Source organism: Lathamus discolor, chromosome Z, assembly GCF_037157495.1.
Source record: "Lathamus discolor isolate bLatDis1 chromosome Z, bLatDis1.hap1, whole genome shotgun sequence".
NCBI lineage: Eukaryota > Metazoa > Chordata > Aves > Psittaciformes > Psittacidae > Lathamus > Lathamus discolor.
Genome location: NC_088909.1, coordinates 24,059,646 through 24,114,530, shown reverse-complemented (window position 1 = coordinate 24,114,530; position 54,885 = coordinate 24,059,646). Strand labels below are relative to the sequence as shown.

The following is a 54,885-nucleotide window of genomic DNA, read 5'->3' as shown; positions in this document are numbered from 1 at the left end:
GTGAGCTTCAGTTTCCTCCTTGATTTTCCTAAATCTTTAAGTTAAAGCAGAAGTCCAAGTAGATATGTCAAAATGCTAGTTATTGTCTTTTCTGTCAGTGTGAGACACTCAAAAGGGGAGCACAGCACTTTCTTCCTGGATTAGTCCTGCTGTTGTGGAACTAATCTGTCAGTTTATAGATAGCTGATCTTTTTCCGTCGCAGATCATGAGATGTGTGCACAGCTGTGGCATTAGAAGCCTCAAACAGAAGCGCCTGTCTTTAAAGGAATATTGTGCAGGTAAACATTGGAAGCTAAACATCTAATTAAGAGCGAAGTAATCTCATTCAGGCCTCTGACTTTTTTGTAGTTAAAATAGCAAAATGCATATGTAGTATAAGCATGCTATGTGATGGAGCTGCAGAGTTGCTGGTGTGTTCAGGAGCTCTTTTCATCATACTGGCTATGCAGGAATTCTGCTGGGAAGACTATGCTGAGCCTTGGAAGAATTCTGTGTAGAATTCATAGATTCTACAAGGCTAGAATCTGTGCTTCTCACCCTGCTTCTAAAGATAAACCCCCAAAATGTGTAATTTTGCATCAGGTCTCGCCATAATTTTTGTTATCATTGTGCAGGATGCAAGAAATAACATTGGTCTCCTAAAGACAGGCAGGTAACAGCCTTTTTTTCTTTTTGTGAAAGTGCAGCCGGAGTGCCAAGGGTAAAGGAGACATTTAGAGATTTACTGAGATTCTCTTAGCTTATAGCTTCTCTACAGGGATTTGCAAAGGCCCATCACGAATACCACCTTGCTTCAGCCTTCTTGAGATGTCTAGAGGGTCTTGCTGCATACTTACCTATCAGGCTGGCTATGCCAGCATGTTTTTAAAGCACATTAGAGGCAGCTCTAGATGAATACTCTGGATTAAAACTGAAAGGCCACCAAGGAGCTTCCGTGTTGGGGTTAAGTTATGATCTGGGTAGCCTGAGTCTCTGCCAGGAGGAAGCAGCCATCCAAATGGGACAGTGAAGTCAATGCTGCTGGTTTGTCTAGAACCAGTAGCACAGATAGCTGAGCCCTCTCCTGCAACAGAGGAGTACTATTATGGAGCTATTGCTGTCTCACATCCTTTGACCCCCATCAGGGGCCGTATCTCACATTTTATATGCATCTCAGATGTATAAAGAAATGTGTATGTGCTGCATGACACTGGGAGGGCCGGTTGTCCTTAATGCAGTGGCTCTGCGTGACTCTAGGGACCAGTCCATAAGGGCTGTTGTTCTGCTTCTGGCTTACTGTCCAAGTTAGGCAGGCTTGCCTTTCCCTTTCCTCACTGGAGGAATTGAAGCCAGTCTGTTACAGTGAAAGTGAGTTGTGAGACTTCAGTAAACAATTTCTAATGTAGGCAAATAGTACAATGATCTGCAGGTGTCTAATTGTTGCTTCTCAAAGCAAAAATCACTGAAATGGAAATGAAAAGGAAACCCTATAGACTATTCAGTACTTGACCATTATTGCACCAGAAATGGGATAATGAGGCAGTATTGATCCTATAGGAACAGCATAAATACACCATGATGGACCATGGCTACAAGTGATAGCTTGTTCACTTCCAGAAGGCAGTGCTTTCCAAAGAGGGGATCTGGGGATATGGGAACATGGTCCTGGAGACAGGTGAAAGGTCTGGCGTCAAGCTCCACTATGTGAAAGATATCTTAGAATGTCTCTGCTCTTTTCCTAATTCTGATCCAATCTCTGGGAAATAACTTCTGGTGTATAATTTGATTTTATTTACCTAATAACACTCCTGTGGCTATTAAAGATAAGTTTCCAAATTGCTGTGAAAATCCTGATGTGTCCTTAGAGTGTGTTCAGTAATTAAATCAAACCTCAAACCTGCACTTTAGGCAATCAGCAGAAAAGCAAAACCTTCCTCCAAAACAGAGGCAGAATCTTGGCTTGTCTAAGTAGGAGAGAATTCAGTGAGATGTCCCCCAGACAGAGATGGTGAGCACTGCACCCATGAGAGCATGGTGATGTCTCTAGGAGTTTGAGGGCGTGCTTTCTCCTGTACTAGGCTGAATTGAGTTGTGTAAACACCCTGTTAACCTCTCTGCAGCTGTTGCCTTTCCCAGCAGGGTGGTGTGCAGTACATGTGAAAAGACTACAAGATAATTTGATGCTGTGACAATGTGAGCACACGGGGAAGTAGAAGGCTTACCCTAAATCATTAATTGTGTTGATGAAGTGCTTGCAAAATACTTTGTAACACTTGAGACAGAAATAGCTGTAAGAATGTAAAATGTTGTCATAAAAGTCTTTTAAGTGACTGTATCTGCATCCTGTAGCAGTTGAAGTTCTGGCCGCAGAAACATGATTTGAATGACACCCAAGTCAATAAGATCAGGTTTATAGATAAGTTTGCTGCAGACATACAGACAGTAAGAGGTGACTGAGTTTGTTTCAGGATGGAAGACTGTCAGTACTGTTTCTTGAGGATTATGCGATCTATTTGGTAACTTGTTTCGCTAGATCTGCTTTGTGGAGTGCTCTCCACAGTATTATTGGGATGAATGCCCTCAGTGCTCAAATTAATCTTTCTAGTAGGAACCTTTATCTAGTACTTGTGCAACCAGTGCAGCATTGCAGGTTAAAACTCAAGTAACTTTTGTTGCTGATAAATAACAGACACTGCAGAAAGATAGATAAAATGGTCCCTTTTTCATAATCCTGTTTTCTGTGTAAATCCAAACTAGGGAGGAGATTGTCTGAGATGAGAACAAATTGGGAAGAGCTTTCAGGCTGTCTGATCTCTCCTGTCTGCTTTGCAAAAAAAAGAATCAGATTAATGAATGTAATCAGATTAAGGCTGAACAAGGGAACATATCTGGGGGGCATCAGAACTCTGCTAATACCGAAGAACTGTATGAAAGAATCAATGTTAAGGGCCTAACATTGCTCTATCATTTAATTTAATGGCTTTCAAAGAAGTCCTGAGTGCAGGCAAGGGGGGCATGCTTTTCCAGAAGGTAGAAAGCCTTGAGGGAGCTGGGAAGTGGTTCTGAGACTCTGGCTTTAAGCAGGTGTTTCTTGGGGTGACAGCAACTTTGGCACATTGGCTTATGTAGAAAGGTTAGAGGTGTGGGGCATCTTTGGACACAGCATTTGATGCAGTCAAATCTACTCTAAACATCTCTCAGCCTGCTATGTTTTGTATAGAAAAACGATGCTGAAGGAAAAGGAGAATGTTCATGTAGCAGCAGGCAGAATTGGACATGAGTAAGGTTCAGAAAGACAGGAATGAGAGAAAGATAAAAAAGGGGTATATCTGAAAAAGAAGGGGAAACATGGTAGAAACAGAATGAGAGAGAGGGCATAGAAGGGAAAATGATTCATAGAGCAGCAGGAGACCCTCTGATTTTTACTGCCCGCAGCAAACTGAAAGCAAAATGCATGGTGCCAGAGCAGCAATGTACCACTGGTTCCTGCAGTGGCAGTGCTCCTACCTGCTGATCTTTGTGGAAAAGGCATTGTAAGTTTTCCAAGAGAAAGTAAATAAGAAGTGGAAATGCAAACATGAGGGGGAAAGGAAGAAGCTCAAGAATTTGATGGGAAAGTGCACTTAAGGTTTCTATTTAAATCCGATTTCTGCTTCTTTGCTACCAGTTGTATCTTTCAGCAAATACCTGTGGTGAGCAGAATTTGATGTTTAAATCCTGCTGGTTACCACCAGTGCTGGCATTGAGGGATTCCTCAATGTGTGGATTTTTGCTTTCCAATATGAAGTATATCTTTCAAAATACCCAGGTTTTTCTTGCTGCATTTATTGCCTTGTTTATATTTTAATTTCTCTGAGAGAATTTTCTGGGGCAGCCAAGGGGATGTTTGATGTGGTTTTAAAGACTAACAAGCAAGCATGAATGAAAGTAATAAGAAATATTGAGATATGAAACTGGTGCTGCCTGATTTTGTAATTTATTCTTTTTTTTTTTTCAATGTCTGGCTGATTTGCCCTAAGAATTGTTAAGTTCTAATTGAGGCATTCTTGCTGCTTGGGATATCTATAAATTCTAGCCATGTGTGTCCCTTCTGCATCTAGTAAGCTCTGAGTGCATATTGTAGCTGTAGCCTTTTACCTGGGGCATGTAAGGTCTGTTTACTCATCACTGATTTTCTTGAAATTATTTTGGCATTGATTGTCTAGGAAACATCTGTGGCTGTGTAAAATGTGCTTCACATCAGCTGTCAGGATCAGTTGCTGTTGCACAGACAGACTCATATGACAAGGGTGTTTTAAGCTTAGTTTACATAGGAAATAATGTAAGAACTAGAGACGCAGATAGTGGGGACCCTGGTTTTTTTTTCCTGTCTTCCATAATGCAATCAGCTGAACAAAGGTTTAGCATATCTCATTACAGTATTTTGTTTTGCAATGGATGAGGCAATTAAATGTGAGGGAGGGGAAACCAAATGGGGGAAGCTAATAGGGCATTACCTCTCATTACCATGAAAGAATGGGAAGATGTGAGCTATGGAATGTCTCAGTGCTGTAGTAGCAGGTGCAGGTTATCAGGCAGAGCTCTCACCGTGCTCCCGGAGGTTTGACTTGCAAAGGAGCAGGTGACTCCTGTTGCAGGCTGGTTCCTAGTTGATGCAAGCATGTTCAAATCTATGCAGATCCACTGTCAGCTGCTCCTCTCTGGGTGGCTGCTGGAAAGTTGTGTGTGTGCACGTGTGAGCTTTCCAGTCTTAATCTGCATTATAAAGCATGTGTGTGCATATAAGCTTTCTGTAGAGCTCTGGAACATATGTGTCATGAGCAGTGAAACAAGAAAAGCAGATGTCCTGAACATGCCCCTCCTACCCGGGGATTAGAGATGCTCAGGGTAAAGCAGAGGCAAGCTGGGACACACCTCCCCGCCTCACCACCGGAGACAGCAGCAGTTCCTGCAGGTTCAATGGGCTTCTGCTCTTTGGTCAAATAAACCCCTGCAGCTCTAGTTCCAGCAACCATCCCCTTCTTTTGGTTAACCAGGGAGGAGTAGGATGGCCTATGCTGAGGAAGACAGGTAAGGTGCTGTGAAACAGGGGATGCACAGACATCCAAGCTGGAAGGGGCTGGTGAAATTGCTTTGCTTCTTCTAGCCTTGTTTTCCTCTTCTTCCTACTGGGCACTCAATAAATGTCAGACAAGGCTGCTCAGAAGTAAACATCTTATTATTGAGGAGGAGCCTGGCTGTCTCCCTGTGTCAGGTGCTGGTATTATGCAATACAGCGCAGAGCAGGTGACCTTGGGAGAGGTTATGGCCCAGAAGAGGTAAATGTGGTGGTGTAGAGAGACATGCACTGTGTGTATGCATGATGGTGTGCCCCTCTGAAACATAATGTTTGCTTTCTTTGTTTGGATATGTCTGCTTTTTACATGGATTTGCTTTCAGCCATCCTGGAAGCATAATGAGGGTGGGGTTTTATATGCCATAAAAGATCTGTCATTGGTGACAGTCCTGTGTTTTGCAGCAGATGTGTTTCTGCAGTGGATGACAGCAATCACAATAAAGGGGGTTGTGTTTTCAGCTCATCCTGTGATTTAATCCAAACTGAGCACTGTTATTAGGTGTGCATTGTTGGAGACGGAGGAGCTATAGGGGGCTTTGTGCTACATGTATTAATTCAAGCTGCGAAAAAGCTTGCATAAACCTCAGGTTCTTGCAGTTCTAGGCTAAACATTGCATTTGATGACTCACAGGTCGAACTTTCACTCTGTTCCTCTAGAGCAGCAGGTATCTCTTCACATTCAGGAATTATCTGTGCCTGCCAGTTCCTTTTGATGCTGTGCATCTGGAAGATTTCTGAAAACTAAACAGTGCAAGCAGGGCACTGCAGATGAATTTTGACATCACTGTGCTCTCAGCACTGATGTACCCAAAGTTTGTGGGATGGAGAGGGCTCTGCGAGGCCCCTGCCTGCCTACTGAAGTTCCTTTCAGGCAGGGAGAGTGACACAGAGCTGCAGTTCTGCTGCTTTGGTTACAAAATATTTTAACATCATCTGTTTGGAAGGGAAAGATATTTCCCTGAAACCTGGTACAGCTCTGTCAATCCCAATGTCTTCAGCAGGCATTGAATGGGATTCATCCCACGCTTATAAAATTTCTGGGGATACAGGAATAATATCTCTTCTTTAATGTTATTTTGCAAAGGTGTATGCACCTTAAAAATACTGATAAAGAGGAAGAGTAGATCCTGGTGACCTCGTTCAGTTCTCATGCCTGCTGCAGGTACATCAAAAGCTCAGATATTACGTTTAAATTCTCTTGGTTCCCTCTACTTTCTAAGTAAGGCTGACTGTCATTCAGCAGTGAAATTGGTGGGAACATTCATTAATGTATGTAAAGCTCTTTTAGAGCTTTTATCTGGGAGGAAGGGATAATATAGTCAGTTAAGTGCAGTCTGTATTAATGTCACTTCCGTAGCTTTTGCTTATTTCAGGAGCTGCTCATACACTTGGCAAATTCAATAGCATGTTATGCTAAATAAACTTCCTCATTTCCAGGCTTTTCTTTTGACAAGTATTTCAGCTAAGTGTGACTCTTCATTTTGTGATGCCTATGGAAGTTATTTCTTCTCACTGGATTGCAGGTTTATGACATACTCAGGTATTTTTGATATTGTAGTTTGTAACACGGAGCACAAGTTTGATGTATCAGGCATTGGAAAGGCCTTACAGCAGGAGATAGCTAGGAGATGAAAAAACACTTAGCTAGAAGATGCTTGTGCAATAACTACCTGCATTGTCAGTATAAAGAAATTAAAACAAGAGTAGAATTAAGGTCCTTTATTTGAATAGCTGATATATCAGTCAGAGGAACCAGCAATACACTGACAGTCAGATCCTCCTGGGGTGTGGAGCAGCACTGTGGGTGCTGTAGGGCTGCAGACAGCAGAATCCCACCATGACCAAGGTTTGCACCTTTGGAAATAAACTTGATTCCAAAAATAAGAAACATTCATGAAGTGACAGCTTGCCAGCATCTCCAGTCAATTTTACATTACCTTCAGCCTTGAACTATCTGATTCTCTCACCCCTTAATAAGCAGATCAGGTTTTTGTACAGAGAAAATGCTGCCCCTACCTGTATTGGTTCACTCTGACCATATAGAGTCATTAATTCTACTCATCAGTGGTAATGACTGAGTCACTAACAAGAAACGCTGTCACTGCCCTTGCCTTTGAGGAGAGTTTGCAATTAAGCTTCGTGTTGCCTTTTGGAAAGTATCTATGTTTTTTCTGTTGGAAACAGGATTATGGGATTATTCTGCTATTGACCGTGTTTCAAAACTGATTAATGCATCTGATGCATACTGGACTGACAGGCCTAAAAATTGAAGTTGTCTCCCTTGGCTGTGCAATGCCAACTTCTATCCTGCTTTCTAGCAGTGTGCCTCAGTGCTGGGGAAGACAGATTTTTTGCCAAGGTGTTTGAGCAGTCCCCCTCTTAAATCAGACAACATAAGCCCAGGAGCACAGATTCCTGGTTTTCACTTATGTTGACATAAGCTGATCTCATTGAGCCTCTTGACAAAGATCAGACTCTGGGTGTAACCCACCACCCACCCTGTGGGAGAGGACGAATAAAATCTGTTCAGCCTTCTGTACTGAAACCACATGTGTTTGAGAAGGTGAATGTTTGATATGTGGTACCAGCCTGGAAAGAAAGCACTATAGAATGAAATTAGTAAAGAGGATTTAAATGCTTGCCTGTGGCCAAGAGTAAAGTGTGAGGTTAAGTGAAACCTCTTCAGCAATAGCAATGAAGCCCCTATTATTTTAGTCTTAGTGAAACTTCTTTTTCTTTGCACCTTTCTAGGACTCTTGTCCTTTGAAGCTTGTTCTTTGGGTGGGTTGATAGACTCACTGACCTGTTCTCCTTCTGCAGAAATAGCTATGAGATGTGTAAGGAAACAGCAGATTGGTTGCGTGCCCGCACTGCCCAGTGCCCAAAGACTGCCATCATCTGTGGATCTGGACTGGGAGGCCTGGCTGATGTGTTGGATAACAAGACAGTCTTCCTGTATGAGGACATCCTTCACTTCCCACGGAGCACAGGTTAGTACATTCCAGGGCATCAGAATCCCATGCATCAGCAGCCTGCAACAGTCTTACAGAAAGATTAGTCAACGTGCACCACTTGGCATTGGTCTGCAAACCAGTCTCTGGTGAAATGTGTTCACAGTAAAATAATAAATTAAGATACATATTTCTGTGCTATGATATTTAGTTGACTTTGAGCTCTTTGCCCTGCTGTAATGCATAATCATTAACTGACAAATGCTTCTAAAGTCAAAGATCTTGAGACCTGTAACTGAAATGGCAATATTAATTTCCAGTTGCAGGGCATCTTGGCAGATTGGTGTTTGGGGAGCTGAATGGACAGCCCTGTGTGTGTATGCAGGGACGTTTCCACTGTTACGAAGGGTACTCTGTCAGCATGGTGAGTTCTTGAAATAATCCACGCAGGGGCAAGTGTGCTGTAAAAGATGCAAAAGGGACTGCTTGCTTTGATATCTAGCTACAGGAGGTTACCTCTCACAATGAACTTACATTGTTCTTGTAATTGTGCTTAGATTTGAGATTTCTCCCAAAAAAATAAAACTGGGAGCTCAAACCAAGAGGTAGGCAGCTTCTGCTAGGTGAAGCTGATGTGCAGCCATGCAGAGTGGCTAGCCCTGCTATACTTTAGGGGAAAATGATATATCAGACAAGGCAGATTAATATACACAATCTTGGTTTACTGTCTTATAGTTTTGTTTGCTGGTTTATTTTTGTAGCTTTGAGATTTTACTTGTGGTTGAGATCAGTTTGCATACATATATAAACTGTAATACTTGGCACCACTCAGCTTTTTGGCAGGGGGGAGAAACTGTTTTAAATGCACTTGACACAAAACTAGGTTTATCAAGACATGTTTGTCTATTAAAATTAACTCATTTCTTAAAGAAGGGATGTCCATAGTTAGGAATTATTTCTGCTCACAGCTCCATTAGCATTTCAGAGGTAGCAGATACCCTGCTTCCTTCTTGATTCCTTGAAATCAAACTTCTTTTTTTTTTTCCAGTTCCCAGTTATTTCTTAATTTTGGATAAGCAGGTCAGTGAAGTGAACTCATGTGAATAAAATGAAATGAATAAAAACTTTATGGTCCTGTAAAATGCCATCAGTGCTGTAAAAAGCTGGTTTATCAATTACGAAGTATTGAGCTGTAGTGTTGAGTTTAACTACTTATGCACAAGTCCATGTGCATAAGTAGTTACTTCAGTCAGCCCAGTGGATTGATTTCTGTAAGACCTTGGCAGCAAGGAAAAACTATCTGCATATTAGGGTTTTGTTTTGGTTTGGTTTTTTTGTACGATGTTTATTTGACCTTAATAAAACTGTAGGAAATATGGGCTTGAATTTTAACGGTTTTCATTTAAATATCAGGTTTTAGTATGTTTAAAAAACACTAAAATTCTTTCTATTAAAATTAGAGGAATATTTAAAATTGGAGAAAGTTTTGTCTTCTTGTAGCCTTATGTAGAGCCTTCTCTGCATTACAAATGCTATCCACAACTTGTAAGGCTGATGTAGCAGTAGCTATCTAGTAATTGTGATACTCACGGCATATATGCCTCTGGCTCTTGCAGGTTACTTTTCCCATCAGGGTCTTGTTTCTCCTCGGGGTGGAGATCTTGATTGTCACAAATGCTGCTGGGGGACTGAATCCCAACTTCCAAGTGGGAGATATCATGTTCATTAGGGATCACATCAGTATGTTTGGCTTGGGAGGGCAGAATCCACTGCGTGGGCCAAATGATGAGAGGTAAGAAGGCATCAGCTCTGCTACCAACTAATCCTTTCTTTCTCTGGCTGCAGGCTAGGACTGCCAGCTGTGCCTGCTGGCAAGTGTTTACTGAGAGGTAGAGTGTGGCTCCAGGTACACACAAGGGAAAAGTTAAAGCAAAAGCAGTAGGTTTGTGTGCTATGTCACCTCCCCTGCCTTCCCCAAGCACCCTTCTGTCCTGGGTTTAGCAGTAGCAGTTTTTCTCCTTCTTAGTACCTGGTGCAGCGCTGTGTTTTGACTTTTAGCCTGGGAACAGAGCTGATAACACCTATGTTTCTAGTTGTTGCTCAGTAATGTTTACCCTGACTTAGGACTTTGTGAGTCTCATGCTCTGCCAGGGACAAGGGGAGGCCAGGAGGAAGCAGAGACAGGACACCTGACCCAAGCTAGCCAAAGAGGTATTCCATACCACAACATGTCATGCCCAGGGAGGTAACTGGGAGGTACCTGGAAGGGCACGGGCTCTCTTCGGGGGGTTGAACTCGTTCGGCGGTGGTATTGTATTCTCTTCTCTTGTTATTTTCTCTTATCATTATTATTACTGGTGGTAGCAGTAGTGGTCTGTGTTACACCTTAGTTACTGGGCTGTTCTTCTCTCCTCCCATGGGAGTTAACAGTCTCTCGATTCTCCTCCCTATCCCTCTGGGAGTGGGGCGGGGGGTGTGGGTGGGTTTGGGGCTGGAAGGTAAGAAAGAGGGAGAAAAAAGGTGGGGGAGTGAGTGAACGAGCTGTGTGGCTCGGTTTGAACCTCAACACCTTCCTTGCTGTTGCTTACTCTTACAAGCCTCTAAGGAATTCATAAGCAAGCCTCCAGAAGGTTTTGTTTTACAAATGAAGGCTTGTGATCCCTCTCCTGACATGGCCAGCCGTACCATCTGCTGTAGAGACCTGCTTCTGTCTCTTCTTGTCAGTATCTCTCTGTGTTAATTCCTCATATTTGAGCAGTCTGAACTGCAGTCTCCAGCCTGCATGTAACAACAGCCATTTCTGGTGTGATGGAACTGATACAAGAAAGGCCAGGCAGTAAGCTGATCTCAGAACAAAGATAAAAATTCCAAACATCCTGATAACCACCTTCGTAGCCAGGTCATTAAACTGGGGTGCCTTTGTTAACATGTATTCACTGAAGGCATCAGTCTGAGAGGCGGTTGTCTTGTCAGCTTCATAAGAGACCTCTAGATCTGAGATTGACCTGCTACTTTTTCAGCTGGGAAATCAGGTTTCCTATAGTAGCTGTGTAGTAGGATCTTTACCCTACGGATGGGGCACAGAGGGTCTTGTGACACATCCTCACCTCTGGACTGCTGTTGCCACTGGACAGGTTGCTTAGAGCAGAAGGTTGGACTAGATGACCTTGAGGTCTTTGCCAGAATTAATCTATTAAGCTAAAATCTCTTTCAAAGGCACCTTTCAGACTGGTAGGGTGGAAGGCAACCAGTACCCTCAAGGTCATAGCAGTTCAGGGGGACTGATGGACCAGTGTTTACAAAAAGAAGCCCCTTGGCACTCTAGTGGGGCTAAAAAGAGTATGAGGATGCATCCACTGGAGACTCAGGCTGAGGAAAGGAGAGCACATCAAATGTCAGGGGAGTCAAAATGTAAGCAATAAAGATCCAAAGCTGTCAAGAGCCTTATAGAAGTAAGAAAGAAGCTGGACTGTGAAAAGGTGGTAAGAATAGCAAGAATTGTTTCCTAACAAGCTGGCGGGAGAGAAGCCAGATGAAAGCCAGGTGCGTGAAGTCAGAGGATGGGTGAAGGACATGGTAGTTTATGAGAAAAGAGTGAGTTTAAATAACAAGATGGTTAAATCTGTTATTGGGTTGCTGCCTTCATTTGTAAAAAGAACATATTTACAGGACAGGCATCTGGACCTTCCTGGTTTCTTTCCAAAAAGTTCTGTCCAAAAACAAGGTGGTCTGCCTAGCTTCCTTTTACAATCAGTTCCTTCTGGATGTAATGCCAGAGCTGGCTCCTACTTCTGAAGAAATAGGAAAGGTGCTAGCAACTGCCTCAGGGATAAACACTGTTCTGTGATTCAGGTGTCAACAGAACAGTACCCATCTGAAAAGAATCATCTTTACATCTTCATAGGTCAATTGTAGGATTCACTCAGTCAGGAGCAGGACTGAGCTGTCATCTAAAGACCCAAAGGAAGCAAAATACCCAGCCTTGAAGCACAGGATGGAGGCTACCTAAAATGTGGCCTTGGAGCTCCAACATGTGCTTCTCTTTCCATTTCCTTACAAGGCATGACACTCCAAATGGGATGCTGTAATCTAAACACAGACATCTAAAACCATCTGACATTCTGCTGAGTATCTCATACCCATTCTCTGGGGCTGGCAAGTGCAATGTAAGACCTACAGGATGGACGCATACTCTGGATGGGCATCTCAAATGGGCAATTGAATTGTTCTTCCATCCTAAAGAAGTTTCCAAGCTTGTGCTTGGTGTGATTTTGTTATGTCAGAAATCAAATGCAGAAGTGGATGCTCTTTCCTGGGATGTATTTTCTGACTATGAAACTTGGTTCATCTTCCAAAGAAAATCTTTCCTTGAAGTCCCTTCAAACTGGTCTAATGTAAACAGTAAAGGGGAAAGATCCGAATCTCATCTGATTTGTCCAGTGCATCCAATCTTTTGTTTCAAGCATATGGCTGTCAGTATGGGGACAGGACAGCCCTTGCTGCTGTGGTACAGGGCATCCCTGCTGTGAGTCTGGTTATATAGCTGCCTGCTGCCATGAACCCTAATTGTGATAACTGATACTCCACCAGGCCCTGCTCAAACCCTCTCACTGGCCTGTTTTTTGTGCCTTGGTGCTACTGAGACCCTGTCTGCAAGCTCTTGTGCAGGAGAAGCAAAGAGCAGCATCTGTCTGATGAACAAGGTTTGAAAGCCACCATGGTCAGTTACTGGGGAGAGAGAACTAGCCGTCAGTGCTCCCTGGAGATGGAAGTCTTTTGGAAGACCATTCCAGCAGGGTTGGTGCAGTAGGAAAGCAGTGCCAGACCTTCCAACAGTCATAACTTCCGCACACTGAGTGTTTCGAGTGATTAGATCTAGGAGGAAAGCCATGATGGCAGAATTACCTGATGCTGAGGCTGGAATGAGAGAGATTGCATCCATGGCTGGTCTGCCCTTTACATTTCCCACTTATCTAAAGGATGAGCATCCAGGAACTCTGATGGAGGGAAGGTAGCAGTAGCAATATCTCATAGCTGTGCCCTTTCCTGATTTGCAGGTTTGGAGTGAGGTTTCCCTGCATGTCAGATGCTTACGAACAAGACCTGCTTGGCCTGGCAATGGAGAGTGCTCAGGAGCTGGGCTTTGTGAGCTTCACCCGAGAAGGAGTGTACTGCCAGCTGGCTGGTCCCTCCTATGAAACCATTGCTGAGTGCCGTGTGCTGCAGGCACTGGGAGCAGATGCTGTAGGTAAGATGCCTGGGCTGGGAAGGTTGGTTGGGCACATGAATTGAACAATTCTGCTCAACACTGAGTTTCTTCAGTCTTTGACTCTCCTGGGCCAAGAGAATGAGCTCTGTGTTTCTGCTTAGTTTTGCAGTGTCTTAGTGCAGCTCCTAGGGTGGATCTGCAGAAAGCCCCTATGCGTATGGCTGCCCAGGACAGGGATCCGAGCATGATGTTGTTTTATTTCCCATGCTCAGATGGCTCAGCTTCAGCAGGACTGAGTGGGCCCAATCTGAAATAGTCATATTCTTTTTTTTTTTTTTTTTAATCCTGACACTGAAGATTTTCACTGTGTCCCTTCCCTACAAATCAACCCTCTGTAAGTCTTGGTTGTTTAGGAGTGGTAATAAGGGGTATCTTCCCAACCCCAGGTATGGACTGTAAGAAGATCATAGAGCCCTAGAATGGTTTGGGTTGGAAGGGAGCTTAAAGCTCGTCCAGTTCCAGCCCCCTGCCACAGTCAGGGACACCTTCCACTAGAGCAGCTTGCTCCAAGCCCTGTCTAACCTGGCCTTGAACACTGCCAGGGATGGGGCAGCCACAGCTCCTCTGGGCAACCTGTGCCAGGGCCTCAGCACCCTCACAGGGAAGAGCATCTCCATGGCTTCCTATGGACTTGCTCAAACAGGTCCACATCCCTCTTGTGTTGTTACCCCAGAGCTGAACACAGGACTGCAGGTGTGGTGAGGGTATTTCACAAGATCCGTATGATTCCTCCAGCTTGACCCCTGGCTCATGGAAGATTAGTCATTAATATCTGCAGATTCGTTGAGGAAGGGAGCTCAGCTTCCCACAAAGGCTTATTTGTGGTGGCTTTTTTAGCTGAGGAAGAGCCAAATGACACAGCACATCAGTATTTCTCTTAGCAAGGCTGCAGGCAGTCTCTCACATCTTTGGAGAGAGATGTAGCTCACAGAAATCAAATGTTTGAGGTTTCTTGAGCTGAGCAGGGTCTTAACTGTAGTGCTGCAGCTATTGCAGCCTTTATGTATTACATAGCTCAGAATTAGAGAGCTGGAGGTATATGAGACAAGGGTATGTGCTATAGGTAGGATTGTGGTGTGCGACCTTGGAGAGATCTTAGTTTGGTGGAAATCCTGCCTCATTCTGGTCCTTTTCTCTCCTACCATAGGCATGAGCACCATCCCAGAAGTAATTGTAGCCAGGCACTGTGGCCTCCGCGTTCTTGGCATCTCCCTCATCACAAACAAGGTGGTGATGAGCTACAACAGTCAAGAGAAAGCCAACCATGAGGAAGTGCTGCGCGTCTCAGTGGTCCGGGCTGAAGCGTTGCAGAAGCTGGTCACACACCTCCTTGGCAAACTGGGGGAAAGCACAAACCCTCTGTGACCTCCACCCTTTTATCATTTGTATCCTACTGTGTGAACACTAGCAAATGGTGTTGGTGAGGCTGTTGTCTGATATTGAATAGACCTGTTGATCTTTGTACCTGTGCTTTAGCTGTTCAGGTGCAGAGGCTTGCTTTGCATTTTACCAGACTGATCCCCTTGTTAGTAGCCAGTGACCAAAATGGCTTTCTGGGATACAGAGTTGGACCTCTGGCAGACTCCAAAGCCCACATCAGCAATGAGCCCCTTGGTGCTGTGAGCTCCAGCTCCCCCATCATTCTGCTGCAGAGCTGTTTGGTGTTTCTTGCCCATGGTACTGCCTCTCTCAGCACAGCATCCTCCTTCCCCGAGTGTTTGCTCCCGCTGTGTCATGGGCTGGATTGAGAGCTGGTCACAAGGCTTGGTGCCTGTTGGGCATGCTTTAGTAGGGCCTGATCTGAAACTAGTGGGAGACCACAAAAAGACTGAGTTTTGGGTGAGGACCTGGATACAAGCCATGCAGCAAAGCAGGTGAAGGATGCCGGAGAGGAATTCTTCTATCAGTGACAGCAGCAATAGGACAAGGGGTAATATATTTACACTTAAACAGGGGAAGTTCAAGTTAGATATAAGCAAAAAGTTATTTACTTTGAGGGTGGTGAGACCCCAGCATGGTTTGCCCAGAGAAGTGGTGAATGCTCCATCCCTGGCAGTGTTCAAGGCCAGGCTGGACAGAGCCTTAGGTGACATAGTCTAGTGTGAGGCATCCCTACACATGGCAGGGGAGTGGAACTAGGTGACCTCAAGGTCCTTTCCAGACCAAACCATTCTATGATTCTATAATTGCAGATGATTTTTCCAGCTTGGGAAAACACTGCATCCCCATGTGTGGGTTGGTGTTCCCTTTCCATCCCAGAAGGCCTCCCCCAAAAGCCCTCTCTTTACCCTCTTCTTGGCTCTTTATGACTGGCTGTCAGAGCCTGCTGCCAGCATCCCCTCACAGCTCTCTGCTCCATTTTTGGCCTTGTTTCCCCTTTTTAAAGGGGGTGAAAGCAGCATGACTTATCCATGCATCATGTAAAATAGGCCAAGCTGGAAACAGGATCCAGGTCCAGCTTGGCCTAGTTTTGTTCCTTCTGTTTCTGAATGCCTTGAAGATCAGCAGCTTGGGCCACTTGCACTGGATACCAGTTACCTTTTGGTGTCTCAAAGTAGAGATCAGTTTGATCCAGTGTTTCACCTCAGCTTTGCCCTGCTGCAGTCCCTGAAGCACCAGGTTTGTGTTGGAACACCAATTGTTTGTGGGGTTTAGTGATGTGAGATTACAGTGGGGATTATTTTGGAACAGGCATATCTTTCTGACTATCCCGGTCCCCTTATGTGGAGAAATTGAGCCTAGCAGTGAGTAAAAGACAAAAAGGAGAGGCCCCCATGATCTTTTTTACCAGTGTGGAGATGGTCTATCAAGGAAAGGTGAATAGCACCAGGACGGTGTGTTATTCATTGTTGCCCAAAGGTCAAGCTGAGCTGTGGATGCAGCTGGATGTAAAACAATGACTGTAATTATTAGGTAACCTTTTTCCCTTCATTTATCTTGGAGCTCTCTGTAAAGCCCATCACTGTCATAGCTAAATGTTTTCAGCTGACACAGCGGTCTGAACTGAAGACACCTAACTGGTCATGGAGAGCTCCAGTATGCCTTCCTAAATAGAGCTGATCAGTTGTTTACCACTGATACTTTGCTCTCCTTCACAGCCTTCAGCCTTCCATGACATTTCTTTAGGATGTTGTGGCCTGGTGAGTTTTTATTCCACATGGGTATTTGCTTGAAGCCCTTATGCTGCAATTAGTAGTGTGAGCTGTTGCATTAACAATGCAGATTTTGCCTCCAGGAGGAATGGAGTTGTGCCATGCATGTTTTTCATTAAATGGTAACACTTCAGGTGCAGGAGAAACCTTGGATTGGCCAGTCTATTCCCTTCTCTTCTGGGCAGGGCTACCTGTGCTCAGACCCAACAAGAATCTGCCCAGGCTGGTCTTGAGGACTTGTGAAGGGGAAGTATTCCTTGCCTGTGCTCTACCGACTAGCCAAGTAACTTGATCAGCAGCTCCTGGAACTTGGAGGAACCCTCTGAGACAGCAGCTCTTCCGATTTGGTGGGTTTGACTGTCGAGACAGTTTCAGGGACCAGACCTTTAGTGGTAGTATGTGGAGGGAAAGAAAGTCCACCTCTTTTTTCCATAAAGCTTTTCAGATCTAGCAGCACTGAAGTGCTTCTCAATAGTGGCTGTGAAAGCTGTGAAATATGAAAAGTGGCAGATGTGCAGAGCAAGAAGGAACCACTTCTATCTGCTCCCTTTTCAGACTTGTTCCCAGTATGGGCTTGTTACAGAATAGAGAGCGAGCAAGTAATTTCCCGTTCCTAGAAAATGGTGCTTCATATTCATGTAATACTTGGTAAATACAGAGTCTCTGAAGGCTGAGTGGAAGGCAGCTGTGCAGCTAGAAAGCAGGCAGAGTAGCTGAGGCTGGGATTCGAGCAGCCTCCATTCATTACCCAGTCAGGCTGGACTGCAATGTGAAGGGAAGCATCCAAAACATCTGCTGTTGCACTGATGAGGAGCTCAGCACCTGCTTTTGGTCTGTTGGGTCTGCTCCAGCTGTGCCGGAGGCAGTGTGGAACCCATACCATGCACTTATACCCAAATACAACTTAAATACAGCTGAAAACTTGACCTGAACATTGCCCTGTGATGAAATCTTTGGCCAATTGTCTGGTTTAAAAGAACTATTTTGTAAATAGCATTTCAACTCTTAAACACTTGAGGGCTCTTCTTTCTACTGTGCGAGGGCAACTTGTACAGTTCAAACTCTGCATGAACATCCTGATTTTATCCCTGTAAATGAAATGGAAGATGCCCTGGGCACTTTGGAAGGGATCTTGCCATGGTTTAGGGGGAGAGAGGGGTCATCTGGCTTTGGAGATACTCTTAATCCAACCATAAAATCAACCAGGTTGGAAAAGAGCTTTAAGATCGTCAAGTCCAACCGTTCCCCAGCACTGCCAAGGCCCCACTAAGCCATGTCACAAAGGGCCTCATCTGCATGGTTTGTAAGCACTTCCAGGGAAGGTGACTCCACCACTGCCCTGTGCAGCCCCTTCCAATGCCTGAACACCCTTGCGGGAGAAATTTTTCCTCGTCTCCAGTCTGAAACTCCCCTGGTGCAGCTTGAGGCTGTTTCCTCTTGTCCTATGCCTTGTTACGTTGGAGAAGAGACTGACTCCCAACTCATTACAACCTCCTTTCAGGCAGTTGTAGAGAGCAATAAGGTTCCCCCTGTGCCTTCCCTAGAGTAAATCCCCCCAGGTCCCTCACCCATGTGTTTTTAAGTAAAAATCTGCTATTATCTGAGAAACAACCCTGCAATCTCCCTACAAGATGTGACCTTGAGATCCATCCTGTTTCCTTTGCTAGGCTTGGTTTCCCAGGCTCTTTTTTTCACATTTGCACTCTTTTCGACATAAAGGCAAACCAGAAAGCTTTTAAAAACGGTGTTCTCTTTCTCAGCTCAGCAACTGAACATATGCTAAGCTTCAAGTAACCAAAATTTCCTTAGAGGTTTCTCTTTACTGAAAACCTGCAGTTGAATCAAGGGGTTTCTGCTATTGTGGTGAGATATTTTGGGTTTGGGGTTATTTTTTGTTCTTTTCAAAAGCTTAAGATTTTCAGTGCTGGGATTTCATATGCTGGAAAGAATTAAGCTCTTCCCTGCCATGCTGAATAGGCAGAGCAAGGGGGGGCAATGCAGGGCACAGCAGTGAGATGGTCTCAGTTTGTTGCTGAATTAAAGCCTGACACTGGAAGCAGTGAAATAGTCTTTTTTTCCAAAATCTGATGGCACTTGCAGCTAGGAGCTGGTTTAAGAGCCAGGACACAGGTGAAGGCTGGAGGAAAACATCCAGCCTGTTCTTCAGCAAAGGGGACATCGCCTCCTGCCGCTGGCTATGCCTGGACACCCATGCAGGGAAATGGCAGTCTTCTAGGTGCCAAATTGAAGCAACTTCGGGTCTTCATCAGCAGAATCGGGTGTCCCGGAGCAGCATGATTGTTATGGGTTGTTGACACAGAGCGACCCCTGCTGTGGATTGGGGCTCTGCCCCTGCAGACTGGGTGATGGACCAGTAATGGGGACCCCTGTGCCCCTTCTCTCCCCTGCCCAAGCACAGTTGGGGACATGTCCGTAAACCCTGCAGTGGCAGTGAGTGTCTGCCCTCAGCTCCAGGAAAACTTTGCTCTGGAGGGAGTGGGACAGCAAAGAAATGGGTTCTGCTGGGGAAAATCGTGCTCCAATAATAAGAAAAAGGAGATCTGGGGGCTCATCTCCATGCCAGACTTCAGTAAATGTCAGCTGAATATCTAGTACACCCTTTGAGTGTCCCTGTGTTTGCTTGAAGGCTGTGCTGTGCAGGAAGAAGGAGCCATCCCATTGCTCTTTGTCCCCGCATAGCTCTCCTCCCATACCCAGAGTCAGGCATCCTGCCCTGCTCCAGCTTCCTATGGTGTTAGACTGAGGCTTGGGGCCACCTCCGTGGCAGTGAGCCCTTCCACTCTCTAAGCCTGCTCCCTCTGACACTAAGGGAGCACCGAGCACCCCCTTTTCTCCCAGCCAGGAGGCACCAGCGCTGGTACTACAGCAACTGCCTGCTGCCAATTACATCCCTGCATACAATTACATCCCTGAAGCACTTCCATCGGCAGAGCCTTCGCACTGGATCTGGATTTACCAGTCCCGTCCCGTCCCGTCCTTCAGTCCGCCCGCCCGTCCCCCCCCCCCGTAGCCATGGCAACGCTTGCCTTGGGCAGGCTGCACTATAGCCGGTGACAAACCTCAAATGTGGCTGTTTGCTTGGGCCTGGAAATTTCCCTGCCATCTGGGAAAACTTAGGAAAAGAAATTCCCTGAATGAACTATGAGCCAGGGTGAGAAATGTCCCTTTTGGGGCTGAGCGCTGCTCCCATCCCTCCAACGAGACACCCTCCAATAGGAATGGCAAAAGCTTGATCTGAGTGCTACTTGGGTTTTCCTCCAGACGATGGGGGAATGTCCCGGGGGTGGTGTCCTAGTTCTGTGTCCTTGCCCCAGCCATGGGTTGGGGTTGACAGCCCTGCTGTGGCCATCGCATGGTCCCTTGGTGGCACTCCCTCTGCCCTGCTCATCCTGCTGGGACCAGCAGATCATGGTCCATGAAGCTGCTGTCAGGAGCCCAGGGGGACAGTGACAAGGTACACAAATGCAGTGACACAGGGCACAGATGTGGTGGTAGGGGTAGGGCTGGGTGATGGGGGTGAGGACTGGGTGATATGGGCAGGGCTGGGTGGCTTAGGAAGGGTTGCAGGGACTTGAAGGGATGGAGTGACAGGCACCAGGAGGAGGCGGCAGGGCAGGGAGACAAGGCAGGGCTAGATGTCAGTACAGGGGTAGGTGACATCGGGCAGAGCAGGTGACATAGGACAGGGGCAGAGAGCCGGCAGCTCCCACGGTGAGCGCTGCTGTCCAGGTGTCTCGATGCCCGCCCCCGTGGCGGTGCCGGTGTCCCGGTCCCGTCTACCCCGCGCGGTGCTGTTGTCCCACTGTCCCTGCGTTCGTCGTCCCCCCGCGCAGCGGTGCTGCTGTTCGGTGTCTGGGTGTCCCGGCGCCGCAGTGTCCTGTCCCCTCCCCCTCACCGTCCCGGTGTCCTTGTCTAGGTCCCCCTTCCCTCCCCTCTGTCCTGGTGTCCGGGTACTCCTGTGACCCGCCGTCACGGTAAGTCCCAGTACGTCCCGGTCCCCCTCCCCACTGTTTCTCTGTTCGCGTGTACCGGTCCCCCCGCCCTGTTCCTCTGCCTCTGTCCCGGTCCTGTTCCCACTCCCCCTCGCGGCTGTCTCGGTGTGTCGCGGTCCCCCCTCCCTTCCCCTTCTGTCCCTGTGTCCCGGAGCGTCCCGGTGCGCCCCCTCCCATCCCGCTGCCCGTCCTCCGTCCCGGCTCAGCGCGCCCCCTGGCGGCGGCGGGCGGCGGCGGCGGGTATAAAAGGCAGCGGCGCGCAGGGGCGGCGGTGGCGGCAGCGGCAGCGGCGCGCAGGGGCGGCAGCGGGAGATGGCCGGCCCGCAGCAGGCCCCGCACCTCCACCTGGCCGAGCTCACCGCGTCCCAGTTCCTCGACGTCTGGCGACACTTCGACGCAGACGGTCAGTCCCGGGGCGCGGGGGACCCGCCGTTACCCGCCCCGGGGCGGGGAGCATCGGGCTGAGCATCCCCCTTAGCGCGGGCGCGGGGGGACACGATGTAGAGTCCCAGGATACGCCGTTGTGGGGAGTTCGGAGAGGCATAGCCCGCGGAGCCTCCGGGAGCAGCCACGTCGAGGGGAGCTCCGGGATCGGGGAGGCTGCCGGCATCCCCCGAGACCGCCCCGTCGGGGATGGTTGGAGCGCTCCGGCACCGGGCCCTGCTAGAGTCCCCCGCCCGTGGGCCCCTGAGCCCGGGGGTGCCACGGGTCCGTCGCACATCCCCGAAGAGCCGGGGTTCTCTCGGGGTTGGTGTCACCTCTGCGTCCTGGTCGGGGTGTTCTGCCCTTCCCGGGGTGCCCCCCCTGCCTCCGCGGAGCCCTGTCCTTGGCACCTGGGGTGCCTGGAGGTGGGGGGGGGGGGGGGGGAGGGAATGACAGCGCTGCCACCATCGTGGTCCCGGCCCCCTCCCCTGCCCTGAAGGACGGGAGTTACAGAGGGTCTGGGTGAGGAGCGGCCACCCCACGGCTGGAGAGCTTCGTCCCCCTCACCCAGCTCCACAAAACCTCTCCCCGGGGATGCTGTGTTAGCGGCCATGTCCCCAGGGGGTTGCCACCTCCCCACGGAGTCGCAGCTGGGCATGCCGCCTCCCGGTTCCCATTGCTGCCCACCCCCAAAAGAGGGGGAGGGGGGCAGAAATGCCAAAAGCAGCATCGTTTTGACGGGAAATTAGTTTATTCCAGTGCTCTGGTGCCATAAACGAGGCTTATCCCGCTGGGATGAGCAGCCCAGGGGAAAGCTCCTTCCCCATGTCCTTATCCCTGGGGAGGGTTTGGGGACCAAACTCCTCCTGTGAACTGCGTCACGCAGCACCCCTGGCTGTGCTGCTGGAGCCAGAGCTCATTCTGTGTTCTGTGCCTTCCCGGCCGCGCCGTCGGGGTCCCTCCTGCAGCCCCTGGGACATGGGCACGGCTGTACCTGTCACCGCTGGAGCTGGCACTGCAGCAGCTTAGGGCTTGAGGACGGTGGGACAGTGGCAGCCAGTGGGAATCGGCAGCTCCTGGGGTAGGTGTCCGGCTGCCTTCCTGCAGCATGTCCCGCGGAGGTGCTCTGTCATCTCGAAAATACAGAGGCAGGCATGGACCCAGCTTGGCCTGCGTCCCAGGGCAGGGCGGGTGCCCAGGTGAGGAGGGACTCGGGCACCGCAGAAGATGGTGGTCTTGGTGAGGATGATGCTCTGCAACACCGGGTGGGAGCTCCAGCAGCCCAAGCTGCTTTCCTCTGCCGATGGGAAGGGAGTGATAGAGGGAGCCGGTGTTCATCCCCCTGCTGAAGGGGCTGTCTCACTCAAACACTTCCCTGTACTTAAGCTCCGATAGGGCTTTCACCTGCTTCCCTTAAGGCTCCAGAAGTGTTCCTTTGGGTGCCTTTGATGGCAGGGAGGCTCCACAGTGCAGCTGCATGGACCAGACATAGCTCTCCAGAGAGGGTTTTCCATGCACCCTGCCACTCCAGAGGCATGGATCAGACCTGTCCAAGCTGCTGCTTGGAGGAACTCCAGCTGCCTGCCATGGCTTTTCTTGGTGTTATCCTTCTTCCCAGCACTGAATTGAAAGGAGCTTGTGATTCTCCCATACCTGTAGAAGCAAAGCCCGTGGGAAGGGCAGCAGAAAGCCAAGCCCCACTGCAGCTCACACCAGCACCCAGCATTGCCCAAGCCCCTCATCCTCTCCTGGGAGGGACGTTGCTTATCTGTTGGGATGCAGTCATCAAGAGGAAGGTGTCCTGGGACTTCCCCAGGCGCTTCCAGATGGGACGTGGATGGGTTGGTCCCAGATGCTGCATTGCAGAGGGGAGAAGATGGTGCTGGGGAGCCTGAGGGTGTTGATGCTCAAGGTGGATGAAGAGATTTAGTTTAACATGGTTAAAACAGCAGATGCGGAAAACACATCAAACACTGGGATGCGGATGGGAACAGGGACAAAGTCCCCTGTGCCCTTCAACTGGGTGCAGGGAACATGTCAAGAGCTGTGTCCCCTTGAATGGGGCTCTCTGCAAATTCAGCCAGCACCACGTTTCTACCACACTAAGCATCAGCTTCTTTGCTGCCACAATCACCGTGAAGCCGTGTCCCCGTGCAGAGGGGAAGAAGCGCCGCATCACCATGAAACATCCTTCTGACACCAGGGGGATCTTACCGTATTCTTTTCCTTCCCCAGGAAATGGCTACATTGAAGGCAAAGAACTGGAAAACTTCTTCCAGGAGCTGGAAAGCACAAGGAAGGGGGCGGGTGTGGTAAGGGCCTCTCCTGGTTTTGCTTTCTCCCTCCCCTGTTCCCTCTTTCCTGAAGGTTCAGGCTCCCATCAGCCCCATCTCCTCCGGGAATGGCACCTAGGAGTGGGACCAGGGCACCTCCAGGAGGAAATAAGAGGAAATGCCAGCATGGGGAGGGGGGATAAATGCTCCCATCTCCGCTCCTTGCTGGCAGGATTCAAAGAATGACAACTTGGGTGACAAGATGAAGGAGTTTATGCACAAGTACGACAGAAATGCTGACGGCAAAATTGAGATGGCAGAGGTGAGGGGAGCTGGCCCCATGACCCATGGGGGCTCGTGTCTCCTCCCCCCATAATGCTTGTACCCCCCCAATGCTTGTACCCCCCCCCAGTGCTTGTACCACCCCAATGCTCATGTTCCCTGCGATGCTCATGTTCCCCGCAGCTGGCCCAGATCCTGCCCACGGAGGAAAACTTCCTGCTGTGTTTCCGCCAGCATGTGGGCTCCAGCTCAGAGTTCATGGAGGTGAGCAGGGTAGGCTGTGCCAGGGCTCCCTGTGGGATCTGCTTCCCTGATGCAGCTGGCAGCGGGTATTGCCCAAACCTCTCCCAGTCTACCCCAGAATCTTGGCTTTAAGTCAGCACTGGAAGGTGGTGCTGGTTTGGGAAGCGTGGTGAGTTTTCCCTGTCCTCATCGTCCCATCAGCACTCCTCAGAGCAGCTGGGACCTCATCCCAGTCTCCAGGAGAGGTGACCTGCAGGGATTTGGAGCTGTTTCTGTAAACTTCCAATCTGGGGTGGTCGGTCCTTAGCACCTAAGGGATGTGCTGAAGCAGACAACACTGCTCTGGGCCACCACAAAACCTCACTGTGCCCTTGCATGGAGTAATCCCATCTGCAGGGTGGGAGAGAAATTGCCCATGGTGACTGAAATGTGGCTGGGGTTTGGAGTGGGATTGAGATGTGCAGCATCCCAGGAGGTGAGAGTTTGTGCTTGGAAAATGAAACCAGGTTGGAGGTGATGGCTGAAAGAGGAGCACCCAATGGCATGGAGGGAATTAAGTGGGTGCTGTTGTTTAACTGGGGACTGCAATTAAATATTAAAGACCGATCTTGCATGCTTTGGTGAGGATAATAGAGCTTGAACTCTTGGTATGGCTGTGGACAAAAGTATCCAGGTCCAAGGTGGCACTGGGGAGACCACCACCAGCCAAGAGCTGACTCCAGCTCTGCCAAGGTGGTGGGAGAAGCTCCAAGTGGGGCTTAGCGGGGTTTGCACGTGTTGGTGGAGAGCATGGGACACAAGCCCACACCAGCACTGGAGATGGTTCCTTCACAGGCTTGGCGCAGGTACGACACAGACCGCAGCGGCTACATCGAAGCCAATGAGCTCAAGGTGAGCTATGGTTTGGAGGTGGGCTGAGCTGGGTCCCTTGTGGTGGGATATCACTGCTGGGACCACCGGGGATGGGGACAGCCAGCACAGCCCTCTCCCTTCAGGGCTTCCTGTCAGACCTGCTGAAGAAGGCGAACCGGCCCTACGACGAGCCCAAGCTGCAGGAGTACACACAGACCATTGTAAGTGGGACCTCATCCTGTGGCACCGCGGTTCTCCTGACACAGGGCGGGTACCCCCCAGGGCTCTTGGCACCACACAGTGTGTGGGATGAAGGGGAGGAGGAGGCCATGGTGACCCGGTGCTGCTTGTGTCCCGGCAGCTGCGGATGTTCGACATGAACGGTGACGGGAAGCTGGGCCTCTCAGAGATGTCACGGTAAGGTCATGGGTGGTGAAAAGGAAGTGGTGGGGAAGAAAAGACACCCTGAAATACTCACAGTGGGGGCTCCAGCTTCCAAGGAGAACAGTTTTCCTCTTTAGTTCATTCATGTTTTGGAGTGAACAGCCATAGAACACTAGAACAGTTTGGGTTGGAAGGGACTTACAAAGCTCATCTAGTCCAACCTCCAGCAGGGAGCGGGGACATGTTCAACAACTAGACCAGGTTACCCAGACCCACATCCAGCCTGGCCCGGGATATCTCCAGGGATGGGGCATCCACCACCTCTCTGGGCAACCTGGGCCAGTGTTTTACCACCCCCAATGCACAAAATTTCTTCCTCACATCCAGCATGAATCTCCCTCTTTTAATTTAAAACCATCACCCCTCATCCTATCCAAGACTCATTTGGGTTTTAAAAGTGTCTTTTCCTGGCTGATTCCTGCTTATCCCTGGCCCTTCTTGTCTTTCAGACTTCTGCCTGTGCAAGAAAACTTCCTTCTGAAGTTTCAGGTAAAATAAAACTAATAAAAATATAATATTAATGATATTAATGGTGATAATAATAATAAATTAAATCCTGTTCCCTGCTTTCACTTCATCCCTCCCTCATGCCCTGGTGTCCCATGCTGCTTCCCAGGGGGTGAAGCTGTCCTCGGAGGAGTTCAATGCCATCTTTGCCTTCTATGACAAGGTAGGGTGCCAGATCCCAGGAAACTACCCAAAATAAATACAACTTGGGGGAAAAAAACCAACCCAAACCCATGTGTTTTCAGTTGGGTCAATTCCCTGCTTCGATGTGGGCTGTGAGTGCTGGTTAAGGGTCTGGTGGTGCCTCCTGCACCCATGCCCACGGTGGTGGGGCTTGCTCATGTCCTTCTCCCTCCTGATGTCCCTCCCTCCTTATCCAGGATGGAAGTGGCTTCATTGATGAGAACGAGCTGGATGCACTTTTGAAAGACCTGTATGAGAAGAATAAGAAAGTAAGTGGAGGACAGAGCCCAGGTGCGCCCCACCCCCCCACCTCCCCCACCAGGCTCCCCAGTGCATCTTCTTCTTCCAGAAGCATCTGGGGAGGCTTAGACTGGAGATAGGAACAACTTCTTCCCCAAAGGGTGTTCAGGCATTGGAACAGGCTGCCCAGGGCAGTGGTGGAGTCACCGTCCCTGGAAGTGTCCACAGACTGTGTAGGCAAGGCCCTTAGTGCCATGGTTCAGTGGTGGCCTTGGCAGTGCTGGGGAACGGTTGGACTTGAAGATCTTAAAGGTCTTTTCCAGCCTGGTTGATTTTATGGATTTACTATCTCCCACCCACTGCGTCCACACTCCCCAGTGACCAGGAGAGATGCTTGGTGGTCACAAGCTGGGGGTGCTCCCTGGGGAGAAACAGGGTCCCCAGCTCCCACCACCTCCCTCCTCTCCTCCTCTGCAGGAGATGAGCATCCAGCAGCTCACCAACTACAGGAAGAGCATCATGAACCTGTCCGACGCGGGAAAGCTCTACCGCAAGGAACTGGAGATTGTGCTTTGCAGCGAGCCCCCTGTGTAGGACCATGTAGGAACATCCCACCCCATCCCACCCTACCCCACGTGCCTCCTCCTCCCCACAACCAAGCACAGCAGGGGAACACCCATCAATGCAGCGCTCCCTCAGCAGCTCTTGGGTTTGCTCTAGGTTGTTAAAGTCCTAATTCTGAGGGGAAACTTAATTGCACCCCATTCTCCTAGTTGGCTTCATGATCTATATTATTTTGGGGGATTGTTTTCATTGTTTTGGTCTTTTCTTGGTTTTCTCTGGTTGACCAAAGAGAGTTTACAAATAAAGTCAAGTACTGGTACAGCAAAGCCTTCTCCTGCTGCAGCAATGGGGCTGGGGGCAACAGGAGAGGTGGGTCCTGTACCCTGACCCTTACCTGGATGATGGGGGGGAGAGTCCACAAGGGTTGTGGCCCCTCCCAGTATGGCCCAGTTAAGCCCTGTACAGCCCAGTATAGTGCAGTGCAGTCCTATATGTGCAGTGCAATCCTATATGGCCACGTATTACCCAGTACAACCCTATAACAGTGCAGGATAGCCCAGTTCAGGTCTGTACAGCCCAGTATGGTGCAGTGCAGTCCTATATGGCCATGTATAACCTACTACAGCTCTGTACAGCCCGCTGTGGTGCAGTTCAGCCCAGTACAGCCCACTGTGGTGCCAAACAGTCCAGTACAAGCATGTATAGTGCAGTAAAACCCTGTGCAGTCCAATATGGCTCAGTACAGTCCTGTACAGCCCAGTTTGGGTCAGTACACCCCCATATTGTGCAATGTAGTCCTATACAGTGAAGTGCAGCCCCATGGACCAATAAACCTGCAAAGCCCCAATAGCCCTGCATATAGTCCTGCACAGCCCTGTACGGCCCCATATGGCCAGGTACAGCCCAGTATGGCCCACTACAGTCATATGGCTCAGTACAGTCCCGTGCAGTCCAGTACAGTTCAGTGCAATACAGTCCAGCCAGCACAGCCCTGTACGGTCCTGTAACCTATACAGACCTGCATCACTCTGTCTGGTGCTGTACAGTCCTATACAGGTGAGCACAGCCCACTACAGTGCTGTACAGCCCAATACGGTGCAGTACAGACTTCCATATCCCAGCCCAGTACACCCCACTGCAGCCCAGTACACCCCAGTGCAGCCCAATACAGCCCAGCACAGTACAGTACAGTCCAGTACACTCCAGCACACCCCAGTACAGCTCCATACACCACAGTGCATCCCAGTGCACCCCAGAACAGCCCAATAGCCCCCAGTGCAGCCAAATAGAGCACAGCCCAGTACACTCCAGCACACCTCAGTACAGTTCAGTACACCTCAGTGCAGCCAAGTACAGCCCAATGCAACACAGTACAGTCCAGTACACCCCATAACAGCCCAATACACCCCAGTACAGCCCAATAGGGCCCAGCACAGCCCAGTACACAGCAACACAGCCCAGTACAGCTCAGCACACGCCAGTGGAGCCCAGTACAGCGCACCGCAGCCCAGTACAGCCCAGTACAGCCCAGAGCAGCCCAATACACTCCAGTACAGGCCAGTGCAGTTCAGCATAGCCCAATACAGCCCGATACACTCCAGTACAGTCCAATACAGCCCAGTACAGGTAACTGCAGCGCAGGACCGGGCAAACCGGCTGCAGAGAGCCCTCCCGTCCGCCAGGGGGCGCATATCGGCGCAGCAGGAAGCAGGGCTGTGCATGCGCGGGGCGGGGCGAGGGGCCGCAGTCGTCGTGTGAGGTGTCCGCTCGCCGCCGGCCCGTTCTCCGCCATGGCTCTGCTGCACACCCGCCGGCTGCTTGCCACCCCGCGCCTCGCCGCCGCCGCCACCCGCGCCAGGTGAGGGCTGAGGGGCGGCCCAACCTCTGGAGCCATCCTGCGATGCCGGTGGAGCGGCTTTCCCGCCGCCGTACTTGGCTCTGTGAGGCGGCAACGTGGGGGGGGGGGGGGGGTGGTGGCGGGGGGGGGGGGTGAAGTGGTGGGGGAGTGCGGGCGCGTCGGTGGGAGGAAGCGTGTCCCTCCGCGGAGCCTGTAGGCGCCGCGGTGGGGACCGGGGGTTGCCGGGGTGACGGCGCAGGGATTGGCTGGGGAGAGCGGCTTCCTCGCGATCTGATTGGCTGCGGCCGGGACCGGCGCCTGCAGCCTGTCCTTGAGGAGCCACCGTGGAGGGCGCGTGGGCGCGGGGGGGACTGCGCTCCGAGAAACGGGGCCCGGGGGCACCCTGTGCACGTAGAAACGGGCCCGGGGGGCTGCTTCGGGGATGCAGCAGGGTCGGGGTACCCTGTGCACCGAAAAATGGGATCTGGGGCGCCCTGTGCCCCAAGAAACGGCGGCCGGGGTCATGCTGTGCACTGAGGAATGCGGCTGGGGGTTGTGCAGTGGGGCATGAAGGACCCCGTGCACTGCAAAGTGGGGCTGGGGTGCTGCTGCCTTGCATGCACCGTATAGTTGGAGCAAAGGGACCTTAGGCACCATGCAGTAGGGCTGGGGTACTGGTGCTAGAGACATGCCTTTAGGTGTGCAAAACCTGGTGTGTGCAGGATGGGAGTGAGGGTGTTCCTGTGGCCAGCTCTGGCTGGGCTGTGTCTGAAGCCAGGGAGAAATGGACAGGAGGATGTAGGGTGCAGCTGGAGCCCTGAGGAGAGCCCAGAACAGCTCCACACAGCACAGCTGACCCCAGACCCACAGGCCACTGGCTGGGAACACCACTGTGACCAGTGTGGAGAATTCTGGGCAAGAGCCTTGCTGCAGCTCTGCAGAACCCTTTGACTCCTGGCCCACACTGGCTCTGGAAACTCTAATGTCAGAGCAGGAAAGTGGTGGGTTATTTTCCATTCTAGAAAAGGATTTTAGCTATTGATTAACCCTCTTCTGTCAAGCACAGCCCCTCATTGCCTTGTGAGACAAATACTCTCAGTGCCTGCTTCTTCTGCAGCAGCCTCTTCTCCTTGGATATGGAAGAGCAGCTGCCTATAATGTGGTTTTTGCCCCTTGAACTGTAGCAGGCGTGTGAGAGGTGTGCAAGATCACTGGCAGTAGGTTTGCTTTTCTCAAGCTTATTACACAGCAAAATATAAATTACCAAATTGAGGTCACCTAAAATACATGCGAACCATCCCTTTTGTATGTAAAGAACCTTCGTGCATAGCCACTGTTGTTCCCAAAGAGTGGCACATTATCCCTGGACAGGGAATGCCAGGCAGTGATTAGCAGTTTCTGTGTGCTTATCTTCAGCAGCTTTGGTGCTCTGTGCTGGAAACAGTCTTTCTGAAATCAGGATGGAGGTGAAGAGGTACTGACCAAATGATTAACAGCTCCCTGGACAGAGAGATGCTAATGAAGGTGATAACTCACCAGACAGCTATTTTAAGTGCTTTTTGTGGCAGGAAGCTTATCGCAACTCACTGGGGCAATGAATTTTTAGGCTTGAAAGGACCTTAGGAGCCAGCCAGCAGCCTGTTGCCTTTGTTCTTGTGTAAATATTTGCTGTGGTATCCAGAGAGTTGCCTTTGGCCCCTTTCTGCTCTGCTCTGGCTTGCAGAACTGCTGTAGGGGCTTTGGAGGAGGTTTGAAATCCAGTATCTTACCTGGCTGTACCGCAGGGAATGTGGACTGGCCTCTTCCCAATGAAAACCTTCACTGGGCTTCTGAACGCTTGCGTAGCTGCTCTCTGGGTTTGGCTTGAGTCTGTAAGCATGCCCATGGGTCTCTGCAGCTCAGGCCATAAGTTCCACATACATTTTTGAAGGGTGTTACTGGATTTTGCCATTCCTGATACATTTTCCTGCCCTCTCTGTCCCATCTGTCACAATGTGCTTGCAGCTGGGCATTAAACGGGCTCAGAAGACAAGCCTAGCTGATGAGTACAGAGAGTACTCGAATACCAGCTCTCATCAGCATCTAAACTCTGACTTGGGCCACCTCTGTTCAGGTCCTGTATATGGAGGATGTGCGTTCTTTGCCCTGTACCTAGGATCCCTCAGCTCAAGCTTCCCTGTGGTTAGTTTAACTACAGCTTAAACTTCCCTCTTGTTAGTTTTATGCACTGGAATACCCTCAGCCTGGCAGAGAAGATATGCAGTTTATAACTTTGACCTCTATTTAAGACCAGTGCTCTTTTAATTGCTCAAACTAAAATATAACACACTGGTAACATAGGGGTGGCAGTGTGTCGGGACTTGTGGCCTTGGATCCCTGGTAGATCCCTTTTCCCAAACCCCTGTCTGGAAAGGTTTACCTCTGTGATCTTCTGGGTATCCTGATGTGTGTGGACATCTCAGTCTGGGCTTTCTTCCCCTGTCTCCTTCAAAGCTCACCTCCTTGGAAACAGCGGAGTCTTTCTTCAGCCTTCACCTGAAAACCTCCAGGCTGAGAAGGGGAAAATAAAGTCCTAAACCTAGCCTTTCGCTGCCTTAAGCTGATGGAAAGACCATCTCATAACAGAAGTACTTAAGTCAGGAGTGCTACAGCTTAGGTAAATGCCCACAGGATCAGCAGTAGTTGTAGCAGTATATTAGAGCCCAGTGACCTGCTTAAGTTTTTGCAGGATTAGGGTCTAAATACCCCAAACACTGTAAGCTGCTTGGTGACAAGCTGAGCAGAAAGAAGGCGCTGTCCCACCTCCAGAGCAGCAGCAGTTTGAAATGGATGGCCAGGCTCCTGCATGCCTCATTACCAAAATAATCCTAGACCAGGTAAACTGCAGTGGGATGTGCTCCTGCGCAGTGTGTTTCTCTTCCCTCACCTCTTCACTGCCAGGAAGGTGTTGGGAGAGGTTTTCCAAACCTGCTGCCTGAACCTGCAGCAGCATTTTGCCCCGTGCACCGTTCAGGTTGGCTTCCCAGGCTGCTCCCTCCCCGCTGGCTGCAGCCCATCTTCCTTTCTGAGGAGTGTTGCTGGCATGACTGACTCATCCTCCTTTCTAAGTTGATCCTGTACTTTACTGGAGAGGTAATTAAGACTTGTTAGTGGTCTAGAAATGCTAAGCACATCTTCCATTTTTAAACTACCCACGGTGGCTCAGTCTCGTACGTATTTGCTGCTCTTTTTGCCTGTCAAGAGGAGAAATGGAGGCTTTTTATTTTGAAATATTGTACTGATGGAAGAGCAGCTACATCTAAAGAGGGCAAATGATGTTAGAAGCTCCATGAGATGTGATCTACATACATGACAGTGCAGAGTATGTTTATGTAGTAAATAGTTAGCTCGAGCAAGTCCAGAGGAGGCTACAGAGGTGCTGCAAGGGCTGGAGCAGCTCTGCTCTGGAGCCAGGCTGAGAGAGCTGAGCTGGTTCAGCCTGGAGAAGGGAAGACTCCTTAAAGGGAGACCTTAGAGCAGCTCCAGTGCGTAAAGGGGCTACAAGAAACCTGGAGAGGGGCTTTGGGCAAGGGCCTGTAGGGACAGGACAAGGGGGAATGGCTTTAACCTGACAGAGGGGAGACTGAGATGAGATTTTGGGCAGAAGTTCTTCCCTGTGAGGGTGAGGCCTTTGCACAGGTTGCCAAGAGAAGCTGTAGCAGCCCAGTCCCTTGCAGTGCTCAAGGCCAGGTTGGATGGGGCTTAGAGCAACCTGCTCTAGTGGAAGGTGTCCCTGCCTGTGGCAGGGGGTTGGAACTGGATGAGCTTTAAGCTCCTTTCCAAGCCAAAACATTCTGGGATTCTGTGAACAAATCAGGTCTAAATAAACCCCAAATTGGAGTAGATTAGAGAGAGAAAATGATTTTGTGAGTTCTGCTGATCACATTAGTGCTTCCTTAGCCTGCCTGGCTCTATTGACCCTGGTGGCTTCAGGCTGCCTGCCTTGCCTGGGGCAGGATCCAGTTCCAGGACTGCATTCCCAAGTTGAAAAGGTTGTTATCTTCAGGTGAGGTGGCCTCCTCCAGGCTTCAAAGCTTTGTGAAGCTGGTATGTGGAGCCATCTGACTGTGAGTTTTTCCTTCAGCAGTCAAGACAGAATCCTGCCCCAGAGGAGATAAACCCAGGCTGCGTTTTGCTGGGTGCTTTGTGCCCTGCTGAGCTCAGGCATCTGGGTAGGTTGGGATGCTCCCAGGATGTGGGATTACTGTCTTTAGTAATCCTGCCTTCAGGAGGGGGCTGTCTGTCAGGCAGGTTACAAATTACCGCAGTGCTTCTCTTGCACTATCTACAAGCCTGCAAGGCCTGGAAATGGGACTTTGGCTATGGTCAAAGACAGAATAACAGGTTTCTTTTTATAGCATGGTCTGTTCTGCCCTTGACATTAAGAGAGCTTCTCCATCTTCAGGATGTCCTGCCAACAGGACAGAGGCAGGTGGTTTGTAGAGCAGCTGCTGGAGAGTGGGGTGCAAAGCTTCTCCTTGGCAGCAAGGGAAAGGGCTTTCACATCGAGGTGTCGCTTGTCACACCAGGAAGAAAGTATCCTCTGATTTCCGTGAAAACAGCATTTGGCAGAGTTTGTAGGGCAGGGAAGGGAAATGTCTCCATTGGCTCAGCCGATGTTGCAGAAAGAGCAGATTAGTCTTCATGCACAAGAACCCTTCCAGGAGTTTGGAAGTGGCCCTGTATTGGTGCGAAGGCTTCTGTTTCCTGGGGCCTTGCTGATGTCAGCACATGAGACAAATAGAGCCATGTCTACATGTTCATGACTTGCAGGGAGTCAGTTAATCTTCAGCTACAGTGAACTGAAGCTCTTTGCCCATTCTGCAACACAAAATGCAGTGCCAGCTCATGGAGCACAAAGGATTGGTTCTTTTTTGCCTTGGATATTTCTCTTATAACTTCTTGTTCCTCTTCCAGGGGTTTAAAACCAAGATTTCCTTCTAGACATGTTGATGCTCATCCCTGGCCAGTTCTCAAGCCTGATTCTTAGCTTCTTTTTCTTTGCCTTCAGCTCATGGTGGTCCCATGTGGAGATGGGTCCCCCTGACCCCATCCTGGGTGTGACAGAAGCTTTCAAGCGTGACACCAACTCCAAGAAGATGAACCTGGGAGTGGGGGCTTACCGGGATGACAGCGGAAAACCGTATGTCCTGAACTGTGTTCGCAAGGTGAGCCTGGTGCTGCTGTTGAGCAGGGCCACACCCAGGTGTTGGGCACCTAGGGGTGTCAGGGAGGGGGAAGGCTTCTTAGCAAGGGTTGCCTGTTGGCCCTTAGAATAAGCTTTGTTTCTAACAGAGCAGGACAGTGTTCCTGGATGTCTTCCTTAGCAGTCCTAATGCTTTTGAGATACAACAGAGCTGTTAAGTAGGAGGGGATAAAACAGGGAACACGTGGCCTGTTCCCATCCAGGTAAATCTGTTTTGTTGCTGACTTCCATGAGTCCTCCAATCCAGCTGTCCTCTGAACTTCAGTGTTTCTTCAATAGGCTGATATTCCCTGGGCCAGCCCACATGGGAGGAAAGAGCTGACACTGTCCCCTCTGTGGATTAGTCTTAGAAATTCTGTTGAGTCATTGGTACCGGTTTCTCTGTAAGCCAGGCTAAAACTCCAGCCCAGGGAGCTGAATGTAGACACTGCCCTTGAGGGGATTACAGAGCCTTTCAGGGCTGCCAGCGAGGAAGAGAGGATGTGTTGTTGACATTTCTCGTTTAAAGCCATCCCTTGCCCTCGCTCTCCCCATGTCCGCACGTACTGCAGCTGGGTCACAACCAGAGAAACTGGGTTGTGGCACAGGAACCAGTTTCCTGGTGGTATGTGAATGTTGCCAGTGCCTGTTCCACTGCTCTGGGAGCACAAAGAGGGTTCCCAAAGTGCTCCAGATATCTCTATTGCTCTGTTTTTACTGAATGTTGCTCCTTGTTGCTGTTCTTGCCTCCACTCTTTGATCTGTGTTAGGTAGGGACTTGGACTGTTTTCTGAACAGTCCGGTGTCATCTTCCTGCAGGACAATTCCTGCTTGAGCAGAGAATCACATGTCTTTGTGTAGCAATGTTGACTTGTGATGGGCTTGAAGTGATGCTCTCCTCTGGTGCTGGGTTTCTGGGCTCTGCAATACTGACAGTGGCACCCACTGATGGCTCTGGTAGCCACTGGGCATTGTGCCCTGTGGTAAAAGGGTTTAATCTGAAATGCTTACTGTTGCCCTGTGCTTGGAACCAGCCCTGATCTCTGAAGGGAAGGTCCTGTAAAACAACCTTAGCACCTTCTAAGCTAGCAGATATGAAGAGATCTTGAGCTGTCCACCACCCTCCCCACAGTGATGCCTTCCTTGCTGACTTGTGTGTCCTTCTTCCCAGGCAGAGGCCATGATAGCATCCAAGAAGATGGACAAGGAGTACTTGCCCATTGGAGGGCTAGCAGATTTCACCCGGGCATCCGCAGAACTGGCTCTGGGTGAAAACAGCGAGGTTCTCAAGAGCGGACGGGTAAGGAGCAGGATGGGAAGCAGGGGTGGGCAGCACTGTCTGATATATGGTTGGTTAAGTGGGTGCCCAGCAAATGTGGAAGAACTGGCAGGGTGCTTATGCCTCTGAGTTGTAGGCTGGCTAAGCCTGGATAAGTAAGTGCTTCCTCTGAAAGCTGAAGTGGGAAACAGCCCTTTCCAAGGAGGGAAGTAGACCTTGTCCCAGCTCTCTGCCTTGCAACTGGAGTTGCTGACCCCTGTGGTCACCTCCAGCCCCATGTCCATGTTCTGGTGTGCTTCTGCCAATGCTGATGTAGTGACTGGGCTTTCTCTGTATCATACCATGGCTGCTCACACTTTGGTACTTGTTTATTCCTTTGCAGTATGTTACTGTGCAGGGTATTTCTGGGACTGGCTCTCTGCGAATTGGAGCAAACTTTTTGGTGAGTCCCTGGCTGGCGCAGGAGAGAAACGACCAGAGCTGAATCTTTGGGGTTTTCTAACAGTTTGTTCAACATGTTTGAACACTTTATGTCTTTGCCTTAATCAGCAACGGTTCTTCAAGTCGAGCCGTGATGTGTACCTACCCAAACCGTCCTGGGGCAATCACACACCTATTTTCCGTGATGCTGGCCTGCAACTGCAGGCTTACCGCTACTATGACCCCAAGACGTGCAGCCTTGACTTCTCTGGAGCCATGGATGACATTTCTGTGAGTTGCCTTTCATGTCTGGAAGCAGGGATGAGATGTGATAAGATGGGTGATCTTCTTGCTTTAGCCTAAGTGTGATGTGTGAAGGCCCCAGATCAAGGCTAGAAGTCCTGCAGGGCTCATGTAGGCTGTCTGGGGTAAGAGTCCCATCTCAGCTACTGAGGAGAGTGCTCAGATGTCATTAATAATTCATGCTTTCTAATATCTTCCTTAGAAAATTCCAGAAAAAAGCATCATCCTCTTGCATGCCTGTGCTCACAACCCCACTGGGGTGGATCCCCGGCAGGAGCAATGGAAGGAGATGGCAGCTCTGGTGAAGGTGAGCAGTACAGCATCCCATAGGTACTGTGCTGTTCCGGGGAACACCATCTCTGGGTCATTGCTGTGCTAAAGGTTATTCCCTTCTCTGAAGCCAGGATGGGTGTCCTGTTCCTGTACTGAAGACAGGGGCCACACAAATGCACCCATATAGTTTATAGCTGACCATCAGACTTTCTGCTGGCACCTTCCCAGGTAGGGAGACCTGAAAGGAGAGCAGCAGGGTTGAAGGAGTGAGCTGTGATAGCTGGAGGGGCGCTTCCAGCACTGATGTATTAATACTTTTGCAAGGTCTTTCACATACCTGCTATCCTCTCACAAGCTTCAGCTGAAAACAGATGGGGCAGGTTCTGCCTTCATCATTCTCCTCCTCCTCCCTGCTGCTTTCCCAAGCTGCAGCCAGTGAAATTTGGCTTGGGGATGCCTGCCTTAGTCACAGCCTGAGCACTGGTCAGTATCAGTGGTTTCCGTGGCCTACAGATGGCTGCAGGTCTCCTGACAGAGGGACAGTGTGGCTGGGTTATCTGCCTGGAGGCAGTGGAAGGGCTGGCACCTGCCTAGAGAGTTCCCAACTGGTTTTCTTGGAAACTGATAATACAGGAGACATGGAAATGGAATAACTTATTACTACTAAATCTGCTTCTGTCTCCTGGGCCAGACTACACATCCCATAAATGCACCAGGAGGGTCTTTACCTGCTGTTTGGGTGCATGGTGGGTAGCTGTGGATTTTGGGCTGCCTTCCCTGTGGCAAAGGGAAAAGCTCTACTTCTGGAGTTGCAGTGAGCAGGCTGATGCCTGCATGGCTCTTTTCAGACTGCTGCCCTGCTCCCTGGCGGGGTGTCCAGCTCCTCTGACGCTCTCTCCCCTCTCTGCTGGCAGAAACGAAACCTCCTTGTGTACTTTGACATGGCCTACCAAGGCTTTGCCAGTGGGGACATCAACCGGGATGCCTGGGCTGTGCGGCACTTCATCGACCAGGACATCAACGTCCTCATATCACAGTCCTATGCCAAGAACATGGGGCTGTATGGTGAGTAGGGCAGTTGGCATGGAGATGGCTCCACCTAGGCTGCCTCTGGGGTTTGGCAGCCACTGTCTTTCTGCTGCCCATGTTTATCCTGCAGTAGTGATCATGGCACAGGAGATCACCTGCTGGGAGCTGGTGGAGGCCCTGCTGGAGAATAGGGCTGTAGTAAAGCTGGGTGGCACTTGGATAAATCCTACCCCAGCCCTGAGGATCCAAGGGCTGAGGCTGAGACCTGGTCACTCTTCTTTCAGGAGAGCGTGCAGGTGCCTTCACGATAATCTGCAGCAATGCAGAGGAAGCCAAGAGGGTTGAGTCACAGCTGAAGATCCTCATCCGTCCCATGTACTCCAATCCACCCCTGAATGGAGCCCGCATTGCCTCCATCATTCTCAACACCCCTGACATACGGAAGGAGTGGTAAGAGGGAGCCCCTAATCTCACAGCAGCAAGATGTGAGGTCTCTGTGGTAGCCCTGTGCTATGCTTACTCCCTGCTGCTGTCCTAGGCAGCTCTAAGCTTCAGGGATGCAATCAGAACCAGGGTTCCAGTCAGAACCATGTGCTGCCCCTTTCTTCTGGAGACATTGCTGCTCATGTCTTGGCATCAGCTGAGATTGTTCCTGCCTTACACAAACAGGTTTCCCTTGTGTTGCCAAGACAGAAAAAACTAAAAGAGGGGATAAAGCTCCTTTAGGATTGAGAGCTGCAGCAGCTGCCTATCCAAGCAGTGGAAAGGACTGAGGCGTTGGGGGAAGTGGAAGCATAAGCCCCCTGGGAACAAGACCCAGGAATGTAACCCTCATGCCCTAAGCTGGCTTCCTGGCATCATTCTGTTGGTGTCAGTCCCTGTGGGGAGCTGGCCTGGTAGAACAAAGGCTGGCAGTGTGCTGTGGCCTCGCTGGTAGCAGGCTGATGCTTGTGCCTGATCCAGGGATAAGCAGAGATGTCTCCTAGCTGTGCTGCCTTGGAGCAGGGAATGTCTGCTTGCCCTGGAGGTATCCCTGCACTCTTTATCTGTCTGCAGGTGTTATTTTATCTGGGTTTGGGCAGTGCTGCCATCAGGCCTCCTGCTGACCCATACCTTTCAAAAGCGAGAGATGCCTACACTTCAGTATCCGACAGCTATGGAGTAAATGAATAAATAGCAGTCATCTTCAGGTAGCAGGAGAAGGAAGCAGCTCCCCAGCTGGAGCTGCAGGCTCACACGCCCTGGTCTTGATTCATCTGCAACCCTGAATGAGGTCTCTCCAAGTGAAGAGAGCTGATTCCCTGTAGTTGGGAATGGGGGAGCAGTGTGGGTGCATCCCAGCCCTGCTCTGAGCTGTTCCTGGGTTGGCTTCTCAGGCTCGTGGAGGTGAAGGGCATGGCTGACCGAATCATCAGCATGCGGACTCAGCTGGTGTCCAACCTCAAGAAAGAGGGATCCTCCCACAACTGGCAGCATATCACTGACCAGATCGGCATGTTCTGCTTCACGGGGCTGAAGCCTGAGCAGGTAAATGTAGTTCCTGTGGACTCAAGGTGTCATTTGCAGTCCTTGTCAGTAAGATCTTGACTACAGATGCCAGATTGAGCCCTGGTAAGTAGTTCTTCTTCCAGGAGGAACATACTCCAGGCCCTTGGCACTGGAGTGTAATGGGGACCCAGGTCTCACTCTGTTCCCTGCTGTGCTTACGGAGGTTGAAAGCCAACATATCCTACTTATTTGTCAAAGGAAGCAGTCACTTGGTGCCACCCTGAGGTGACCTTAAAGTCAGCTCAAGTGAGGTGAATATCTGCAGCATTCATGTGTTGCCCAAGAGTTGAGCAGCATCTCTCCTGGTTTACAGGGCTTGATGCTGGCTCCCCATTAGAGTCAGAATCACAGAATGGTTTGGGTTGGAAGGGACCTTCAAAGTTCATCTAGTCCAACCGCCCTGCAATGAGCAGGGGGACATCTTCAACTAGATCAGATTGCCCAGAACCACCTCCAGCCTGGCCTTGAATGTTTCAGGGACTGTGCATTCCACCACCTCTCTGGGCAACTAGAGTAGCACCAAGCAGGTGGATGCCATGTCTGCTGGCGCCCAGGCTGAGCTCAGTTCTGACAAGCTTTGTGAGTTTGCCATCTGTTGACACTGTGGAGGTTGGCCTGTGGTTTGGACCTGTGCTCTTTCACCCCAGGTGGAGCGGCTGATCAAGGAGTTCTCCATCTATATGACAAAAGATGGGCGAATCTCTGTGGCAGGAGTTACGTCGGGCAATGTAGGGTATCTGGCTCATGCCATCCATCAAGTCACAAAGTAAAGACACAGGTGTGCCCTGGAGCTGGTGGCTTTCCCTTCCCCACCAGTCGAAGATGGGGAGGGAAAGGAAAGAAGCAGAATACTTCCAAGCACAGCACCTGACGCCGCTGCTGAATGTATCTTGTAGATAAGTTGTTGTAGAAGCCTAGTCAAAACCACCCTGCAGTGTGGAGCAGGGACGTCGTTGCTGGCTCCTGCTTGTCACAGCCGTTCTCCCCTGCTGTCCATCAGACCCAGCACCCTCACAAGCTGGAGGAAGCTCCAGCTTCACACTGCCATCCTACCAGCGGAGGCACCAGAGGCTCCCCCATGCTAAGTTCTCCAGGAGGAGGCTTTGTGAGGCAGCAGGAAGGGGATATGGGAGGCTGAGTGGAAGGGCTGCTTAGACCCGCTTCTCTGACCTCCTCACAGTCCCTGCTGCTCGCAGGCTTCATCCTCCTTCATCCTCCTCATCCAGGGCTGGGCAGCACCAAAGCTCTGAGGACTGCTTGTTATCAAAATCTGCTCAGTTGCTACTTGCTCTTTCCATCTGGGAATCAGGTGTAACTCACAGGGGTATTGGTTTGGGGGGCAGAGCAGGATCCCTCCTCTAAATCTGCCCAGTTCTGACTTCAGTCATGTACCCTGAGGTGAAACACTTGCTCATCCTCTATTCCTAATAAGAAACTTCTCTGAAAGCCACTGTCAGTCTCTGCCTCTCCCAATCCCGTCCCAACCCCAGCAGCCTTCCCTGCAGAGCAGAGGCCTTTGGTGGGCCCCAAAGCCATGAACCAAGGGGTCCACCTGCATGGTGGGGTGTCCCTCTTCTCTGCTTGGATTGGTCGAATTGCTGGTGACACTATAAAATGGGAAGGAAAGATCCTGAGTGAGGTCTGAGAGCTGACGACTTGAAAACCATGCTGTCCTAAGCTGAGTGTCCCTCAGGCCTGGTGCCTGGACTCTATGATTTTTAATCCAAATAAACTGGTGCATGGCTGTATTGACCTGGGGACTTAATCCTGTTATCGCACAGTGGGATCCTGTCCCTGCCACGCATCAGATGTTCCCTCTTGGGGACATGCTAGTGCAGAGGATCTGGTCTGGCCAATGAAACACTCATCTCCTGAAGATCCCATGTGTGCCCAAGAGCATGGGGTGGGTGGGCTGTGAGTGCCCAGGGTGGGAATTGGTGTCACAGAGCTGAAGTTGAAGTCTACAGGGTTGCATGTAGGTATTGTATGAGTTCCCAAAGGCTTTCAATGCTGCGCTTGGCCATGGAGCACGATGGAGTTTCTCATTCATCCCGAGGTTGAAATATGGGGGGATAAAGTCTGAGTCTGTCTTAGATTTCTCCATCGACTGGCACCTTTCCCCTTTGCACCAGGGCCTTGTGGCTGCCCCATCCCTGGCATTGTTCAAGGCCAGGCTGGATGGGGCTTGCAGCAGCCTGCTCTAGTGGAAGGTGTCCATGGCAGGGAGTTAGAACTGGGTAAGCTGCCCTTTCAACCGCAAGCATTCCTTAGAATGACAGCATGATTCAGCAGAGCAGTCCTGATTCCTGCCCAGAGCCGCCGTGTTCTCACAGCCGAGCCGAGAGGAACCGTTCCCACATCCCGAGCAGGGCCGGAGACTCCTGTCTCCCTGGTCGGTTTGACGACGGTTTAAGCAGCCCCGTGCCCTCTGCTTGCTCCGATTCGTGCAATAAACTGCTTTCCGTGCCGCTGCCGTGGCTGATGCTGTTCATACTGATGTCCCCGGCGCTGCGGCCTCCCCGTGTTGCCCCGAGCCCTCGCATCTCGCTCATTCCCGGCGCAGCGCTGCCTCCCCCTGGGACTGCCGCCGCTTCGCGGTGCGGGCGGAGCCGCAACTCCAATCCCCGGCGTGCCGCGGGCGGGGCGGGGTCGGCGCTGCGCCGCCGCTGAGCTGGGAGCGGGGTCGGCGCGGAGCGGTCGGTGAGCGGGGCCGGGGCGCAGGGGGAAGCGGAGCGGGGGTGCGGGGAGCACAGCGACCTTTTGCGGCATTCGCAGGGTGTCCCCCACCGGCCCCGGGACCTGCCACTCCCGGCGCGGGGCCGACGGGGGGCTGCGCAGTCACCCTCGGAGCGGCGCCGGCTCGCAGGGTCGGGGTGTATCGGGGTCGTCGGCGACCCACCGGGCCGGGAACCCTGCCCCACAGGCCTGCGGGGTTAACACCCCCCGAAGGCTCTGAAGCGGATTCCCGGCACAAGCATGGTGTTTGAGAAGCCTAGAGGCAAAAGGCGGGCTGGTCTGGAGGGGTCTTGGGAGACGTCTAGAAAAAACCGAGATTTCCTTCAGCTGCTTTGGTCCGTCCTGCCAGGCTGTAAGGGTTAATCTCCTCCAGCTCGGAGGCGTTTGGACGGGATCTGGGCTGCCCAACCGCGGAGGGCTGCGGTGCTGGAAACACCAGGTCGTCAGGTCCAAAAGCTCCCAAGACGCCTCACGCTGGCGGCAGCAAGGGGTGCACTGAAAGGGGCCAGCCCTTTTCTTGGTGACACGGTGTTTATGCTGCAGGCCTGGTTTGTCCAGTTGAGCTCAGCCTTGACCTTTATCTAGGAGCACGTGCACTGCAGCTCTTGCAGAGCTTGCAGGAATTGGGGTTGGAAATGGGGAAGCGAGAGCCGTGATGCTGGGTCTTGTGCCTGCAGGAAGGTGAGTCCTGCTGTAAGGCTGCAGCTCCCAGGCCCCACAGCCACAGCTCAGTCTCCCTGCCATCTGATGGCAGCGATGTCCTCACCCTACATTTGGGGAATGAGAGGTGAGTTCTGCTGTATCTCTGCTGGCATGAGGACACCTGCGTGCTGTGACACTGAGCTGAGACCCAGGGAACTCATTTCCACCATGCGCCTGATGCTCAGGTTGTCCCTTGCTAACGTACTTTAACACCATGTCCTTTGCTTCTAGAAGCAGTGAAGCACCTCACACAGCTGCTGTACCAACCTGCCTATTCGCTGCCTTCCCCGCCTGATGGAGCCAGCACTGGCACAGGACCCTCCTCAAGGCAGCCAGTTGAGCCTGGAGCAGGAGCACTAGTGGGACATGGACGGTGGCGTGTGTGCCACCCTGGGAGGGACAATGTCTCAGGGCACCGGGAGCACCAACAGTGACTACAAGGATTGGGAGTGGAGCGCTGATGCTGGGGAACGAGCCAGGCTCCTGCAGAGCCCCAGTGTGGAGACGGTGCCAAAGAGTGGAGAGAGCCAAGGGAATGGTCTGGGGGCCACGTCGGCTTTGGGAGCTGTCTTCATTGTGGTCAATGCTGCCCTTGGGGCTGGGCTGCTCAACTTCCCTGCTGCCTTCAGCATGGCCGGTGGTGTGGCAGCAGGCATCGTGCTGCAGATGGTGAGAGGTGGGGAAGGGACAGTCCCCTGTCCCACCCTGAGAGGGGGCCTGGGGTGACATGTGGAGCCCCATAAGGGGCTGGGGAAGGGCCTGGCTCCTGGGAAGAAGAGCTGTGGGGTGATATGCACCAGAGATTCTCAGTGTGTTGGGGGTGGCTGCCGGGCATGGCTTTGGGGTCTTATCACACTGTTGCCTCAGTGTCCCCTCCTTGTCTTCCCCACTGCAGTGCATGCTGATCTTCATCATTGGAGGCCTGGTCATCCTGGCGTACTGCTCGCAAGCCAGCAATGAGCGCACCTACCAGGAGGTGGTGTGGGCTGTCTGCGGGAAGGTGCCTGGCGTGCTGTGTGAGGTGGCCATCGCTGTCTACACCTTTGGCACCTGCATCGCCTTCCTCATCATCATCGGAGACCAGGAGGACAAGAGTAAGTGTGTCCCATGGGGCAACAAATCCAACCACTTGCTGTCCCTTCAGCTGGAAGGAGACAACCTGACCGCTCTGGTTGTTCCCACAGTCATTGCTGCTCTGGTGACAGAGCCCGAGGAAGCTGGGAGCAGCCTCTGGTACACAGACCGCAAGTTCACCATCAGCATCACGGCCTTCCTCCTTATTCTGCCCCTCTCCATCCCCAAGGAGATCGGTTTCCAAAAATATGCCAGGTGGGTGCGGAGAGCCCTCTGGGGCTGGGGTCAGCCAGCATCCATCTAAGCACCATCCCAGGGGATGGGGAGTGGAAACACTGTGGTTCTAGTCCTGTATCTGCCTGCCACAAGCCTCTGAGAAGCTGGACATCTCCTTCACATTCCTGTGCCTCTGTTTCCCAATTTGGGAAGCACAGAAGCTGCTGAGCACTGTGTGGCCACGCTGTCGTACTCCAGGCATTGTGTTCCTCCCTTCTGCTCACTGGAGGATGCATGGGGAGCTGCTTTCAGCTGCGTTGTATCCTGTCTTTGGAGGTGGCTATCCAGCAGAAAGCAGAGCCAGTAAGGGTCCCCAGGATGGGGGTCTGCAGGCCAGCCCCACCAAGCATCTCATTGTAACATGGCTGCTGGAGCTGGACCAGGACTACCGAGGAGTGTCAGTTCTTTAACACTCATCTCTTTCTCCTGCCCAAAACCCAGCAAGCCCATCCCCTTGCTGGCAAGTCTCCTGCTCCTAGCACAGCAGGATTGTATCAGCATCTGCTCTGGGGATGGGGGTCGTGTTGTCTGGCATATTCCCGTGGGAAGGGAGAGCAGGGCTGGTGCTGATGGGAGGGCTGGGGAGGCTGTGCAGGGAGAAAAATGAGGCTGGAGATGCTGGGACAAGACTCTCCATGGAGCAGGGAGGGAGCACGCTGACAGCCTCCTGTCCCCTCTCGCAGCTCTCTAAGCGTGATTGGCACCTGGTATGTCACAGCAGTCATTATCATCAAGTACATCTGGCCTGACAAGGAGCTGGTGCCTGTGGAGATCCCCACCAGGTGAGCACAAGAAACACAGTGGTGATGGTGGCCATCACAGCACTGCAGAGCCAGGCAGGGGTGCAGGAGCGAGGGCTGCAGAAGCTGGTGACAAATCCTTCGTAAGTCCCATCCCTGCACCTGGGGACGCTGCACACTGCTGCAAGAAGCTCCCAAGTGGCTGCCTCACTGGGTGCTTCAGAGGAGGTGATGGAGGAGGAAGAGTCCTCTTGGAGATCTCCAAAGCTCCATCACAGGTTTTGAGGGGCACAGATTGACTTTTAGCTTTGATACAGGTGGGTCCAGAGTTCCCTGTGCAGTGCTTATGCCCAGCAACAATGGCTGTGCCTATTTCAGGATGATTTTGGTTATTCTCTTGGCCACCACAGCCCCTGTGGCTTGTCCCCTCCTTCCTGGTGTGGGGACATTTCTGGACCCAGTGTGGGCAGTGGGAATTTTAGGGCAGGCAAAGTTCAGACCAGTTCTTGGCAGTGGCCAAATAGTTCCTTGTTTATTTACTGATACTTTTATTTTTGTGAGTCCTCAGTTTTCACTGGTTCTCTCAGTGAAAGACCCTGGTCTGCAGGGAGTGCCAAGTCCCAGAAAACCTCGCTCTCTGCAAAGGTGTCATCCTGGCAGGGGGGGATGCAGTAACAGGAGAGGACTGAGGCCATCACTGAGCATCCCCAGTAAAGAAAAGGCTCAGGGGGGGATATTGTCACTCTCTACAATTACCTGAGAGGAGGATGAAGCAAGGAGGTGGCTGGTCTCTGCTCCCAAGGAACAAGAGGTAACAGCCTCAAGCTACAGCAGGGGAAGTTTACACTGCATACTAGGGACAATTTCTTCCCCAAGGGGTGTTCAGGCATTGGAACAGGCTGCCCAGGGCAGTGGTGGAGTCACCGCCCCTGGAAGTGTTCACCCACCGTGTAGATGGGGCCCTCAGTGCCATGGTTCAGTGGTGGCCTTGGCAGTGCTGGGGAACGGTTGGCCTTGATCTTGAAAGTCTCTTCCAACCTGGCTGATTCTGTGATTCTATAATCCTGCCCTGGGGCGCTGGGGGTGGCCCTTGTCTGACTGGTAAGTGTTTCTCTCCCACCAGCCCTTCCACTTGGACCGCTGTCTTCAATGCCATGCCCACCATCTGCTTTGGGTTCCAGGTAAGGCCACAAGCCTGGTGCTCCCCTTCCCACCCCTTGGCCATCTGGGTGGGGGACTCACCATGACAAACCTTCTGGGGATCACAAGTGGGATGCTGCGTGGCACCCCATGACTCCGGCTCAGCCCATGTCCCCGCTCTCTCTCCATGTCCCCGGCAGTGCCACGTGAGCAGCGTGCCTGTCTTTAACAGCATGAAGCAGCCGGAGGTAAAGACCTGGGGGGCAGTGGTGACAGTGGCCATGGTGATCGCCCTCTTCGTCTACACAGGCACTGGTAAGTGAGGGAGTGCTCTGAGAGTGTGGCATGGTCCTTAGAGGGGCTGCGAGCTGTGCAGGTGCTGAGGCCCTGGCACAGGGTGCCCAGAGAAGCTGTGGCTGCCCCATCCCTGGCAGTGTTCAAGGCCCGGTTGGACGGGGCTTGGAGCAACCTGCCCTAGTGGAAGGTGTCCCTGCCCGTGGCAGGGGTTGGAACTGGGTGAGCTTTGAGGTCCCTCCCAGTACAAAACATTCTATGATTCTATGACCCTTTGGTCAGCAGAGGGACAAAGAAGAAATGGAGGGGAGTCCACCTACAGTATGCCCTGTTCCAAATTCATCCAAGTCTCGTCCCTCAAACATACATGCAGGAAGCTTGTCCCCATCTCCTGCTGACTGCTCCCTTCCCATCAGGTGTCTGTGGCTTCCTGACCTTTGGAGCTGGTGTGGAGCAGGATATCTTGATGTCCTACCCTTCCAATGACATCCCCGTTGCCCTCGCCCGGGCCTTCATCATCCTCTGTGTGCTGACTTCCTATCCCATCCTGCACTTCTGCGGCCGGTGAGTGCTGGGAGAAGGAAAGTGGCTGGTGGAGGCAGGAGGGGCAGCATGGAGAACCCCCCTGCCATGGGTCTGTGCCCACAGGGCTGTCTTGGAGGGTCTCTGGCTCCGCTACACCGGGGTGACAGTGGAGGAGGACGTGGTTCGGGAGCGGAGGAGGCGCCTGCTTCAGACCATCAGCTGGTTCCTTCTGACACTCCTCCTGGCTCTCTTCATCCCGGACATTGGCAAAGTCATCTCTGTTATTGGGGGCTTGGCTGCCTGCTTCATTTTTGTCTTCCCAGGTAGGGCATCTGGGGATGCTATGGGGCCAGCGGAGGTCTCCTGGCCTTGTGTCTTGGGGAGGGAGGGAGCAGGATGGAGGCACAGGAATCAGGAGGTCTTTAGAGAAAGACAAAACTGTGGTGGTTAGCAGCCCAAGTATTTTGCCCAAAGTCTCCGCTCTGTAATGCGCAGTGTGGCTCTCTGGCTTGTAGGGTGTCTGCTCAGTCCTCAGCTGGGTCTGATTTGACTCCCCTGCCTTTCAGGGCTCTGCCTGATTCAAGCCAAGCTCTCTGAGATCGAAGAGACGAGGGCAATCAGGTAAACAAAACATGCTTCCTCTCTCCTCTATTACCTCTTGGATATTGGGGTGAAGGACCTGTGTAAACAAGGCCTGTCCTGTGTCCACAGCTGGTGGGCCCAGGTCAGCTATGGGGTGTTCATGGTCACCCTTGGAGCCTTCATCTTTGGACAGACCACTGCCAACGCCATATTTGTGGATCTCACAGCCTGACTCCTACTCCACGTTCAACCACACTGCTGCTGCTGAGGGGATACAGATTTCCCCTAGGACCAAAGGGAAATTAGAAGAAAACAGGTTATCATGTTGGGAATATCCAAGAGGAACGCTGTAATCTGGGGCTTGGCTGACAGAGCCGTGTGGTGGTTTGCATCTCGTCATCTTAATACGTCAGGCTGTCAGACTCCTCCTCTCAGGCCTGACACCCCAGTGAAGCCAGAGCATCACTACAAGGAGACCTGTAGTCTAGATGAAGCCCTTTCTGCCCCTTCAGGGTAGATATCACTACCTTAGATATCACTAAGGGGTCACGGTTGGGGTTTGCCAAGGCATGCTGCTCTCCTCTGTGTACCCCCATGCTCGTGAGGCTCCTCTCCACAGCTTCAACTCCTTCTCCCAACACTGGAGGGAGACTGTGTGTCTCCATAAAGGGAGCTAGTAGCCATGTTTGTCAGACAGGGCACCACTCCCTAGTTCTCTTGTGTGTCAGTGCTGGTTTGAACTCTGCTTTTCTGTAGCCCACCTTGCCTGTCTCCTGCCCTTATTCTTACATCTCCCTCCTCCTGGGCTGCACTTTCTGTTACTAAGTGGGATGTTGCCTTCAGCCTGAATCTTTCTTGGGGGATCAGGACAATCCTGGACACACCAGTGCAATATTCTCCTTGACAGGGGTTACTCACTTGCTGGAGAAGGTGCTGTTGCTGTATGGACCTACTAAAGATACTATGCAAGAGCAAAAGCTCTTCACCAGATTTCCAATCCTGTTCTTCCAGGAGGTGTCCAGGGAATGGAACTGGGCCATGTGTAGGTTTTAAGGGATGCTTTGGGGATAAAGCAGTCAGTATTAATTCATTTTATATCATTCCCTTGGTGGTTTACACTCTCTGTGGCTGGTGTTGCTCTGAGCTGTCCCTCTCTTGCCTGTCTCGATGATAGTTTCACATCTGCTTTTGATGAGTTGAGCAGTTCCTCCATTTGAAGATTCAGCTGGGGGAGTTAAACCTCAACAGCAAACCATTCTTTTTCAGTCTTTAAGTTTCCTTGTTCCTTGCTTGGCTTCTAAAACCCTGGGGGAGGGAGGAATTCACGTGTATCTATTGCTGCGTCTGTGATGAGGGTCCAGCCCAGCTTAGTGCAAAACCTGGCCTGGCCCCTCCTTGAAGAAAAGGGAAGAAAAGCCCCAAGCACAGCATGAATGTCTGAGGGATGCTGTGAAGGCTGCAAGCTTCTTGTCACCCCACACCGCCAAGTCCTTCTCCTCAGGGCTGCTCTCAATCCAGTCTCCCTCAGCCTGTGTTTGTTCTTGGGATTGCCCCGACTCAGTGTACGACTGTGCACTTGGCCTTGTTGAACACCACCACCTCTCCAGCCTGACCAGGTACCTCTGGATGGCAAAATAAGAGGATGCGCACCCCACCTGCAGACTACTCCTCTTGGTCATGGGGAGCAGAGCGCCACCTCCCATGGAGCCCAGCAGCAGCTGCCAGTGCAGAGGTGCCTTTCAGTGCCCATCCTCTATCAAGATAGAGTGGTGTTTGTGGCTCTGGCTTTTCGGTCCCGTGGCTGAAGTGGAGGCAGACACAGAGTCCCACAACTTCGGTTGTCACCCTGGGAGCCACTGGACTCCTCAGTCCCTCTGAGGAGTCCGTGTGGCTGAGGGCAGGGGGCTACAGAGGTGCTGTGGCTGTTTTTCTGCCTTACTGCTCCCCTCACTGTTTACAAACAATGGCATTTTTAAATGTATTTTATATGTGCAGAAAGCGGAGGGACCTCGAATCAATAAACATGATGTTGTGGTGCACCAGGTGGGCACAAGGTGGTTTCTGTGGGGCTGAGGAAGGGAGAAAGAATCACAGAATCTCAGGCTGGTTTCTGTTGGAAGGGACCTCAAAGCTCATCCAGTTCCAACCCCTGCCACGGGCAGGGACACCTTCCACTAGGGCAGGTTGCTCCAAGCCCCGTCCAACCTGGCCTTGAACACTGCCAGGGATGGGGCAGCCACAGCTTCTCTGGGCAACCTGTGCCAGGGCCTCAGCACCCTCACAGGGAAGAACTTCTGCCTAAGAGCTCATCTCAGTCTCCCCTCTGTCAGGTTAAAGCCATTCCCCCTTGTCCTGTCCCTACAGGTCCTTGCCCAAAGCCCCTCTCCAGGTTTCCTGCAGCCCCTTTGGGCACTGGAGCTGCTCTAAGGTCTCCCCTTAAGGAGCCTTCTCCTCTCCAGGCTGAACCAGCCCAGCTCTCTCAGCCTGGCTCCAGAGCAGAGCTGCTCCAGCCCTCGCAGCAGCTCCATGGCCTCCTCTGGACTTGTGCCAACAGCTCCAAGTCCCTCTTGTGTTGCTGCCCCAGAGCTGGATCAGGGCTGCAGGGGGGGTCTCCCCAGAGAGGAGCAGAGGGGCAGGATCCCCTGCCTTGACCTGCTGCTCACGCTCCGGGAGTGCAGCCGCGCGCACGGCGGGTTCTGGACGGCAAGTTCAAGTTGTGCCGGCCACTGACCGCGGACCCGCGTGAGCAGGAGCACGGTGGCACCCGGGCGCTCTTCCGGGGGCAGGGGCAGTGCCCCCGCGGCCGCCGCAGCCGGTTTCTGCCCGGGTAACGCCCAACCGGCCCCTCCAGCGGCGTGCGGGATGGCGGGCACAGGGCCCAGCAGGGGGCGGGCAAGCGGCGGCGCGGCGCGAGATGGCGGCTGGGAGCGGGCGGGGGGAGCAGGTGTCGGTGTGAGACCGCCAAGCCCCGCCCCTCGCTGCATAGGCCACGCCCCTTCCCATTAGCCGCGCCCCCTCCCCCGCCGAGCGGAGTCGTGCCGCGCCCGGTCCGCTCCGCAGGGCCGAGGAGCCGAGCGGCGCCGCCTGCCAATGCGCCGTGCGCAGCCTCCCGGCCACGGACTATGAAGGCAGCGTAGCTCCGATACCGCCGCGCTGGGCCCAGCCCGGCCCGGCCCGGCCTAGCGCGGCCGTGGGTAGCGTGGTGGTGGCGGCGGCGGCGGCGGCGGTGGTGGTGGTGGCGGCGGCGGCGGCGGCGGTGGCGGCGGTCAGCCTCGAACCGGCGTCGATATGGCAGGAGGTGGCGGCGCCCCCTGCTGGGCGGGCGGGCGCCCCCCGCCGGTCCTCGTGCTGCTGATGCTGCTGCTGACGGCGGCTGGAGAGGACATCGATGCGGAGGTGAGAGGGGCGCGGGGGGATCCCATGGGGTACCCCATTCCTGCCTGCACCCTGCCTGCATCCCTGCCGGCACCTGCGGATGACGGCGCTGCCTGCCCCGGACCGCGCGGGCAGACAGCGCCGTCGTTTACAGGTGCAGGCAGGGATGCAGGCAGGGTGCAGGCAGGGAAGGATGGAAGGAGGTTTGTCCGGGTCACCCCGGAGGCAGCGGGCAGCATCCGACAAGGGAGAGGAAGAGCTTTGTGCCTCTGTAAGGGGAAGGAGGTGAAAGGGCCTTTGATAAAAGTCGGTGCTCTGCCACCCCGCCTGGGGATGGGGGTAAAATAATGAATGAGTAAAAGATTATAAAGAAAAAAAGTCAGAATTAAAACATTCGACATTAAAAAGAATAAATCAGGAAATGAGAAATTAAGCAGGATTTAGAAAAAATAATAATAAAAAGATTTTAATATTAAACGGGGAGGGGAAGGAAAAATACCATAATTGGGGAAAAAAGGAAAAAATAAAATGTAAGTATTAAAAGTGATATTTTTATTAAAAAGAATAAATTTGAAAATGAAAAATAAAACGGGATTTAGGAAAAATATTTTAAAATAATTAAAAGGGGAAAAAAGGGAAAATTTGGAAAAAATAATGGAAAAAATAAAATACATGAATTAAAAATGATGTTTTTAAAAGAGACATTAAAGCAGGCAGGAGACAGGGGTTGTGCAGGAAGGAAGAGTCCAGACTGATCTGTCCCACATAATAGAGGGGCATTCTGGGTTGACCTGGGGGTTCTGGCCACTGCCAGCTGCCTTCTGCAGCCCCCTTGAGACTAGAGGATCTCCAGTACGGAGGATCTCCCCCACTATAATATGTAACAGGGTTAGGGCTCTTCCCTGTTTCCCAGCTGCTGCTTGCATGCTCTGGCTTGCCTGTGCTGCCTGCCTGGGTGCAGGCACAGATGTTCCATGATGGGGGGATAGCTCTGTGGGGGGAATGGGTCAGGTGCTGCCCCACCAGGGTCTGAAGGAGCTGCGTGTCCCCATGTCTCCCCCTTCCCGCTCACTCCCTGGCGCAGGCATGGCTACGGCTCTATGGGTACCTGCCACAGCCCAGCCGGCACATGTCCACCATGCGCTCCGCTCAGACCTTCTCTGCGGCCCTCACCGAGATGCAGAAGTTCTACGGCATCACCGTCACCGGCGTCCTGGATGAGGAGACCAAGGCGTGAGTTTCTCCGTGTCCTCCTGCTCTGTCAGTAGGCAGCTCTGCTCCAGGCCCTTTGGCTCTCTCCCAGAGCATTGCTTGCCTCTGGAAATGTGGGTGCCATCTCCTGTGGGAGGGGGCTGCTCCCCTGCAGCCAGAACCCCCCCGTGCCCTCCATGGCCACGGTGGGCTCACCCTGGCTCGATGTTCTCCTGGCAGGTGGATGAAACGTCCCCGCTGCGGGGTCCCCGACCAGTTTGGAGCGCGGATGAAGTCCAACATGCGGCGGAAGCGGTACGCGCTGACAGGGCGGCGCTGGAGCCAGAGTCATCTCACCTTCAGGTACCAAACGTTTCCAGGCAAGGCTTCCCACTCCCCCAGCCCATGGAATGCCATGGACCCCCTCCAGGAGTGAGCACTATCCTGTGCCACCCCACAGTGAGCTCTGTACCCCCAGCATCCAAAACTACACGGAGAAGCTGGGTCGGTACCACTCATACGAGGCCGTCCGCCAAGCATTCCGTGTGTGGGAGCAAGCCACACCGCTGGTTTTCCGGGAGGTGCCCTACGAGGACATCCGGCAGAAGAGGAAGAAGGAGGCCGACATCATGGTGCTCTTCGCCTCCGGCTTCCACGGAGACAGCTCCCCCTTTGATGGCGTTGGGGGATTTTTGGCTCACGCCTACTTTCCCGGCCCGGGCATGGGAGGGGACACACATTTTGACTTGGATGAGCCCTGGACGCTGGAGAACGCAGATGTATCTGGTGAGCTGAGGGCCAAGGAGGTGGTGAAGGCAACCAGAGGAGGCTGTTTGAGGGCAGGGGGATGGATGCCCTGGTATGGGCAGGAGTGGCAGGAGAACAGCTCCCACCAGAGCACCCTCATTGCAAGGTGCTGGGGCAAAGGACCCACCCCACACCTTGTGTCCTCCACCTCATTTGCTGATGTTGCCTTTCTCTTTAGGGAACAACCTTTTCTTGGTGGCGGTGCACGAGCTGGGGCACTCGCTGGGCTTGGAGCACTCCAGCAACCCCAGCGCAATCATGGCCCCCTTCTACCAGTGGATGGACACAGAGAACTTCCAGCTGCCTGAGGATGACCTCAAGGGCATCCAGCAGCTCTACGGTGAGGAGCTGGGTGGGGGTCAGCTCAGGGTGCGATGCTGGGCGCATGTGTGGAGCAACTGAGGCAGGATACTGCTGGTCTGCATCACCCCAGTCCTTCTTTCTCCCACCCCATCCAGGTACCACGGACGGGCACCCTCAGCCCACCAAACCTTTGCCCACCGTGACGCCCCGGAGACCTGGCAGGCCAGACCAGAGACCCCCCAGGCCGCCCCCCCCCGGGAAACCGGACAGACCCCCCAGGCCTGGCAGCCCAGACCGGCCTGACCAGTATGGCCCTGACATCTGCGATGGGAACTTTGACACAGTGGCGGTGCTGCGTGGGGAGATGTTTGTGTTCAAGGTACCTGCCAGGACCCCCTACTGCCCCTCCCCGGGGATGTTGGGGATCCCTGGGTGGGACAAAGCCCCTGGCAAGATGCCTGCACTGGGGCCGGGCCCTGTGTCCTCCCCATTCTCTGCTAACACACTGTTTCCTACCAGGGCCGTTGGTTCTGGAGAGTCCGGCACAACCGGGTGCTGGACAACTACCCCATGCCTATCGGGCACTTCTGGCGAGGCCTCCCTGGGGACATCGATGCCGCCTACGAGAGGCACGATGGGAGGTTCGTCTTCTTTAAAGGTGAGCAGGGGAACGGTGTGGGAAAGCCAAGGTGGAGAGGGGGTAGACCCCAGTGCTCTGCATCCCCAAGCTGCTTAGAGCCGGTTTTCTTCACCCCATCCTGATCCACATACCCAGTCAGAGCTGCTGCCTGGTCCTAAAGGGTGGCCGCAGGCATCGTATTCCCGTCCATATCTCTGTGTGTACCTGCAGGGCATTGCTGTCTCACTCCTCCCTTTTCCATCTCCTCCTGATCCAGGTGACCGGTACTGGCTCTTCCGAGAAGCCAACCTGGAGCCTGGGTACCCGCAGCCCCTGGTCACCTACGGACAGGGCATCCCCTACGACAGCATTGACACAGCAGTGTGGTGGGAACCCACAGGCCACACCTTCTTCTTCCGTGGGGACAGGTCAGTGTCAGTGGGGTCTTCCCTGCTCTGCTGGGTCCAGGCTCCAGCAGGGGTGCTCATGGCAGGTGTTGCAGAGCCCTGTGCTTCTGCCCTGCTCACCACCAACCCCCCCAGATACTGGCGCTTTAATGAGGACACCCGCGCCGTGGATCCCGGGTACCCGAAGCCCATCTCCGTCTGGGTGGGCATACCTCCCTCACCCAAGGGTGCCTTCCTCAGCCCAGATGCCTGTAAGTAGGGAGAAGAGGGGTGGGATGGGACCAGAGGGGATGTAGTCACCCCTTTGGTGGCCTGACCTCGAGAGTTGGAGGCCTGGGAGGGTGCCTGGGAATCAGCAGTGAAGCCCTTGCAGAAGGGTTTCACTGGTACCAGAGCAAAACCTGCTGTCCTGGTCATCTGCAGGGGTTAACCTGCCCTGAACCTGCGCATTTACCCCTCATCTTCATCTCCTTCCCCCTCCAGCCTCCACCTACTTCTACAGAGGCACAAAGTACTGGAAATTCGATAACGAGCGGCTCAAGACGGAACCAGGTTATCCCAAATCCATCCTGCGGGACTTCATGGGCTGTCACACGGAGCTGGTCCCAGACCCCCATCCCCACTGGCCTGACGGGGACCAGCCCCCCTTCAACCCTGACGGGGACGGGCGGGCCGAAGGCAACGAGGAGGAGGAGGAGGAGGAAGAGGATTATGGTGAGGGTGGCCACCAGCCGGGTAGGGACGTGGATGTGGTGGTGCAGATCGATGAGTACACGCGCACCATGAGTGTGGTCATGGTGCTGGTGCTGCTGGTGCTGCTGCTCTGCATCCTCGGCCTCATCTACGTCATCGTCCAGATGCAGAGGAAGGGCACCCCACGGATGCTCTTGTACTGCAAGCGCTCCCTGCAGGAGTGGGTCTGACCCTGCTCCTCCCCAGACCTCCCCACCACCATGGTGCTAATGACGAACCTGACCTCCCCTCCCCTTGTCCTTCCCCATGGCCTCGGTCCCACTGCCCCTTTGTTGCTTGATGCTCTTCCAGCCTCAAAAGGGGATGTGTCATGTCCTCCTCCGGGTTGGGAACAGGGGATGGTCATGGTGGGGCTGGAGGCCATCTGCCTGCCTGTGCCCTGGCCCCAGGCTGTGCCCCTCAGGTTGCCCCCATCATGCTGTGGCTGTGCTGCATGGAGGGGAGCAGGCTGGGGCTGCTCACACGTGCTGCGAGCTGGCAGGTCTCAGCTGCCAGCACTGCGCTGGCCGGGAAGCGCGAGGGGAGGGGGGATGCTGAGCTCGCGGACGTGTTTCTTCTTGAACCATGGGGATACAGGAATGTGCCTAAAGATGTCGTGAGGGGGGCAAGATGCCACCTTTGCAGCTCCTCCTTTGGGCTCAGCTCATCCTGGGCCCTGCCAGGACACAGGGTCCTGTGGGCATGGCCGCCTTGTACGTGTATTAAATGGGTTGGGTGTGTGGAAAGCTGTGGTGCGTCCTTTCTGGGGGACAAGCAGATCTGGGGGCAATGGGGCGCTTGCCTGAGGCCTGGGTGCCATCGGGAGATACGGGACAGAGGCCAGTGGTGTCCTTACAGCAGCACCCACTCTGGAGCTGCCGCTCCTGGGGCAGTCGGTGGAAGCAGCTCCCCTGGCAGGGAACAGAGCCGCCTTTCAGCAGCTCCCACGGCAGCGGGAATGTCACTGGAACACAGCT

At 52.3% G+C, this 54,885-nt stretch overlaps 5 protein-coding genes across 12 annotated transcripts; all 5 read left to right on the top strand.

The window, feature by feature from the left end:
- The first annotated feature begins 202 nt into the window (after window positions 1-202).
- Window positions 203-14,778, top strand: LOC136005456 (purine nucleoside phosphorylase-like). Of its 2 annotated transcripts, none has more exons than XM_065662947.1 (6): window positions 203-279; window positions 7,917-8,086; window positions 8,368-8,471; window positions 9,664-9,839; window positions 13,105-13,295; window positions 14,464-14,778. In XM_065662947.1, the coding sequence occupies exons 2-6, from the start codon at window positions 7,930-7,932 to the stop codon at window positions 14,679-14,681; spliced, it is 846 nt and encodes a 281-aa protein (XP_065519019.1). In that variant the 5' UTR covers window positions 203-279; window positions 7,917-7,929; the 3' UTR covers window positions 14,682-14,778. The 2 variants fall into 2 exon arrangements, with proteins under 2 accessions (XP_065519019.1, XP_065519018.1); XM_065662946.1 differs by lacking the exon at window positions 203-279 and adding an exon at window positions 4,894-5,050.
- Window positions 14,779-20,770: 5,992 nt separating this feature from the next.
- Window positions 20,771-26,803, top strand: CALB2 (calbindin 2). 2 transcript variants are annotated; one of them, XM_065662009.1, is made up of 11 exons: window positions 20,771-20,884; window positions 23,140-23,216; window positions 23,410-23,499; window positions 23,643-23,723; window positions 24,537-24,593; window positions 24,698-24,775; window positions 24,916-24,971; window positions 25,448-25,487; window positions 25,615-25,668; window positions 25,886-25,957; window positions 26,406-26,803. In XM_065662009.1, the coding sequence occupies exons 1-11, from the start codon at window positions 20,794-20,796 to the stop codon at window positions 26,520-26,522; spliced, it is 813 nt and encodes a 270-aa protein (XP_065518081.1). In that variant the 5' UTR covers window positions 20,771-20,793; the 3' UTR covers window positions 26,523-26,803. The 2 variants fall into 2 exon arrangements, with proteins under 2 accessions (XP_065518081.1, XP_065518080.1); XM_065662008.1 differs by having other exon boundaries at window positions 24,522-24,593.
- A 1,403-nt stretch (window positions 26,804-28,206) lies between these two features.
- On the top strand, window positions 28,207-40,876 carry GOT2 (glutamic-oxaloacetic transaminase 2). The gene is made up of 10 exons (XM_065662795.1): window positions 28,207-28,350; window positions 33,380-33,536; window positions 34,725-34,853; window positions 35,215-35,274; window positions 35,382-35,543; window positions 35,758-35,862; window positions 36,743-36,893; window positions 37,142-37,307; window positions 38,234-38,384; window positions 39,053-40,876. The coding sequence occupies exons 1-10, from the start codon at window positions 28,283-28,285 to the stop codon at window positions 39,173-39,175; spliced, it is 1,272 nt and encodes a 423-aa protein (XP_065518867.1). The 5' UTR covers window positions 28,207-28,282; the 3' UTR covers window positions 39,176-40,876.
- A 160-nt stretch (window positions 40,877-41,036) lies between these two features.
- SLC38A7 (solute carrier family 38 member 7) lies at window positions 41,037-46,804 on the top strand. 6 transcript variants are annotated; one of them, XM_065663067.1, is made up of 11 exons: window positions 41,037-41,105; window positions 42,075-42,512; window positions 42,739-42,937; window positions 43,028-43,172; window positions 43,877-43,975; window positions 45,057-45,114; window positions 45,274-45,388; window positions 45,784-45,931; window positions 46,016-46,215; window positions 46,459-46,513; window positions 46,604-46,804. In XM_065663067.1, exons 2-11 carry the CDS (start codon window positions 42,210-42,212, stop codon window positions 46,704-46,706), a joined length of 1,425 nt encoding a protein of 474 aa, XP_065519139.1. In that variant the 5' UTR covers window positions 41,037-41,105; window positions 42,075-42,209; the 3' UTR covers window positions 46,707-46,804. The 6 variants fall into 6 exon arrangements, with proteins under 6 accessions (XP_065519139.1, XP_065519142.1, XP_065519140.1 ...); XM_065663070.1 differs by having other exon boundaries at window positions 41,048-41,105; window positions 42,078-42,512; XM_065663068.1 differs by having other exon boundaries at window positions 41,058-41,101.
- A 2,919-nt stretch (window positions 46,805-49,723) lies between these two features.
- On the top strand, window positions 49,724-54,654 carry MMP15 (matrix metallopeptidase 15). The gene is made up of 10 exons (XM_065662738.1): window positions 49,724-49,870; window positions 50,934-51,082; window positions 51,281-51,403; window positions 51,519-51,826; window positions 52,026-52,187; window positions 52,306-52,529; window positions 52,670-52,808; window positions 53,047-53,197; window positions 53,312-53,427; window positions 53,660-54,654. Exons 1-10 carry the CDS (start codon window positions 49,763-49,765, stop codon window positions 54,097-54,099), a joined length of 1,920 nt encoding a protein of 639 aa, XP_065518810.1. The 5' UTR covers window positions 49,724-49,762; the 3' UTR covers window positions 54,100-54,654.
- The last annotated feature ends 231 nt before the right edge of the window (window positions 54,655-54,885 follow it).

What these genes read in the sequence shown, in the direction of transcription:
- LOC136005456 (XM_065662946.1), top strand. Translation starts at nt 5,028, where the DNA reads ATGGCCTATGCTGAGGAAGACAG. An exon ending in CGTGGGCCAAATGATGAGAG is followed by an intron (nt 9,840 to 13,104) that starts GTAAGAAGGCAT and finishes CCTGATTTGCAG; the next exon opens with GTTTGGAGTGAGGTTTCCCT. An exon ending in ACTGGGAGCAGATGCTGTAG is followed by an intron (nt 13,296 to 14,463) that starts GTAAGATGCCTG and finishes CTCCTACCATAG; the next exon opens with GCATGAGCACCATCCCAGAA.
- CALB2 (XM_065662008.1), top strand. Translation starts at nt 20,794, where the DNA reads ATGGCCGGCCCGCAGCAGGCCCCGCACCTCCACCTGGCCGAGCTCACC. An exon ending in CAAGGAAGGGGGCGGGTGTG is followed by an intron (nt 23,217 to 23,409) that starts GTAAGGGCCTCT and finishes CCTTGCTGGCAG; the next exon opens with GATTCAAAGAATGACAACTT. An exon ending in CCAGCTCAGAGTTCATGGAG is followed by an intron (nt 23,724 to 24,521) that starts GTGAGCAGGGTA and finishes CCAGCACTGGAG; the next exon opens with ATGGTTCCTTCACAGGCTTG.
- MMP15 (XM_065662738.1), top strand. Translation starts at nt 49,763, where the DNA reads ATGGCAGGAGGTGGCGGCGCCCCCTGCTGGGCGGGCGGGCGCCCCCCG. An exon ending in GGAGAACGCAGATGTATCTG is followed by an intron (nt 51,827 to 52,025) that starts GTGAGCTGAGGG and finishes CTTTCTCTTTAG; the next exon opens with GGAACAACCTTTTCTTGGTG. An exon ending in GAGGTTCGTCTTCTTTAAAG is followed by an intron (nt 52,809 to 53,046) that starts GTGAGCAGGGGA and finishes CTCCTGATCCAG; the next exon opens with GTGACCGGTACTGGCTCTTC.
- SLC38A7 (XM_065663067.1), top strand. Translation starts at nt 42,210, where the DNA reads ATGGACGGTGGCGTGTGTGCCACCCTGGGAGGGACAATGTCTCAGGGC. An exon ending in GGTTTCCAAAAATATGCCAG is followed by an intron (nt 43,173 to 43,876) that starts GTGGGTGCGGAG and finishes CCCCTCTCGCAG; the next exon opens with CTCTCTAAGCGTGATTGGCA. An exon ending in CTTCGTCTACACAGGCACTG is followed by an intron (nt 45,389 to 45,783) that starts GTAAGTGAGGGA and finishes CCTTCCCATCAG; the next exon opens with GTGTCTGTGGCTTCCTGACC.
- GOT2 (XM_065662795.1), top strand. Translation starts at nt 28,283, where the DNA reads ATGGCTCTGCTGCACACCCGCCGGCTGCTTGCCACCCCGCGCCTCGCC. An exon ending in TCCTGAACTGTGTTCGCAAG is followed by an intron (nt 33,537 to 34,724) that starts GTGAGCCTGGTG and finishes CCTTCTTCCCAG; the next exon opens with GCAGAGGCCATGATAGCATC. An exon ending in CGGGGCTGAAGCCTGAGCAG is followed by an intron (nt 38,385 to 39,052) that starts GTAAATGTAGTT and finishes CTTTCACCCCAG; the next exon opens with GTGGAGCGGCTGATCAAGGA.